The 70,007-nt window shown below is 49.7% G+C and overlaps 2 protein-coding genes across 9 annotated transcripts; one reads left to right on the forward strand and one right to left on the reverse strand.

Annotated features, from left to right (window-relative positions):
* Positions 1-4,500: 4,500 nt before the first annotated feature.
* On the reverse strand, positions 4,501-33,531 carry Lig1 (DNA ligase 1). 6 transcript variants are annotated; one of them, XM_048369294.1, is made up of 28 exons: positions 33,207-33,531; positions 28,259-28,324; positions 25,859-25,954; positions 20,554-20,689; positions 18,925-19,051; positions 17,774-17,869; positions 15,049-15,141; positions 14,154-14,312; positions 13,946-14,018; positions 13,145-13,225; positions 12,880-12,936; positions 12,346-12,518; positions 11,785-11,951; positions 11,352-11,428; positions 10,641-10,732; positions 10,440-10,539; positions 10,045-10,130; positions 9,580-9,695; positions 9,362-9,457; positions 8,197-8,307; positions 7,728-7,799; positions 7,185-7,329; positions 7,017-7,099; positions 6,243-6,395; positions 5,578-5,631; positions 5,112-5,255; positions 4,749-4,841; positions 4,501-4,653 (listed from the first exon to the last, which is right to left on the reverse strand). In XM_048369294.1, the coding sequence occupies exons 2-28, from the start codon at positions 28,273-28,275 to the stop codon at positions 4,570-4,572; spliced, it is 2,781 nt and encodes a 926-aa protein (XP_048225251.1). In that variant the 5' UTR covers positions 28,276-28,324; positions 33,207-33,531; the 3' UTR covers positions 4,501-4,569. The 6 variants fall into 6 exon arrangements, with proteins under 6 accessions (XP_048225251.1, XP_048225248.1, XP_048225249.1 ...); XM_048369291.1 differs by having other exon boundaries at positions 15,049-15,144; XM_048369292.1 differs by having other exon boundaries at positions 15,049-15,144; positions 33,134-33,531.
* A 56-nt stretch (positions 33,532-33,587) lies between these two features.
* On the forward strand, positions 33,588-42,669 carry Zswim9 (zinc finger SWIM-type containing 9). Of its 3 annotated transcripts, none has more exons than XM_048369298.1 (5): positions 33,588-33,692; positions 34,078-34,219; positions 34,921-35,204; positions 36,826-37,138; positions 40,559-42,669. In XM_048369298.1, exons 1-5 carry the CDS (start codon positions 33,589-33,591, stop codon positions 42,272-42,274), a joined length of 2,559 nt encoding a protein of 852 aa, XP_048225255.1. In that variant the 5' UTR covers position 33,588; the 3' UTR covers positions 42,275-42,669. The 3 variants fall into 3 exon arrangements, with proteins under 3 accessions (XP_048225255.1, XP_048225254.1, XP_048225256.1); XM_048369297.1 differs by having other exon boundaries at positions 33,615-33,696; XM_048369299.1 differs by lacking the exon at positions 33,588-33,692 and adding an exon at positions 33,823-33,988.
* The last annotated feature ends 27,338 nt before the right edge of the window (positions 42,670-70,007 follow it).

The following is a 70,007-nucleotide window of genomic DNA, read 5'->3' on the forward strand; positions in this document are numbered from 1 at the left end:
GTGGTGCTGAGGAATTGAACCTAGGGCTTCATGTACATGAGGCAAGCACTCTACCCCTAGGCCATATTCCCAGCCCCAAGTCTGTGGGATTCTGATCTCACAGCAATGAACCAGCAACAAGAAAAAAGCCCTAAGTGGAGGTGTGGCTCAAGAGGCAGAGTGCCAGCCTGGAACAAAGAAAAGCTCAGAGTCAGCACCCAGGCCCTGAGGTCAAGCCCCAGGACCAGCACACACATACAGTCTTGAAGGGTAGGGTGAAGTTAGGGGAGCCTGCTTGTTCAGAACAGATAACAAGGGCTGGGAATATGGCCTAGTGGTAGAGTGCTTGCCTCATATACATGAAGCCCTGGGTTTGATTCCCCAACACTACATATATAGAAAATGGCCATAAGTGGTGCTGTGGCTCAAGTGGCAGAGTGCTAGCCTTGAGCAAAAACAAGCCAGGGACAGTGCTCAGGCCCGAGTCCAAGGCCTAGGAATGGCCAAAACAACAACAACAACAAAACCAGATAAGGATTCATGCAAGTGACACCATTTTCCAGGGAAGGATTACAGAAGTGTGGTTCACAGAAAATTGATGGGGACACTCTTAAGGCATTACTCAAGCATAAACCAGCTTGTTTGTTTTTCTATCCTAGGGCTTGAACTCAAGGACTCATAGTCACACTCAAAAGCAAATGACCTAAGCCAAACCCTGAATCCTGTTTTATTTTTTATGTAAGTTCTCAAGTTGCTTTTTTTGTTTTTGTTTTTGCCCAGGGCTGGTATCAGACTGCAATCCCTCTATCTCCACCCTCCACACGGCTGGCATTCAGGCAGACATCACCAATGCCGGCCCAGGAAACTATTGATGCTTTTTTCTGTGTGCTGGTAGCTTCCTTTCTCTCTTGTGCATCTTTTTCTGACACTGGAGAGCCTTTTTTTTTTTTTTTTGTCAAGATGATATGCAGAAGGGTTACAGTTACATACTTAAGGTAGTGAATACATATACATTTCTTGTCATACTTGTTACCCCCGTCCTCATTTTTCTCCCTCCTTCCCTCCCCCCAACCCACCCTTCTTGCTTTAATTTAAAAAAATCTTCCCCTTGATGTACATTGTCAATCTAGTCTACAATGCTTATGACCTCTATGATTATTAGCAGTAAAACAATCCCTTCCAGATCGGTTGATATATACATATATGAAGTCTTGGGGAAAAGGCACCAAAAAGTAAAACACAAATTCATATGTACATAAATTAATATCTAGGCTGAAAAGAACTTCAGATAAGGAAACGAAGGGCTTCTTGGTATTTAGTCTTACGAATTTAAAGGACCTTATACCCTTTGCCTCACATATGGTGTATACATGTGCACATCTGAAACTAGTGATTCTTAAAGGCAACTACAGGCAAAAGTAAAGTTGGATGTTTTTGTGCTTATTCCCTAGACTCATATCTTCCACGAGCCACCAAGAAAGCCAGAAGTGGAGCTGTGGCTCAAGTGGTAGAGTACCAGCCTTGATAAGAAAAAAGCTCAGGCCCTGAGTTCAAGCTCCAGGACCAGTGTGAGCATGCACGCGTGCACACACACACACACACACACACACACACACACACACACACAGTCTTGAAGAGCAAGGTGAAGTTAGGGGAGTCTGCTTGTTTAGAACAGATAAGGATTCATGCAAGTGACATCATTTTCCAGGGAAGGATTACAGAAGTGTGGTTCACAGAAAATCGATGGGGACACTCTTAAGGCATTACTCAAGCATAAAACCAAGCTTGTTTGTTTCCTCTCTGAGGGCTTGAACTCAAGGACTCTTAAAAAGCAAACGACCTAAGCTAAACCCCAAATCCTGTTGTAGCAGCCTCCCCCACCCTCCCCAAACCCCCCAGGGCTGGCATCAGACTGCAATCCCTCTATCTCCACTCTCCACATCGCTGGCATGGCGGGCAGCATCACCATGCCCGCCCAGGAAACTCATTTTTTTTGCCAGTCCTGGGTCTTGAACTCAGGGCCTCAGCACTGCCCCTGGCTTCTTTTATTTTTTTTTGGCCAGTCCTGGGCTTGGACTCAGGGACTGAGCATTGTCCCTGGCTTCTTCCCGCTCAAGACTAGCACTCTGCCACTTGAGCCACAGCGCCACTTCTGGCCATTTTCTATATATGTGGTGCTGGGGAATTGAACCCAGGGCCTCATGTATATGAGACAAGCACTCTTGCCACTAGGCCATATCCCCAGCCCCCCCGGCTTCTTTTTGCTCAAGCATTCTACTTCTTGAGCCACTTCCAGGTTTTCTGTTTATATGGTGCTGAGGAATCGAACCCAGGGCTTCACATTTCCATCCCTGGCTTTTTGCTCAAGGCTAGCACTCTACCACTAGGTCACATTCTCAGCCCAAACCAGTGATTCTTTTTTTCTTTTTTGGCCAGTCCTGGGCCTTGGACTCAGGGCCTGAGCACTGTCCCTGGCTTCTTTTTGCTCAAGGCTAGCACTCTGCCACTTGGGCCACAGCGCCACTTCTGGCCATTTTCTGTATATGTGGTGCTGGGGAATTGAACCCAGGACCTCATGTATACAAGGCAAGCTCTCTTGCCACTAGGCCATATCCCCAGCCCCCAAACCAGTGATTCTTAACAGCAGCTACAGGAAAAAGTGAAGTTGGATGATTTTCTGCTTATTCCCTACTCTTTATCTTCCATGAACCACCAAAAAAGCCAGAAATGGAGCTGTGGCTCAAGTGGTAGAGAGCCAGCTTTGAGTGGAAAATCTCAGGGTCAGTGCCCAGACTGAGTTCAAGCCCCAGGACCAACACACACACACACACACACACACACACACACACACACACGCACACACACACTAAACTAGAAACCTTATCATTGTCTTGGGTGAATTAAACCTTTCTCCTTTTGGCTTTATTGTACTGCTAGTAAATTCTTTCACATCTGGGTACCAACCAGCTTCAGCACTGACAGCCTCTCAAATGGCAAGCCCACTAAAGACCCCTGTGCTTTTAAAATCACACAACACCCTGTGTTTATGCCTGTGGCCCGGTTAGTGCCAGCCTTGTTTCAGGGATTTCTCCCACCAAGCTCAGTCATTCCCGACACCCCTGCACCTAATCTCCTAAAGGAGAGGATGTTCTCCCTGCCCGGATGCCGTCTGTCCTGCTTCTTATTTTGGATATTGAAGTTTCTGTTTCTTTCTGCACCCCTGGACCTCATCAGGTCTCCAGGGAGGCGACCTTGGCCTCAGCTGGCATCAAACCTCTGGCAAGGACACCCACCCAGTTGAGAGCACCAACCCAAGTTCTTGCCTTGATTTTTTTTTTTCCTGCCAAGATGACAGAAAAAGAAGAGGCAAAACAAAACAAAATAAAGAAGACAGGGTGCGTCCGGCGCTGTGGTGCCGCTCGGAGTCCTAGCTACTCAGGGGGCTGAGATCTGAGCACTGCAGTTTGAAGACAGCCTGGGCAGGGAAATCCGTGAGACTCTTATCTCCAATCAACCTCCAGAAAACTGGTAGAGCTGTGGCTCCAAGTGCTAGAGCACTAGCCTTGAGCAAGAGAGCTCAGGGACAGTGCCCAAGCTTCTAGTTCAAGCCCCACAACTGACAGGAAAAAAAGTCGAGTGCCCAGGGCAGCCCTGGTACTTGGTGGAACTCTTTGGCAGGTGCTGATAAGGGGTAGGGAGGGGGCATGACAGGACGTCCTCTAGAGTCCAGAATCTCACTTCCAGGAAGTAGCCACGCCCGCCCCCACCTCTATCAGCAGCAGCTGGGAGGGAAGGGCAGGGCCTTCCACCCCGAGGTCAGGAACCGGGGGCAAATCTCAGTCTGCCCAAGGCAGGGCTATAGGCACGCAGATAAGGTTCCTCATGACCAGGGCAGCTTTCCCAGGAACCAGGGGCAGGTTTAATCTAGTGATGGGGGTTATTTCCCAGGAGCCTATGAGAGAGGCCTTGGCATATAACTAATTTCAGAATGCAGTGTCATCATGGGGTGTACTTCCAGGCCCCCCCTTCCACACCCCCAGCTTCACCAGGGCACACCTTAATGGGCTGGGGAGAACTGATAACAGGGCCCCCACCTCATCACCCAGACATGACTGACCACATGACCCTTTCCTGTAGGACAAGGAGCATGCTGTGGCCACAATGATCCCTGGCTCACCACTGCCAAGGTGGAGGACGCCGGGAGCACAGCCTCCTCCCATGCCTCATTGATACAGGAGATGATGGCCGGGCTGGGGGACCCCACAAGCCCCCATCACCCCACGCCTGGCCCATCTTCCCGCCAGTAGGCGGCTGGAGGTCAGTGCAGGTCCCATAAATGTCATCCTGGGGAAACAAGCTTTTTCCAGAAGATTCCTCTCCCTTGTACCAAAACATTTCAAACGCGGCACTTGGCGGATTCCTCACATCTGCATCTTATGCAGCTTGGCCACCCTGTGTGGCTGCGTTTGGCTCCAATACACACAGACAGGGCCCCGCTCCCGAAGAGGAAGAGGAGGAAGGTTCTACAAGAAGTGATTTATTGAGGACACAAGGGAACGTCCACCAGGCCCAGGAACACAAAGCCCAAGCTTAGTAGAAATCCTCCGGATCAGAGTCGGAGTCGACGCCCAGCTGGTTCTGGATCTGACTCTGCTTCCGGTACAGGCAGGCCACCTGCGGAGCACAGGGACGGTGGGGACCGCTCAGGGGTGACGGGCACTCAGCCAGGCCCACCCCGCAGCCCGCCCCGGCCCTCTCCCACCCCTCACCTGGGCGCTGGTGGTGGCCTGCTCCGGCTCCTTGTCTTTACGGACACGGACAAAGCGCGGGAAGCGCAGGGAGATCCCCTTCTCGCTGTCCACCTGCGGGGGGCACCAGCACTGAGGGCACTGCAGGGCCCGCTGGGCTCCTCATCCCCCTCTACCCTTGCCTCAGTTTCCTGCTCTGTACCATGGGGCTGAGGGAGGGGTTGGAAGGACTGAAGGGGGTGGTAAGGGGGAACCATCGTTCCTGTCTGTAATCCCAGCTACTCCAGTGGCCCAGATGGGAAGAACGGTGATTGGAGGCTGGAGATCGGCCAGGCCTCCTCTCGGCTCGGCCGCTCAGCGGAACGTGGCCAGACAGTGACTCACCAGGCCGCGGGCGGCGGGGTAGATGGGGGAGAGGGAGAGGTCCGCACACTTCACCTCCCACACGGCGCTCGGGTCCAGCCAGTGGTCAGGGGCCACGGCGCCATCTGCGCGCACGTAGGGGCGTGGCATGGGCAGCACCAGCTCCTGCAGCGAGGGTCACAGAGCGAGAGCAGGTCTCACACCCCAGGGCTCAGGGCTGGGGGTGGGGGCTCGGGGGCTCGGGAGGAGGGCATGGGAGGAGGTGGTAGAGGGGAGGAGCACAGTGGTGAGGCCCACAGGGTGGTCCTGTCCAGCCACCCTCCCCTGGGCATTGCCCAGTGCCCCTTGGCACGTGGCTTGGGCACATGACAGCCCTCGGCCAGCATCGCAGCTGAGGGTAGGCAGACGGGGAACCCTGGAAGCCCACTGTGCAAGTGAAGCCCCCACCCACTGGGGGGGCGGCGGATGGACACAGGACATGGCTCACCTTGAGGCTCTGGTAGTGTGTGTCCAGCTCTTCGTCACTGAAGCCGGTCCCAAGCTGTGGAGGGCACCGGGGGGTGAGGGTGTGAGTGGGTAAGGACATAGAGGGGAGGCCACAGATGGGTGAGGACATGGGTAAGGGGAGGGCAAGGGTAGGTGAGGATGGGTAAGGAGACAGGCGGGCGAGGGCAGGTGTGGCTGAAGACACTGGGGGGGGGCACAAGGATACAGGGGTGAGGCCACAGATGGGTGTGTAGGGGGCATGGGGGGGAACACAGGTGGGTGAGGGCATGGGGGGTGAGAACAGGTGGATAAGTGTGCAGGTGAGGCCAGGGGGTGGTGATGAGGACAGGCAGATGAGGATGCGGTGGGTGAGGGACATGGGGATAAGGGTGAGGACGCGCGTGGCAGGGGCAGGGGTGGGTGAGGGCATGGCCCTGCTATTCCTGGCACACACCATGACTACGTCAACCCATTCCAGGCCAAGCAAATGAGAGGCGACCTGGAGATGGAGGCTTCCTCCACATCCCTCTCCACTGCTGACGCAGAATCGGGAAGAGAACTAGGAAGTGGGAACGCTTCCCGGGAGGGAAGGGGCTAGCTGGTCTGTGCAGCAGGAAGTCTACCTGGGAGTCTAAGCTTCTGCAGGGAGCACCCAGTCCCCAGCACCTTGCAGATGGCCTGCAGCTCCTCGCTGTCCTCGTCATAGGCGGCCAGCAGGAAGCCCCCGTAGCGGCCGGCCCGCTTCCCCCGGCCCAGGTAGGCGCCGATCACCACAAGGTCCAGGGTGTCCCCCACACCATCGAGGTAGTCCTTCTTCAACTGGGGAAGGTGTGGGGTGAGGGGCGCTGCCCGGAGGGGAGGCAGCACTGGGGCACTTGGGGTCATCACTATTTCACTTTGCCTTGCTAGGTATCGCAGGCTGCCTTGGAACTTGAGACTCGCTGCCTCAGCCTCTCGAGTGCTGGGATTACAGGAGTGCCCCACTATGCCCCTCGCTCACTCCACTCACTTGTTATCATGGAGGGGACTCTGCGCTAGGCAGGGGCTGTGGATGCAAGGTTGGGTAGTGAGTGACATCTGCACGGGTCCCGGGGCCATCCCCTGCCCAGAGGAAAAGGGCCATTTGCTAGGATGAGAAGGGGGGCGGGGTGGACCCATAGCGGCCTCTAGTTCACAGTGGCTAGCCAGCCAGCCACTACTGAGGGACAGTCGGACCCAGGGCCTGTGTGAAGGCTGCCGCTGCCGCCCCACAACCTCTAGAGAACTGTGTCTGCCAGTGATCCACAGCCTGCTGCCCTGCATGGCGGCCCAGCTGCCCCGTCCCCAGCGCCCATGGCCAGCCCTGTCCTGGTGCTGGAATGCAGCCTGCTAGGAACTTTTCTGGAAACCCAGAGTCCCCCAGGCTCTCCCCAGCACCCCGAGCAGGCAGCACGGAGTCACCTTGAGCCAGTTGTGTGAGCGCTTGGCAATCTCATAGGTGGCATCCACATCCAGGGTCTTCACCATGAGCCCCTCGCAGGAGTCTGCAGGGGACACGGAGCATGGCCCACAATGCCCTGAGGCTGGGCTGGTGGGGCAGGCGGGGGGAGGGGCAGAGGGGCTCCCCACCTTTCACTGACTGCTCCAAGAACTCAGCGATCTGCTCTGTGTCCTTGGTGTCCAGGGAGGTGGCGAAGACGAACTCGCCCTCGGCCTCCACGAAGTTGTCTCGGAGCAGCTGCCGGCGCCGGGATAGCGGCTCCCGGACCAGGGGCTGAGGGAGAGGCCGGGCAGAGGGGAGGATGATGGCGATGGCCCTAACCACCAGGCCGGAGCACATGCTTTACCACAGCTTGGGGGCTGTGCTTGGAGCAAACCCTACAGCCAGGTGGGGTGCGCACACCTGTAGCGCCAGCACCTGGGGAGGCTGAGGCCGGGAGCTCTCGGCTTCCTGCCTGAGAGGAACAGCGAGGCTGTTCACCAACCTCCCTAAAAAGCCTACAGGCCCAGCGGGCCGAGCTCAGGTGAGCCACGCAAGGGGGCACCTGGCCCTCATGGCTTCAGCTCTACTGACGGGAGCCCTCCTCCTCTCACTGCAGCCCTGCTTCAGGGCAGATTTGAATCTGGGCTGGCACTCAAGTCCCCCAGCCCCACCCTAGTGTGGGCGCTTACCTCGCCGTTGAGGTAGAGGAGGTCGAAGGCATATAGGCACACCTGCACCTGAATCTCCGATGCGTCCACCTCCTGCGTGGGGTGGAACGAAGGCCACGAGAGGAGATGTGAGGTGCTCTGCCGAGTCCCGGCCCACCATGTCTCAGCTAAAGGTGCACACCGAACAGCGCTGCGGCCCTGCTGGCCCTAGGCCTGACGAGTCAGGGCAGCTCAGATAATCCTGCCCTCACTCCCTCACCAGACATCTGTGCCTCCAGCACCCTTCAATCAGACATAAGGGGAGCCTGCTGGGGTACAGGATATAGGGGCTCCTGGATGCAGAAGAGTCCTAGCCCTAACTGGGGTGCTGGGATTCAAATGTGATAGCAGCCACTTTCAAGGGGAAGGCATCCACATGCATTCTCTTTCCAGGACTAGAGGAAACGGACTGTGGTGGGGCTGCGGCAGGCAAACGGCGAGCTGACCATACCTTGCGCTTGCGGGTAGTGAGCACCTGGAATGGCTGGATCTGCTTCTTCTCCCGGTCCCACGCCACCGCCTCAGTGTCCAGGATGAAAGACGTGACCGAGGGGAGCTTAATCTGCACAGTGAAGGGGGAGACCCGGCTGGGGCGTTGCAGGACGAGACAGAAGGGAAATCGCCATTCCTCCTGCAGTCCCCATGATTCACCGACACAGCAGGTGACCTCAAGAGCCACACAGGGGCAGAGCCTCCACCGACTCCCATGAGGGGGGCTCACCCCTGCCCCAGAGCCCCTGCAACCACCATGGCCCGTCCTGTCTGTCCCCAGCCCCCTCAACCCGTTCCTCAGTGCCTGTCCTCCCTCCCCGACTCCTGGCCTCCATGTAAGTCAGCTGTGGATGGCACAGGAGGCTGGGCTGGGGATAGGAGACACTTTTGGGTGTGTGTGCCAGTCCTGGGACTTGAACTCAGGGCCTGGGCACTGAGTTTTTATGCTCAAATATAGCTGGTGCTCTGCCACTTGAGCCACTGCTCCACTTCAGCTTTTGGGTGTTTATTGGAGAGAGAGTCTCAGACTTTCCTGCCCATACTGGCTTCGAACCATGATCCTCAGATCTCAGCTTCCTGAGTAGCTGGGATGGCAGGCATGAGCACCAGCACCCAGTGAGAAGACAATTCTAAGTGACAGGACCACATGGTGACATCGGAACTCGACAAGCCACGCACGGGGCTTGCTTAATCAGCGCCCGTGCGCAGCGCCTGCACCAGGCCCTGTCCTGGCGTGCAGGAAGCCAATTCCTATCTGACTGGGGCAGTGGAGCACAGAGAAAGCCCCGGCTCCAGGCCCAGGCCCTGGCTACCCTGCCTGTGGCTTGAGACTCCAGGCCCTGTCCCATCCACTGGACCCCAAGTGGGAGCCCATGGGCAGGGGGTCAGCTAAGAGTTCTTCCCACCAGAGCAGACAGCAGCAGGAACCCCTTCCCTTGTCGGGGTGACAGGGACGAGCCCTAGGATGAGAGGTCAGCCAGGGGCAGTGGAGGCTGCAGAAGGCTGAGCGCAGGGGATGCCAGTGCCACGCTGTCAGGCTCCAGATGTGGGGAGCAAGTGACGTCTGTGCATGTTGCAGGTCACCCCCCCCACGCCCAGCAGGCCCTGGGGGTGGGGAACCGCACCTTGGGGATGCGGCTGATGATGTCGGGGTACCTCCCTGTGTTGTCCTCCTGGTTCCTGCTGAAGATCTTCACCTCCCCGCCTTCCTCAAAGTGGATCTGCCATGGAGTGGGCAGGGTGAGGAAGTCAGAGCTGCGCTCCCCCACACGGCCCCTCCGGTCCCTTCCACCCCACCACCATGGCTGGAGGGCGCTGGGGGAAGTGGTGAGCCCGCCCACACCTGAGCTCTCTGCCCGTCATATTTGTACTCGCAGGTGAAGGCAGCCTCGTCGAAGCGTTTCAGGACCTCAGCGACACCCCGAGTGGGGTGTGCCAGCATGGGTTTCAGCGGGACCCCTGGGAGGGGGTGAGGCAAGTCAGGGGAGACTGAAGCAGAAGGAATGATGGGAGGAATCCCATGCCCACATTGGAGCAGGGCCCACTTGGGACACAGCCCAGCCTCACCTGTGGCACATGGGAGCCCTGTGGTGGCCGCATCCCCGCAGGCACAGGGTTGTGTCTGCTTCCCACCCGGGGGACAGAGGTTGGCATCCTCAGGGAAGGAGACCCAGGCCCCTGGGGCCACTGGGCACAGCTCTGCACAGGCCCTGGACATCTATGGTGTGCGACACGCTGTGGCCAGCCCACTGCCTTCTGGGGTAATTTGAGTCACGGGGCTCCGAGAGTCCCAGTGAGGGAGGGGTACCTGGACTCAGCTTGCAGTGCTCCGGGAGCCGCTCCAGGCCATGCTCCAGCAGCACGGGCACAATGCGGTCCAGGTCAGGCACCTCGCTGGGCAGGGAGGGGGAGAAGGGCACGAGTGACAGAGCCTGCATAGCTTGGCTGGCACCCTAGTGGCAAGGGCACTGCCAGGGCGCTAGAGCCTAGTGTAGCCACAGAGCCACACATAAGCTCCTGAACAGCTAGCCTCCGTCAGCAGCTGGCAGCCATCTCTGGATGACTTCATTTCACACCCCCCTCCCGCATCCCACCATTGTCAAACCCCTAGCCCTGTCTAGATCATCCTCTTGCTCTCTGCCAGCAGACTATGGCATCGCTACCGTGGGCCAGCGCTGCCCATCCCTTCCCGCCTCGTCTCACCAGAATGTCTGCTTCAGGACCAGGCCCTGCTCCTCCAGCCACGTCTTCCGGGCTTCCGCCGTCTTGCCCTTCCCGGCATCCACAACGGCTGGGGGGAATTCTAGGGAACATTCAGCAGGGCTTAGGATGGCTCAGCTGTCCCAGGGTCCCGGGAGCCCGTCAGGGAGTGGCAGAGGCACAAGGCTGGGCCAAGGGGCTCACCTTGGCCTGGGGGTGTGAGGCTCACGGCCTGGGCAAGGGCAGCCAGCACAGACTGCTCAGCCAGCCCGAGGCGCAGCCGTCCACTCAGGGACCTGGGAAGAGAGCGGTGCAAGGTAGGCCAGTGGCCCTTCACAGCCCTGCCTTGTCCCTGTCCCCCCATGTTCCCCTTCCCAACCCTCTGCAGACCCCTCCCAACAATCACAACAATCCTGGGGTAGAGATCAGCAACCCTATTTCATTGGCCTTCCTGGGGGCAGAAGCAGGCACCCCAAACACCAGCTGCTGAGGCAGGGCGGGCGCAGGGGGCACAGGGCACAGGCAGGCTAGGCCAGGAGCTAGAATGTGACTCCCCACGGGGCGTGGCAACCAAGACCCCACCCGGCAGAGGACACTGCCAGGGCCTGCACTAGTGACTTATCGTCCTGTGCCTTTACCTCCTCCAAGGGGCAAATGCACCTCAGAGCAGGTGGGGAAACTGGTGGCACAGTCCAATTAGCATAGGGCATGCCACCTAAAAATGCTCTTTGCGCCGCCAAGCTCAGGCCAGGGCAGACATCCTCAATCCATCACAACGCGTATTACACTTCTCCAGGCTGAGGAGACTGAGCTGCCCCTGTAGGCCCTCTGGGCCTGGGTCTCCCCGTTTTTCACTTGCTGGGTTCCTATGCCCCTGTCAAGCCCCAACCCTCCCCCCTCCACACACACACACACCTGGCAATGTACCGGGCTTCCGAGTGGCGGCAGGCAACAAAGAGGCCTTTGATGATGTCCATTTTCTTGGTGGTGGACTGGAGAGGAGGGAGCGCGGAGAACCTGGTAGTCACCATAGGCCCAGCACCCCGTCCTCCCTCCTTTCCACCCACACCTCCTGACGCTGGGGAGTCTCATCTGGGGTGACAAGTGGATTCCTCCCCTCCCTCATTGTCCAGCAACTGCCGGGTCCTGACGTCAGCATGGGGGTATTGGGCCCTGGGGTCTCCGGAGTCCCCATTGTTGAGGGTGGAGAGGGTGGGGGTTCCGCACTCCACTGGAGAACCAGAGATGCAGCCCCAAACAATCCAGGAAGTTGTCCTGCCACACCTGGCCTTAGGTGCCGAGGAATTGGGAGCACAGGGACAAGCCCCCCCCCCCCCCGCCCACTTACAGTGCTGCCCGTGAGGCCAGCGATGTCGCGGAACTTGTTGAAGACACCGGTAGCGGAGAGTGGGGGCGGCGGCAGCATGAGCCGCTGCGTGCTGCGGCTGCTCTCGGCCACCAACCCCACGTCGCCTTTCTCGGCCGCCTCAGCACGCACCGACTCCAGCTGGCGGCCTGGCGGGGGACGCGGGGCGGGGTGAGGAGGGCTGGGTGGCTGTGTGCCCCTTCCGTGGTCGAGTGTAAGGAGCCCCCAGGGCAAGCAGGGAGGTGGTGGTGGCCCTCGCCAGCATGGCAGGGGCAGTACAGGGCCCTGGAGAAGGCGCAGTGAGCAGGGAGGGCTGGACTCTCACCCTAGCTGGCCACCGCCATCCTCGAGGCCTCTTCCTTGTTTATGCCGCCCACACTCTGACTGCCAACCTCAACCAGGCCTCACCTGTCCTCCACCCCTGGCTCCACAGGCCAGTTCCTTGTCCCCGCCCCTCACCCCCCCCCCCCCCCCCGCAAACCTCAGCCTCCTACCCACTTTCATCTCCCATCAAACCCTCCAGGCCCCCCCCCACACACACACCTGTGGCCTGAGCCACGGCCTTGAGGAGGACACCATCGCCAACGCCCAGCTCCAGGCCCTGCTGCGGAGGCCCCAGGCGGTTGAGGCTGAGGTAGAGGATGGGAAGCAGGTCTGGAGGTGACAGGGCCACCACAGAGCGCAGGAAGTTGCTCAGTGTCTCCACCATGCGGAGCCTGGAGGAGGAGGGAATGGAGCAGCCATGGGGGTCTTCAGGGGCAGAGTGGGGGCAGAGCGAACCCAAGAAAGACAGGAGGGGCCCCATGGCAATGTGACCTGTGACCTGGGCCATGGGTACCATCACAGGCAACTGTGACAGTAAGGGACGTGGCGCTGACCAGGCCCCCACCCCCACGGGGCAGCTTCTCAGGTAGGTGCTAAGGTTTGGCCCTGTGCTCACACAAGCTCACTGAGTGCCCTGGCCCCCACGAGGAGGCTACTGCTTGGGGATTTCAAAAGCATTTCTGGGGCTTGCCTAGAATGCACGTGATGAGGGGACCCCATGCCCACACCACAGCCCCAGGCCCGGTCACTCACCGAGCAGACACCTCCTCGATCTTCTCAAATGTCCGCGCCACAGCCAGAAAAGGGACCCTGGGGAGGGAGATGCGCAGAGCCCTTCAACAGCGCACCCTGCCTCCCCGCACCCGGGGTTGGGGGTGGGGCGGCCCGCCCACACCCCACACTGCCCTGCCCTGCCCCTTTCCACACTGCCACATCCCCGAGACACAGCGCGGCTCCTTGGTATGAGACACTCCCCCACCCCGACCCGGTCAGGGCCTGGCAGAAGCAGGAGGCTCACTTCTGGCCTGGTTTCCAGCAGGCATCCTCAATGGGGTGATAGTTATTCTTGCCGGGATTGTAGCTCGTCGGGTCCAGGGGTCTGTGGGGGCACAAGGGAGATGACCCTGGGTAAATCTCTGGGTCAGAGAGGTTATACTCCCACAAGTGCTTCCTGAGCACCCACTACATGCCAGGCCGTGGTCAAGGACAAGGCCAGCGGTCCTGTGTGCCCACACCTCCGACTTCATGTAGACACAAGGTTCCCCTTTATTACTCTCCTCCAGCCAGTTATCCAACCTCAGGGCCTTTGCACTCGCTGCTCTCTTCCTCCTGGTCACTCCTTCCTCTCCTTTAGGCTGTCCACTCAAATCCAGCCTTCCCAGCCCAGGGAAGGCCTCCAGACCTCTCGCTCTATTGAGACCTGCAGACCCCTCCCACTGCCGCCCCCTGCCCTAGCACTTACTTCTAGAAAACAAGGACTCTGTGCTGCTTATTTGTGCGTATCTCTAGCAGCTAAAGCCATTGCCCACTACAGCTCGCCCCACCCTGGGACAGTTCTCAATAATCAGCTGAGTAAACAGATTTACTTTGACCATAATGAGAAAAGCCTTGTAAATGTCCAACTGTCTGTTCTGTCCTCTTCCACTGCCCAGCCCTGGCTGAGGGGAAGGCTGGACTCCGGCCGGGCTGACCACAAACCCGACTCCAGCGCTGGACAGAGCAGCCCCAGCCCCCCCACCCGCCTCAGAAGTTCATGACGGAGCTCTGTGGGTGTCCAGGCACGGGTGCGGAGCAAGGGAACAAACCAGGACACACTCACCCCTTGGCCTCCTTCCTTGGAGCACATGACTCCTCTCCTTTCACCTCCTCCTTGACCACAGGCTTCCGGGGGGCTAGGGAGGAAGCCAGGAAACGGTGGGTCCTCCCTCCCCACAGCCCTGCTCTACCCAGTGCCCATCTTCCAGCTGCACAGCCTGGGGGTGGGGGGAATGTAAAGGGGAAGGGGAGGGGGACGGGAGAGGACTCACTGAAGAAGCTGCTGAGCGTGCGGGGGGCTTTGGGCAGGGGCTTGCTCAGCTCCTCCTGCTGCTGCTTCTCCTCTTCTGGCTGCTTCTCCTCCAGCCGCTTCCGCTTGCCCACTGCCCTGGGTGCTGGGCTGCTTTCTGTCTTTGTCGGAGCTCCGGCTTCTGCAGGCGGGGGCAACCAGTGAGGCCTACTTGTGTCTCTCGCCTTTCTTAACCCCAAGCTCGCCATGCACTGTGGGCGGAACACCTGGCCAGCGGTGCCCCTAGCCTTTGGCAGCCAGAGGCAGTGCCTCCACAGCCCGGTGCCCACGCACAGCTAACCACCGCAATTCTAGCAGTGGGCTTCCGCTGGACACTTAGAAGCACCCCAGCCATCTGGGTAAAGTCTCCTTCTAAGTTCTGGAACTCAGCCTGGGCACCGCCGAACAATCACCACCAGGTTGGAGCAGGGTAAAAGCCGCAAACATGCTGCAGGGTGAGCGGCTGTCCTGCGTCCCCGTGCAGGGCAGTGCATGACACTGAACACCCACCCTACATAATCAAACCCATGGCCGCCTCCATTTCCCCTTAAACACAAACTTGGGAGAATCTGAGCCTTGTTTAAAAGCACTTTCCTGAGCTGGGAATGTGGCTTAGCAGTAGAGTGCTTGCCTAGCATGCACGAAGCCCTGAGTTCGATTCCTTAGCTCCATATAGCTAGAAAAAGCCAGAAGTGGTACTGAGGCTCAAGTGGTAGAGTTGAGCAAGCTAGCCTTGAGCAAAAAGAAGCCAGGTCCTGAGTTCAAGCTCCAGGACTGGCAAGAAAAAAAGAAAAAAAGAAAAAAAAAAAAGGACTTTCCTCCCTCCAAAGACAGCTGACTCCAAATCAGGGTGATGAGGGAGAAGGCAAGACACTCACTGGGAGACTTCGGGGGTGTCATGGGCTGGTCCTCCTCTTTTCCTTTCAGGTTTACCACATCCATCTCTGTGGGGCTCTCTCTCGAGGTCTCTGCTTCTGGGGACAAAGAGAAATATTAGCAAAAACTCAGTTGGCCCCCACACTAGCCTAGGACACTTGGGAGATACTCGGCATCCATCTGTCTCTACTGCAGGAAGGCTCAGCCCTTGGGATCTCTGTGCTCCACATGGGCACCAGCAGCCATGGAAAGATGCAAAAAACGTCATCTGCCAGGTGCCAGGGGCTCACACCTGTCATCCCAGCTACTCAGGAGACTGAGATCTGAGGATTCTGAGTCAAAGCCAGTCTGGGCAGGAAAGTCTGGGAAACTCTTATCTCCAATTGTCCACCAAAAATGTTGGCAAAGGCACTGTGGTTGGTAGTGGTAGAGCACTAGCCTTGAGCACAAAAGGTCAGGGACAGCACCTAAGCCCCAAGTTCAAGTCCCAGGACTGGCACAGAGAACGCACTATGTCAAAAAAGCATTCGGTGTATTTCCCTGGCACACACTTTAGAGACACCACAAGTAATCCAGACACATCAACCACCATGGGAAGGCGTACTGGCCACGTGTCAGTTTACAGAAGGTATCTGAGCAGCCTGGGTCTTAGCATGCTTTTGGGGGGAAAATCCTAGAACCAATCCCTGGGGACACTGAGGGACACCTGTGGCTCTGGGAGGTGACAAGAGGTAGAATCTAACCCCACTATTTGCCTAAGTTGCTGAGAAACCAAGACAAAAACTATTCTCATCTACTACGCTTTGAGAATTAGTCACGCCACAAAAGAATCTGAGCGGGTTTAAAATGTAGCTTGTTGTAAACAAAAGATTTAATTGAAAAGGCTAAAATCTGGAAGACAAACCAGAAAGTTCTCTAATATAACCAAAACAACTGAAAAACAAGTGTGGTGGTGCATACTTGTAATCCCCGCCACTCAAGACAGAGGCAGGGACACCTTGAATATAGCTCAGGCAGTCTGAGACTTCCCCTACAAAGGGCTGGCAGCAGCAGAGCTCTTGCACAGGCCATGGGTTCGATCCCCAGCTCCTCAGCCAAGACTGCCAACTCTTACTTGAGAAAAGAATCACCTCAGTAGGAAGAGTATCTCTCTGCCCTATCCACCCCCACACCAACACCTAGAACTCCAACTCAGTGACATGTGATGTGCACACTCACCAGAAATTGCCAATTGGAAATCAACTTTCTACCAGTGAAAAACCTGCTGAGGGAAACCTGAGCTTACTGAAAACCTTTTGCCAAAAAAAAGCCCAGTTGTGGCACAGGGTGGAATGTCAAGCCACAAATGATAATGGATGTTTGTTTGGTTTTTCTTTTCCTCATTCTTTTTGCTGGTCCTGGAGCTTGAACTCAGGGCCAGGGCACTGTCCCTGTGTCTCTGTGCTCAATGCTAGTACTCTACCATTTGAGCCACAGCTCCACTTCCTGCTTTCTGAGTAGTTTATTAGAGATACGAGTCTCATGCACTTTCCTGCCTGGGCTGGCTTTGAATTGCCACCTTCAAACCTCAGCCTCCTGAGTAGCTAGGGTTACAGGTGTGAGCCACCAGCACCAGGCTTGGATCTGGTTCTTCATGGCTGTTTCTCCTGTGTGTGGGAGAAGCAGGAAAGTCACTTCCTCAAAGGAAAACCAGCGACACCTGCTGGACACAACACAAACTACAAGCTCAGGGTACTTAAAACTTTCAGGATAGTTGGCCCAAGGTCCCCGTGGGTTCCCAGTGCTCCTTTCTAACCAACTATAAATAAAAATTACTCAAAACCACACTGAATGTATAGACCTTTTCCTTTTGGTTTTCTGAGGCAGGGTATCTACACTGCCCAGGTTGGCCTCGGAGTTGTGATCAAGAGCATGTACCACCTTGCCTGGCTTCAGACTTCTCTTTGGGTCACCATTCCCCACTCAGCAGAGACTAACAGCTACTTCCACAGTGTCCACTCTGCACCATGTGCAGGACGTCACCCGAGAAGTCTAAGGCGTACAGGTCCTGCACCGCGTGTGTAATGACTGGAGTACCCCTAGAACTGGAGTACCCCTAGATATAGTGCCTGGGGAGTCCTGGGGCCTGCAATTCTACCACATGCCTCACAAAGATGGGGCCTTTGCTATTTTCTGAAATAATAAGACCCAAGAACTGGACCCAAATTCATGGGGCAAAATGTCTGATGATTTCGAAGACTTTAACAGCTCCATTAGGAGGTATTCAATTATACACCTGTACAATAGTTGTATTTTGTTATCAACCACAACTGCTTACTATCAGGATGTACCCCAGGTGTTGGCACAGGGGCACCAGAAAAAATTCCCAGACACTAAGCCCTCCGTGACCACAGCGCTCAGGATCCTCAGCTCTAGGGAAAAGCTTATTTAAAAAGAGGAGAAAAAAGAAAAAGAAACTGGAAACTGTCTAAAAGAAAACACTTCTCCTAGAAGACAAAGGCAGGAAGCTGGTGTGATGAACCCTGGAGACTGACAACAGGTGAATCCAGAATGCTTTCAGGGTGGTGGGGAGGCTGTATTGGGGTTTGAGATACCAATTGCCAACAGACATCAAATCTCAGGGTCCAAACGCTGTGTGCCTGCTTGTGTGGGCGCGTGCACGCGTGTGCGCATGCACACACACATGCACACACACACACACGTGCAGCCTCTCCTCTGGCGCCTCACCGTCCCCCTCCTTCCTCTTCTTGGCTTCTCTGTCCTTGTCCTCACTCTGCTCTTCCAGAACATCCTGGATTGTCCGTTTCGGGAGCTGCTTCCGAGCTGGGAAGGCAGAGGGATCGGTGGCTGAGCTCTCTGAGGTCAGGCCAAGCTGAGGGGCCCCTGAACAGGCTGTGCCAGGCTGGCTGCCTTCAGCCAGCCAACTACCCCAGTGTAAGCCTCATATCCCGAGCTCTGCTGCAAACTGGCTGGGTGACCTCCAGCGGGCTATGCAGCCCTCTGTGCCTGTCTCTACTGCATCTGAAGAATGGCAGTAATCCCCAGTAGACGATGATGGCACATGCTTGCTCAGCAGCGCCTGACTCCAGTGGGCACTCCCTGTGTCCCAACCATGCCCCAGAAAGTTCATAGGTCTCCAACAGACAGAAACCCACCCTCAGCGACTGACGCAGGCTAGCTCCCTTGAACTGGGGGCGGGGGGGGGGGTGGCGGGGGACCACGACAGGATGAGACTGAGGCATGCATCATGGCCATGGTATCCTCACAAACCAAGCTCTGGCTGCCCACTGTAGCAGCTAGCTGGCAGCACACCCAAAGAAACATCTGGCACCTGGAACCCTGCTTCTGGACAGCCTGGGGTGAAGCCAGAGAATCTTCATGGCACTGGGGGCGTTAAGGCAGAGCTTTTCAGCCATGGAACATCTGCATAGACTTTACCAAGCAAACTAAAGGGGTTCTCTTAGAAGTGTCTGTGTCTGGAGCATTGCAGACTTTAGACTGTGGGTTAGGTATGCTCAACTTGGGTCCACTTTCAAATGTAAGCCAAATAAAAGGACACAACAGGAGAAGCCCAGTTCCTCAGCCTTAGCAAGACCATTTCGAGGGCTCAGTAGGCAGGCTCATGGTTTTCTGGGTCACATGTGGGTCTCATCCTGTCCTTGCACCACACAGCCCCAGTGGCCTTCCCAACCCATGCTCCCTCCTCTGCTAGAGGACTTATCTTTGCCTTCGGCGCTTCTAGATCTGGGAGCTGAGAGGGCATGGAGCACCACAGAGCCCCAGTGGCCTTCCCAACCCATGCTCCCTCCTCTGCTGTAGGTCTCGTCTTTGCCTTCGGCACTTCTAGATCTGGGAGCTGAGAGGGCCCAGACCCTTACCCGTGCGCCGCTTCGGGAACCCCGACGGGGAAATATCCATGGGGGAGGAGTCTGAGACGAAAGGGCTGTTCTCAGGACTCGTGCCAGAGCTGGAAGGTGAGGACTGTGGGGAGGCAGGCACAGGCTTCTAGAAGAGGAAAGAGCAATTCCAGATGAATAGAAAAAGGCAGGCCAAAGTGACTTTCTCAGCTCCCAAACTCTAGCCTTCCCTTTCTGGCCCTACGGTTCCATCCCCACAAGCTCTCCATCCACTAGCATCATCTCCTGGTCCAGATTCTTCCCAATGTGAATCCCAGCCACAATTCTGTTGTCTACAGTAACAGCATCTTTCATGTTTAACCATGCATATGCTCGTCCAACAGAAGACTACATTTCCCAGCCTCCCTTGCTGCTAGAGGAGCTCATGAACCTCAGTTCTACACAATGGAGCACAAGGGGAAATGAGGCTTTCTCTCCTCCTTCTAACAACATTCACTTCAAATGGAGGAGCTGCACACTGCTGCCCCTGCTGATAGGCATCTGGGGCAGCAGAAGGCAGCAAAGCTCTGACTCTGAGGCTTCTAACAGATCCAGGACTTTTCATGCTCATCAGAGAGAAAAATAAATTTGTATCTTTCCAAAGCCACTGTTATTTGTGTCTGGTCTGCTACTAACCAACCTCACAGGGCCCTGGAGGAGCTGTGGAGTTCAAGCCCATTGTTCTCCTCTCCTCTGGATGCCAGGCCAAGGACTCAAGAACCCATCCTCATGCTGGTAGTGTGCTCTGTCAGCCAATGCCAAGCCTGGGGCACTGGAGAGCTCTGAGCAGCAGAGGCTCCAGCTGCCAGGTTCAGCTTTAGTGAGATTGAGCTCCCCTCAACTCCCAGCCCTCCCCCTCCAGCCTCCCGTGCCAGGGAGGTCAGAAGCTCAAAGCAGAGAAGCTGTCTACAAAAGTTGTCACCTCTAGAATGCCTTTGGGCTTGTTTTTCCCTTCAGCCACCTACATAACAGTGACCTACCTGAGCAAGAGTTCTCTATGCTGATTCCTAAGTCATTGGGATAGCTTCCGTCTCCTATCTAGCCCCTGGTGGCAGTAAGCCTCAAAGAGGTATTTCGAATTCTGCCAGGACCAAAGCTATACTTGCTTTGCTCCTGCTCAGAATTGTTTCTTAAAGATTTTCATTAGCACATATGAACTGTATAAGGGAGCCTCTCTGTTCTATTTCCATACATACACATAGAGCATTTTGACCACATTCACCCTGTTACTTTCTTATCACCCTCTTTTTCTTATCTTATCAATTTTTTTCATGGGCTTCTTTAATTTTTCCACCATCTTCAGAGCAAAGTCTAAGCTTCTAAAGAGGTCTGTGTTCAAATCTCTCAACTCTATGATATGCTGTATTACATGGGAAAGGGTGATTAAGGTTGCTCAAGCATTATGATTAACTCATATTAACTGTGAGGTACACATTGCTGAGTTTGGGGGAACAGGTGAAACAACTTGGGCAGAGGTGGAGCTGGAACCCTGTAGTCCAGGCAGAAGCACGTGACTTGTTCATGTTCTAGGAAGTCTCCATAGTCCTGAGCAGCTGCTGCCCCGGGCCCCAGGGGTGAACAGGAAGTAGATTTGTGCTGGCAGGGGCCTACCTGGCTTTTGGGGGTATCGAGCACTTCATCGTCCTCCTCCCCTTCGCTGCTCAGAACCCGGGCTGCCTTCTTCGCCGGCCTCTTCACTGGAGAGTCACTCTGGGACACCACTCCATTCCGCTCCTTCAGCGCAGCCCTGTGAGGAGGACGGGCAGGTATGACAATGGCTACCACCATGGTAGCGCAGCCCTCCACCCCAACTTCTTTACGCTGCTTCTGTGACACATGCTTCCAATCACCCATGGCTCCCTCCATCCCTGCTTCTGGGGCCTCCTAAGTGCCCATACCATGAGGATGAAGATGGAGCATCCCCCCCAGGGTGGGGGCTGGACAAGAACTGCCATGCACAGGACTTTTGTTGTTGTTGGCATTGGAGTTTGAATTTGGGTCCTCACACTTGCCAGGCAGGCTCTTGCTAAGCCAAGCCTGCACCTCTGATTTTTGGCTCATTACGCCTTGCACCTGGTTACTGAAGTGCCAGACTTTGAAGTCAGGCCCCATTTTACCACGTGAACCCCATTTTAGAATCAAACCCTGAGCCAATCAGATTTGTACCTGTGTCCTAATCTTGCTTGCTTAAACACCTGATTGTTGTAACCTTGTTCTTTGCCTTTATAAGCCCTGTGTAATCACAGCTCGGGGCTCCCTCCTAACCTCCGCTGTGTCGGTGGGTAGGACGAGGCCCGAGTTGCAGCTCGCTTAAATAAAGCCTTGCCTTGCTTTTGCATTTCGGAATGTCTGAGTCTCGGTGGTCTTCTTGGTGGTGGTTTCATGACTTGGCATAACATTTGGGGTTTCGTCCGGGATGGCCCCCGAGACCCCCGAGACCCCAGACTCCGAAGGTAAGAAAATAGGGCAGTTCATTCTGTGTGTCTGTGTCTGTGTGATTTGTAGTTTTGTTTTCTGTTTAGGCCAGCCGCTTGAATCTGAATCTGTAGGTAGTGAACGACCAGCCAGAGTGGACACGCTCATATGGGCAGTCCTGGGGGACACCTCAAGCCCTCCACAGGGGGCTCAGGCTTCCCAACACCACCCTGGACCTGAAGGACTGGACCGGGAGGCCCTTCTAACGGGCGCCTGTCTAGTCCACTCCCACTCTATATTCGGGGTTGTCTGGTCTGCTCCTACACAGGAACGGGAGAGAGAGAGCCTCAAGACTGTGTGGTCTGCCCCCTCACAGGGGCAGGAGAGACTCAGTGAGACTGTGTGGTCTGCCCCCGCACAGGGGCAGGAGAGACACAGTGAGACTGTGTGGTCTGCCTCCTCACAGGGGCAGGAGAGACACAGTCGAACCTGTAAGCCGCGGCTCCCTAAGTCTGTCTGTAAGTGTTGTCTGGTCTTCGTGCTTGTGATTATTTTTGTGTGTTTCTTTCTTGTGCTGTGCCTGACTGACAAACGGATGATGGGGAACGTTCCTTCCACTCCCCTGGACTTGACATTAGCTCACTGGAAAGATGTACAGGTGACAGCCCACAATCAGTCAATCAGGGAGAGTGTCCACAAAAAAGAACTCTAGGGGGACCCCCACCCAGCCTACTTAACCAGAAAATTATTTGGTGCGCTAAAATGTTTTACTAAGACTAAAAATGTTTTACTAAAACTATCAAGCCCTGGAAAATGAGGCTGGAGAATGCTAAAATCATTTGTTAAAGGTTTTTGTCTTAAAATGTATGGCCGATGCTTATTCTGCGCGCTTTAAGAGCTTTTGAAAATGTATGTGTGTGTGCATGTGTGAGTGTGAACATGTTCAAGACTGCAGTATGATGCAAAACTAAGTTTAAGTTTAAAGTCAAAGGGTCATCAAGTTTGGGCATTGCCAAATGCTTTAAAGGATTTCTCAGGGTTCTTTAATTAAAATAAAAAAAAATCAGAAGTGTCAGAAATTTGGATTTAAAAGGATATATATTAAACTAATGGGGATAGAAGTAAACTCTCATTAACTCTGTATGTAGGAAGAAATGGCAAAATGGGCCAATGTTTCTCACTAATATATTGAAAAGCTGAATGGATAAGTATTTCTAATTGTAATTCTTGCATTAAGGAAAAATTCAAAGGTCTTCATGCCATGCAGTAACTGGGACTGAAAAAAAAAAAAAGAGGCTCTTTTGAAACAAGCAGCCCATAGGCAAAGGGCGGCACCTGGTTTCAGAATGCCTGTGAGCTTCAGTTTTTCCGATGCAGATAAAAGCTAAAATGTTGTGTTAGTGTTAAAAAGGCTTTGGAAATCAAGAATACATTTCTAGATAAGAAATTTGGAAGTAAAATTGTCCTAAATAATTATTGCAAAGTGAGAAAAGGAGAATTATGGCTACCAAAATGTTTAATTGCCATTCCAGCTTCTTTGTAGGTTTTTTTGTAACAGTTTCCAGCAGGCCCACAGAGAAGCACAGGTGATTCCTACAAGTTTGTCGAAATCTAATACTGACCTTAATAAGTTCCAGGTAAGAGAGCATGCTTAAAAACTACTTCTGGGGCTGGGGATATAGCCTAGTGGCAAGAGTGCCTGCCTCGGATACACGAGGCCCTAGGTTCGATTCCCCAGCACCACATACACAGAAAACGGCCAGAAGCGGCGCTGTGGCTCAAGTGGCAGAGTGCTAGCCTTGAGCGGGAAGAAGCCAGGGACAGTGCTCAGGCCCTGAGTCCAAGGCCCAGGACTGGCCAAAAAAAAAAAAAAACTACTTCTGTGTGGACCACCTTGTTGCTTCTAATTGGAGTAAAGTGGCCCCTTATAAGACTCACTGATCTGAATCTGCGGTTCGAAGCCAGCCTGGGCAAAGAAATGTCCCTGTGAGAGACTTGTCTCTAATCAGCCAGCAGAGTGCTGGGAACGGAGTTGTGTGGAGCTCAAAGTGGTTGGGTGCTAGTCTTTAGCTGTAGAGCTGAGGGACAGCACTCAGGCCCTGAGTCCAAGTCCAGTGGAAAGTCACTCCTCCTGGGACAAAAGTGATGGAGCATCCAAAGGCAGTAAGCCACTGCTTGGATGGCAGAGATGGTGTCAGATCCTAGAGTCACTACTGTTTGGCCTTCCAAAAGTTAATCAAAGCCCGGAAGTCCTAGAAGAATAGTGAGGTGCCCGACTTTGAAGTCAGGCCCCACCACGTGAACCCCATTTTAGAATCGAACCCTGAGCCAATCAGATTTGTACCTGTGTTCTAATTTTGCTTGCACAGCTGATTGTTGTAACCTTGTTCTTTGCCTTTATAAGCCCTGTGTAATCACAGCTGGGGGCTCCCTCCTAACCTCCGCTGTGTCGGTGGGTAGGACGAGGCCCGAGTTGGCAGCTCGTTAAATAAAGCCTTGCCTTGCTTTTGCATTTCGGAGTGTCTGAATCTCGGTGGTCTTCTTGGGGGTGGTCTTGCAACTTGGCACAACATAGTTCATAAGCATGCCTTTCCAATGCCCATGTCTGTTTACTGGGCATGAATTTGCCAGTCATCTGTGATAGTAGTTAGTAAGGGTAAGTTTGTCAAATGAGAGGATAGATTAAAATCTCACCCCCCCGCATTTACTCAAAGCTCTGACTGGCAGTGAGAATTTTAAGCTCATACATCTGTTTAGTAAAGAAAGCTTGTAGACCTGAGATTGTGTCCTTATTGAGATCTGTTAAAGGCTTGCAAAGGTATATTGTTAAGAATTGCAAGACCTGTCAGCTTGCCAATGCCCCCAGTCAACAGATTACTAAAAGAGCTCGCCTCTGTGGGAATGGGCCGGGCATGTATTGGGAAGTAGATTTCACAGAAATTACAAGTATTTGCTAGTTTTTGTAGACACCTTTTCAGGATGTGTTGAAGCCTATCCAACAAAGCATGAGACTGCGAATGTAGTGGCTAAGAAGATCCTGGAAGAAATCCTACCCAGGTGTGGCTTCCCATCCACCATTGGGTCGGACAACGGACCGACCGGCTTTCGTCTCAAAAACCAGGGGACTGAAATCCTTAGAACCACGGTGGAAGGAACCCTAGACGGCATTGCCACTTGGGTTCATTGCTTCCACGCCAGGCCAGCTGACCCCTTTGCCCTGGATGACAACTACCGTGGTGGAACATGGGAGGTCTCCAAGCACCCAACTCAGCCGCTTTGCCTTCGCCTCAAGAAAAGAAAGTTAGACTGAATATTGTTATAATTTTCTTTTTGCCTTCTTTCCTTACTACCCTGGCTAGTGTTAATGTTATTTTGGCAGCTCACTCCAAAGTGAAGTGACCCCCTTATTTTAGGTAGTTTTGGGCTTGCTCAGGAATATGGGTATAGCCACCTGACCCTTAGAGCACAGTTGAGAAGTTTATGTATTTTGTTGCTTACATTTGGGTACTAAACACTATACAGCTAATGGTAAGTCTGTATAGCTGAAAGTTAATTTTCAGTTTGCAGTAATCCTGCAGTCCCTTGGTAAAGTAGACTAAGGTTATAGGTTCCTGGCTAGGTAAGGTCAACACCCCTGAGTCAGCCTGAAGAAGTTACAGAAGATGGATGATCTTCACCCATCAGCCCCCCTTTTAAAACCGAGGGACCAGAGTTGTTTTTGGGAATATGAGGCAGGATAAACTAGAGGCAAGCAAAACAGAGGTACAGAGACTATACTTGTAAGAAATGGTGACAGGCCCTTTGGTTACTACATTGGGCCCTACTGGCCCATGCCTTACCTCTATATCATCCCCTAGACATACAAGCCACTGAAATGGACAGAATGGAGCCATGATTGGCTCCCAAGGTACCAAAAAGAAAAAGGAGAAAATGAAGTGCCAGACTTTGAAGTCAGGCCCCATTTTACCACGTGAACCCCATTTTAGAATCAAACCCTGAGCCAATCAGATTTGTACCTGTGTCCTAATCTTGCTTGCTTAAGCACCTGATTGTTGTAACCTTGTTCTTTGCCTTTATAAGCCCTGTGTAATCACAGCTCGGGGCTCCCTCCTAACCTCCGCTGTGTTGGTGGGTAGGACGAGGCCCGAGTTGCAGCTCGCTTAAATAAAGCCTTGCCTTGCTTTTGCATTTCGGAATGTCTGAGTCTCGGTGGTCTTCTTGGTGGTGGTTTCGCGACTTGGCATAACAGTTACCATCCACTCATCCCCAGTGAAAGACAGAAAGCAGCTATGAGCCTGGGGGAGGCCCCACACCTTCCTTCTCAGGACACTTACAGACCAGAGCATAGTCTCCGTAGCATGGAATCCTTACTCCCACAAACTGAAAACATCCCCAGTATCTACCAAGGCTAATTTCCACAGTAGATGAGCTAAGCAGAACACAAGGCAGAAGAGGGTCAGAGAAACCCTGCCCTTCCCCCACCTGCCTGCAGGCCCCTTACTTGGAAGGCGGGGGATCTGTCTCTCTGCTGCCCTTGGTTGTGGCCTCTTTGTCAGGCTTCTTCACTTTACCCTCGTTGGCAGGTTGGAAAAATGACCTGGACAAACACAGGGGAAGAGAGGGGAAAGGCTGACAGCACCACACTGCAGTTACCACACATAAGGAAACATGGGAAAGACGCAGAGCAACTCTCACAGGGAGCCAGTGAGGTGCCAGACTTTGAAGTCAGGCTCCACCACGTGAACCCCATTTTAGAATCGAACCCTGAGCCAATCAGATTTGTACCTGTGTTCTAATCTTGCCTGCACAGCTGATTGTTGTAACCTTGTTCTTTGCCTTTATAAGCCCTGTGTAATCACAGCTCGGGGCTTCCTCCTAACCTCCGCTGTGTCGGTGGGTAGGACGAGGCCCGAGTTGGCAGCTCGTTAAATAAAGCCTTGCCTTGCTTTTGCATTTCGGAGTGTCTGAATCTCGGTGGTCTTCTTGGGGGTGGTCTTGCGACTTGGCACAACACCAGAAGGCAGCCAAAGACGCTGGCCACCCAGGATTAGTGACCACTCACCTACCCGGGGTTCTGGGGTCCTCCCACCTCCTAACTTCCTGTGCTGTGTGCCGCCCCCCCCCCCCTTGCTTCTGCTAGCACCCTCCATTTTCCTCTTGGGATGGCTTTTCCCAGAATCCTCTTGGCACATATGACATCAGCAATGACCCACTATGGATACATGACGTGGGCCTGGCCAATCAGTACGCTGCAGGCCTGTGATCGAAGGGGCGGGCTCAGGGATAGGATGAACTCCTAGTTTTTATTTTTATTTTTGCCAGTTCTGGGGCTTGAACTCTGGGCCTGGGCACTGTGGCTGAGCTTCTTTTTGCTCAAAACTAGCCCTCTGCCACTTGAACCACAGTGCTGCTTCTGGTTTTTTCTGTTCATGTGGTATTAAGGAATCCAACCGAGGGCTTCATGCATGCTAGGTAAGCACTCTACCACTAAGCCACATTCCCAACCCTGTTCCTAGTAAATGTGACTTTATTTACTTTGTTTTTTTGGGTGCTGGTTCTGGGGCTTAAATTCAGGGTCTGGGCACTATCTCTAAGCTTTTATCTTTTATGCTCAAGGCTAGTGCTCTACCAATTGAACCACAGCTCCACTTCCAGCTTTTTCAGTAGTTAGTTGGAGACAAGAGTCTCACAGACATTCCTACCTGGTTGGCTTTGAACAATGACCCTCAGATGTCAGCCTCCCAGCAGCTAGGGATTACAGGTGTGAGTCACCAGTGCCTGGCTAAACCTGACTTTAAAAACTGTTTGATGAGACACTCCCTCCTTCAGGAAGTGAGAGGACTGTGATAACATCAAAGACAACTGGGCTGATGGGTGAGAGAGATTTCCAGTGATAAAATCTGATAGCTGGACTCAACTAAACCTGAAGCTATTATGATAAGCAATTCCCTTCCCTTTTTCCTGGAGCCAGCTTCCAAAACTCTGGGCTTGTCCTCCCAGGTAAAACTGATGTGGGGCTGGACTACCCTGTGTGTGTGTGTGTATACACACTAGTGTGCGCATATGTGCACATGGGGAAGGCATGCACTAGAGGTGTGTAGGGCCTGTCTCACTTCTGTCCACTAGATGGGGCCAGCAAGTCCCCACGCCCCTAAGTTGTAACAACAGTAGACCCACAAAGTTAAGGTTTCCATCCCCACAACGAAAATAACTAAAAATAATACTCTAAGCCAGGTATTGGGGGCTCATGCCTGGAAACCTAGCTGCTCAGAAGGCTAAGATCTGAGGATAGAGATTCAAAGCTAGCCCAGGGCAAGAAAGTCCTTGAGACTTATCTCCAATTAACCAGAAAAAAGCCAGAAGCAGAGCTCAAGTGGTAGAGCACTAGCCTTGAGTGAAAAGAGCTTAGGGACAACACTCAGGCTCTGAGTTCAAGCCCCAGGACTGGTACAAAAAAATAAAATAAAGTTTAAAAAATTAATAACACTCTAAGCTGGACACTGGTGGCTTATGCCTGTAATCCTAGTTACTCAGGAGGTTAAGATCTGAGGATCGTGGTTCAAAGCCAACCCGGGCAGTTAAGTCCATGAGACTCTTATCTCCAATAAACCACCAGAAAACTGGTAAGTGGCACTATGGCTCAAAGTGGTAGAGCACCAGCCTTGAGCAAGAGCTCAAGGACAGAGTCAGGCCCTGAGTTCAAGCCCTATGACTAACAAAATAATGATAATAATAATAAAAATAATAATAATAAAATAATTCTACCTATCTCCTCATAATACTTCCTCTTTCCCAGACTCGTCAGCTGGAAATACTAGTGTGAGAGCACAGGAAGTTCAAAGGACAGGCACAGCTACGGAGTAAGTGTGGAAAGTGAGCATGGGGCATGCAGAGTCCTTACCTGATAGTTCGTTGCATGATGGCATACAAATGCTCCTGGGCTCACTCCTTCCAGGTCTTTATTCCCCTGAAACAAATCCAAAGAACCCTGAAGATACTGATTATGCAAAGAACTTCCCCCTCCCCCAAGAAAATCCCTTCCTCAAAGTAAAAAACCCTGAAAAAAAAACACACAACCAGATAAACCAGAATGGACAAAGCATAAAAGTTCCAAATGGGAGAAAAAGGGAAGATGTTGCCTTTAGCATACACAGAGTGTTTTCAACCAATATGAAGGCTTTACTGAGGCCCCCTTAAGATTTTTATCTGGTTTTTCTGGAGTTAAGAGTTGTTTTGAGTGGCTGGGGATATAGCCTAGTGGCAAGAGTGCCTGCCTCGGATACACGAGGCCCTAGGTTCGATTCCCCAGCACCACATATACAGAAAACGGCCAGAAGCGGCGCTGTGGCTCAAGTGGCAGAGTGCTAGCCTTAAGCGGGAAGAAGCCAGGGACAGTGCTCAGGCCCTGAGTCCAAGGCCCAGGACTGGCCAAAAAAAAAAAAAAAAAAAAAAAGAGTTGTTTTGAGGGGATGGGAATATGGCCTAGTGGCAAGAGTGCTTGCCTCCCATACATGAAGTCCTGGTTCGATTCCCCAGCACCACATATACAGAAAATGGCCAGAAGTGGCTCTGTGGCTCAAGTGGCAGAGTGCTAGTCTTGAGCAAAAAGAAGCCAGGGACAGTGCTCAGTCTCTGTGTCCAAAGCCTAGGACTGGCAAAATAAATAAATAAATAATTTTTTTTAAAAAAGAGTTGTTTTTAGGTGATCATGTGAAGTCCTAAAAGTGACAGAACCATGGCAATTTCTGTTACATTTATCGGTTGACAACAGCTGCGATTATACAGATCTGTACAAGGGATCACATACACACACAGAGGCTTGCACAATTAACTTGTGAATTCAGATCCTGGTAATGGTGCCAATTTCTTGGTCGTGATAAGAGGCTACTGTCAGTGGAAGCTGGATACACAAGTTTTAAAATTTTCTATAAGCTATAATCATGACAAAAATTAAAACAGGGCTGGAGATATAGTGACAGACTGCTTTCCCTGGTATGCACAAGGCCCTGGGTTCTATCCCTACCATCACTGAGAAAAAGGAAGGTAAAATGAACAATAAAACAAAACAAAATCCTTTTCCCTGGGTACTAATATAGCCTGAAATCCTAGATATAATAAGTACAAATTTAAGTAAAAGTCAAGAGTACAGAAGATGGTATTGAGGCCATATGTTACCAATTTTGCTAGATGGGGAAAATGATTCTACATGCATTGGCAAACACAAGCTCTGGGACAACCAAAAACCCCACAACAGTGGGCAGGGCAGATCAGGTAGGAACAGGGTGTGCCCTAAACATCTTTCTTTCCTTCCTTCCTAGTATTGAACTCACTTTGGCCATACTCCAGCCCCTGTCTATAGCTTGTTTGGGGGACAGTACCTCACTACCTCTGCCTAGGTTGGTCTGGACTGTCATTCTCCTGCCTCTATCTGACAAGTGGCTGAGATTATAGGCCTGTGCCACAACACCCAGCTTGGCCCAGTCTTTCTATGGATAGAGGTAAAGCTTGATTGTATTTGTGAACTCCATACTTGTATTACCGGTTCAACCTTTTAAAAACTAGTACATCTAATCCCTAAATAATGTTTCTATTTCTCCCCCTCAACCTCCTTCTGGCTCCTCCCTCTGAGGACTGCCTAGTCTCAGTCCACATGCCCCACCCACAGTATTATGTCCAATCCTTCTCCTTTCCCCCTAAGCCTGCCCGGCACAGGCTGGCTGTAAGGCCCTTTCTGAGCATCTCTGTGGTAGTTTAGCACTTCTCTTGTCACATGTTACCATTTCATGGGGACCCCATGTCCCTGTGATGAAGTGTTCATGGAGTCTACCCTCCCAACGGCATGTGGAATGCTAGAGACAGGGCTGAGCCTGCTCCATCCCCATCTGCCTCTTCCAAAACCCATTTCCCAAACACCAACCCTTTTTACTTTTTCTATAAAAGATGCCCCCACCCCACCCCAGCCCCCAGTCCTGGGGCATGAACTTAGAGCCTGGGTAATTTCCCAGAACTTCTTTTGCTCAAAGCTAGTAGTGCATTATCATTTGAACTACAACACCACTACTGGCTCTGAGTAGTTTATTGAAGATAAAATTTTTCTGCCTGGGCTGGCATTGAACAGCCATCCTCAGATCTCAGCCTCCAGAGTAGCGAGGATTATAGGGATGAGCCACCAGTGCCCAGCTCTTAAGAAAACAAAAAGAAAAACTAACCGAGTGTTTATAAGGTGACACTATTACAGGCACTTAAAAATTCTACTATGGTTTACTATAGCTATTTTACAAATAAGGAATGGAGGCCAAGACAGGTTAGATAATTTGTTCAAAGTCACACAGCTTTATGGGCTGCAGAGTCAGGTGTCGAGATTTAGCACCCATGTCATTGACCATGAATCCCCCTGAGGAGGAAGGTAAGGGTCTCTCTGCACTGGGATGTATTGGGATGCAGACCGTCCTAGATTCCAGGGCTGCAGAGGTGACATTAGCCAGAGAATGGCGATGTTACCTGTGCCTCTCGAAAACTTAACAGGTTACTGTTCATCTTTATCCTACTTAACCCACAAGGAAAGGGAGGCATAGAAGGGGTGCAGTGGTACATGCCTGTAATCCCAGCACTCATGAAGATGAGACATTAAGATTATGAGCTCAAGTGGCAGAGTGCTAGCCTTGGGTGACTAAGCTAAGGAACAGTGCTCAGATCTTGAACTTGAACCTTACTACTGGCATGCGCGCACACGCAGGAATTACTGGCTTACTTTGCCTTGAGTCACTAAATTCAGTGCTCATAGGTGGTAGAGGGGAATTCAATCCAAGTAATTTGACTCCAGCCTGCATTAACTAAACAAAGACCTGTCTTTCATCCCTCCAGACAGAAGCATGCCTCTGCAGAAACAGAATACAGCCCCACAAAGAACAGAAGCGGGTCACTAAGTTCTGGGTAGTGATGGTTGCTGAACACCAAGCCCAATGCCAGGCCAAGTCCAGGCTGCTCTACACTTGTTCAGGTCCTAGTGGGCCACGAGCTAAACTCACAGACCACCTAGCACCAATGTGGGAAGGAACAAACCAAATAGGAAGGGAATGCAAGGGGGTTGTCTTTCTGCAGAAGAGAGACACTGTTACTCAACTCCGTTGTCAGCTTCAAGAACCACTCTGCTTGACCTGCACAAAAAGATACTTTTACAGTCTAGAGTACAACATAGTACCCACTAGTAGCTACCCAGGTTGCTTTGTGTTACATTCTGGTAACTACAGGGAAGAAGGGGGATGTTAGGGTACAGGGGAGGGGGGGTGTCAGAGCACACACTGCTTCCTGACATTACTTTCATATTCGAGTGTCCCATGATAAAAATTTACTATTTTTTTTTCAAAAACAGGTCAAGTTAGGTGTGGTAGTGACACAGGCTTGTATTCTCAGAATCTGAGAAACAGGAAGATTCCAAGTTCAAAGACAACTGGAGTTACACAATGAGACCAGCACATATGAGCCCTAAATTCAATCTCCAGCACTGAGGAGGGAAGGGGAAACAACATAATGCCAAATGTCTGTACATTATCTATTTGGAAATTTTCATGACCCAAAGAAAAAGAGCAATCTAATATAAGAATAAGGTTATCATTTGAAACCAGGTGCCAGTGGCTCACACCTGTAATCCCAACTAATCAGGAGACTGAACTCTGAGAATCAAGGTTCAAATCCAGCCCAGACAGGAAAGTCAGTGAGACTCTGGTCTTCAGTTAATTATCAAAAAGCCAGGGCTGGGGATATGGCCTAGTGGCAAGAGTGCTTGCCTCGTATACATGAAGCCCTGGGTTCAATTCCCCAGCACCACATATACAGGAAATGGCCAGAAGTGGCACTGTGGCTCAGGTGGCAGAGTGCCAGCCTTGAGCAAAAAGAAGCCAGGGGCAGTGCTCAGGCCCTGAGTTCATGGCCCAGGACTGGCAAAAAAAAAAAAAAAGCGTGAAAGAAAAAAACAGAGGGTGGGGCTGGAAATATAGCCTAGTGGCAAGAGTGCTTGCCTCGTATACATGAAGCCCTGGGTTCAATTCCCCAGCACCACATATATAGAAAAGGCCAGAAGTCGCGCTGTGGCTCAAGTAGCAGAGTGCTAGCCTTGAGCCAAAAGAAGCCAGGGACAGTGCTCAGGCCCTGAGTCCAAGCCCCAGAACTGGCCAAAAGAATAAAAATAAATAAACAAAAATTTTTTCAAAAGCCAGAAGGTAAAGCACCCAAAAGCCCTGAGCCTCCCCTAGGTGCTCCCGAGGACAGTACTATGGCTGACCCTTCCTTTTCTGGCTATCAGGTGCTCTCTTGGCTTGGCTCCGGCACTCAGATCAGGCCATAGACAACATTAGACTTCTCCCTAGCTCTATGGGTCCTACAAAAGGCTCTAACCTAGGCCGACCACGGAGCCTGAATTGGCCCGCCCCCAAACAGGGGGACACGCCCCTTGCATCTCACGTGACGCGTCCTGACAGGCCCTAAAGCTGCCTCAAGTGAGCCCCGCCTCCCCAGGATATGCTAATCTCCAGGTGGCCCCGCCCACCTCCGCTCAACTCTGCCCCCCCCCCGCCCTCCGGCACCTCCCCCTTCTGCACTGCTCATCCCCCCCCCCCCACCCCTCCAAGCCTCTTTAGACCTCCAAACCGCGTTCAGCAGCCAAGGTCCTGGGTCTACCCTCCACGGGGGTCCTCAGCCTTCCCACACCCGCAGCCCGGGGCCTATGCGCGCTTGGCCCCTCAGCACCCGCGCTCGTTCCTTGGACGCCACCACGAACCCGAGTAAGCCACGGTCCCAGAACGCTTTGCACGCTCTCCAGCCTCAGACTCGCATTAGGTGGTTCCACTTGCCTCGCGCCACCCCGCGGGCCGCTGCTCCGTGACGCCTCAGTCGCTCAGCTCCGAGTACCCGGCAGTCCCAGATTCGCGCCACGGAATTCGCGCGCAGACTTCGGGGGTCAGGGGGTGGGGCCAGGGTGCCGTTCACGCCGCGGCGACCGCTGCTGCTCAAAGGATTCTGGGAGTTGTAGTCTTCCTTAATATGTAGCAATCTGAAAACTGGACGAGCTGAGGCCAGCCTTGACGCACAGCATGCTGGGAAGAGGCCCGGGATCGGCCCTCGCCCAGGATAAGCAGGTGAGGCTACGGGTTCCACTGCGGGTTCCAGGTGGGGGCGGGGAGAAGGGTGACTGGCGGGGACCGAGGAAAGATTGATGGAACCGCTACGCGAGGCATGGTGGGAAGAGAGGCGGGAGGCCGCGCGGGGCATCCCGGGAACAAGGGCCGGGCTGGCCCCGGCGCGCAGCATTGTGGGAAGCGGGCGCCGCTCCGGGTTGGGTAGGTGAGTTGGGGGGGGCGGGAGGGGCGCGGGGCTGGGGGGGCGCCGAGGCCGAGCCGACGGGGGAGCGGCGGGCTCGAGGGGAGGGTTCGGGGGGAGGGGGCCGGCGCCGGAAGGGGCCGCGCGAGGGAGACAGCCGAGAAGGTGCAGCCGACGGGGGTGGCGGGGGCACGTTCTGGAGTGCCGAGTCCCGCCTGACGGGCGCCCCAGGACCGCGCCTGGAGCGGGGACGCACCGGGAGGATGCGAGCTCCAGCCGGGAGGAGGGGGCCGCGACTCGACCCGGCCGCGGGGAGGTGCGTCCTGGGAGGAAGTGCCCCCCCAGACGAGTCCTGGGGACACTTCCGAGTTGGGTTTCCCACAAGTGGGCCCCCCGCACCTGCAGGCGAAGGGCCCGCGCCCCGACGTGGGAAGCACCCCTGGAGATGAGCGCCTCCCCGGAAGCGGGCGCCAGCGATGATGCTGGGGAACCCCAAGGGTCGCAGATGTGGGAGGAGCCGCCGCTTCCTGGAGAGGAGGAGCCACAGGTGCGCCCAGCATTCCGGCCTGGAGTTGAGGGGTTCCGACCTAGTTGCGGGGTATGCCCGCAGACGGCTGACAGCCACGCCTAGGCACCTGGGAGCCAGGATTCCTGACGCACCCGGGCACTGGAAGTTTCTGGAGGGGGTTGGGGGGGCAAGTCTTTACTATAAGTGACAAGGTGCCACAGCTGAGTTTCAGGGTTATCTGGGGTGAAGAAACTTCACCTGTACTTAAGGGCTATCTCTAGAGAGATGGAGCCCAGAATTGGAATTAAATTCCAACTTTAACCCAGGGAAACAGGGTCTGAGAGAACAAAGGTGGGGTGGAACAGCGGGGCTCGTGGCTCACACCCCTAATCCTACCTACTCGGGAGACTGAGATCTCGGTTTGAAGCCAGCCAGGGCAGGAAACCCAGTGAAACTCCATCTCCAATTACAACTACCAAAGAGCGGGAAGTGAAGCTGTGGCTCAAGTGGTAGAGCTATAGCCTCGAGCAGAGGAAGCCCAGAGGCAGCACCCACACACCCTGATTTCAAGACTCAGAACTGGCACAAAAGATGGGGTGGAGATTCTGGGTGGACCCCCAGTGCCACCTGGTTTGAGACCACCAGCACCCACTGGGCAGGCTCAGAATACAGGAATTCAGATACCAAAACCCTGGTGAGGGAGGATCTGACATGCAGCTCTTCTCCACCTTCCCACTCAGGATCCCCGGATGGAGTTGTCAGAGCCCCCACCGGGCCCAGTGGTGGGTAAAGAGGAACAAGAGCTGCTGGACAAAGCCTTCTTCTCCTGGGCGGAGTTCAGCTGTTTCTTCGACCAGTGGTGCCAGCAGCGGCTGGTGGTCTTTTCTGTGAAGAGCTCCACACACGTGGCCCGCAGCCCCTGGGCCAGCGCACCCCCACTCTACCGGCTCATCCATGTGCTCAAGTACAGCTATGTGCTGTTGGTGTGCAAAGATGCACGTTCGTCTGACCAGTCCTCGTCGTGGTGCGTGACCCTTGGACACTGCCCTGATGTGGGAAAGGAGCAAGGGGTGGGGAAGGCAGCAAGCCCCCCACCCACATGCAGGGGGATGGAGGGGCTTGGGTGGGTAAAAGAAGGGACCCTTACTGAAAAAGAGAGATGGAGAAGGAGTCTGGAAGGCTGAGGGAGGAGAGGAGCTCACTCTACCAGACAATTTAGGGGTTAAGACTTGAATAGAAGTTCTGAGGGAGACAGAACTAGTGAAATCCAGCTAAGACCAAAAAAAAAAAAAAAGCCCACAAACAAAAACCCTTCATAGATAATACTTGCAGCCAGTGTAAATAGTAGGAATACTGTCCCTGCGGGCCTGGGAGTCGGGGGTGGAGCAAAAGCCCATCCCAACAATAACCAAAGCAAAAAGGGCTGGAGAAGTGACTTAGCCTTGTAGAGCCCTTCCCTAAGCAAGTCCACCCAAGGCAAAACAACAAAAGGCATAACCTTCCTTCTGTGAAACTGCAAGACTAGCCTACCATTAGACTGCTTCTCCCTATCAGGGAGGAGCAGGGGACAAATTCTAGAGAGCGGAGACTCAGTCCACAGGCAGGACCGGGTCTTAGAACTGGGTAGGAGGCCTGTGCCTGCACGTGCACACCTCATCAGATGGTTCCCCTCGCATTCATCCCTCAGGCTCTGTCTGCTTCCTCTTGTTCTGTGCTGCCCCTTCCCTATCTGTCCTTGCTGACTCCTGTAGGAGTTTGAGGCTGCTGGTTGGGCCCCATAGCCAAGGCAGGCCACATGAATCCAGCCTGGGCAATGGCCTTCACAGATCCTCACCTCAGTTTCCACATCCTCACAGAGGATGGATGTGTGATTGTGAACTTGGGGGCACTTATCCCTGCCCCTGGGGCCCAGAACAGCTGGAACCCAGAACAACTGGCTGAGTGGTAGCTGCCATAGAAACTTGGAGCACAGACCTCATTCTGTCGCTTGACTCAGAACTAGTCAGTCTATGGAGCAGGCAACTCGACCCTTCTGGGCTTCCGTTTCATCACACATATGGGGGACATAAAAGTATTTCACATCTGTTTTCTGTCGTTTTGTACCAGTATTGGAGCTTGAACGCAGGCCCTTGGGCTCTCCCTTGTTTTTTTCACTGAAGGCTAGTGCTCTACCACTTGAACCACAGCTCCACTTCCCGCTTTTTGCTGGTTCATTGGAGAAAAGAGTTTCATGGACTTTTCTGCCTGGGCTGGCCTCAAACCTGCATCCTCAGATCACAGCCTCCTGGACAACTGGGGCTGCAGGCCTGTGCTGCCATGCCCCACGCCCCTTTAAGCTTGTCATGGGGATGAGGCCAGAATGGTGTTGAAGCCTGGATCTGGTAGGGCTGTGTTTAGGGGGTGTTGCTGAGCAGGGTGGGTTCTAGATTTAGGAAGTCCCTCTGGGAGAGAGGTGAGAGGCCAGGAAAGACTGAGTTTTGGGGTTCAGGAACATAGGTAAACACATTCCTCCTCACCACACCCCTCAAAGAAAGGGACTGATGATTACAATTTCCCTTTTATATGGGGAAAACGCCGCAGGGATTTTTTCCTACCTGGCCTCATGGTTGTCTGTGAGGGGTAATGGAGCCCGTTCTTTCCTGCAGGCCCCCCCAGCCCAGCTGCCCAGCCTTCATCACGGTCAAGCTGAGCCCTCTGCGGGACCGCCTGGTGGTGTCAGAATGTCAGCTCACGCATTCCCACCCCCCCTGCCCACACGAGTTTGCCTGCCACTTCCGCCCGGGGCAACTGCTGGGTAACACCTGCCTGCCCGTGCGAGTCACCAACCAGATCTCCAAGCAGTTTGTGGCCCCAGCCGACGTGCGCCGCCTGCTGTCCCACTGCAAGGGCCCTGACCACGGGGTCCTGGATGCCTTGCATGTGCTTGAGGGGCTCTTCCGCACGGACCCCGAGGCCAAGGTAGGGGAGGGGAGAGCCAGGCGGGTCCATGGCTCATATCCATTCCTCCACCCGTCCATCTCTTCATCATTCAATCAACATGGGCCTACTGGGGCGCAGCCTTGTGGGCCCTTCTTTGGTCCTGCCCCAGCAGCTGCCCCGGCAAGCTTTTTTGTCCTTTGGGCATGCTTTGTCTCCTGCACAGGTGGCCTGGAGCCCTGGAAATGCAGCCAGTACCGCCAGGAAGTGAATTCCTTTCAAGTGAACTGAAATTTAGCCCTGGAACTGTCATCCCAGCTACTTAGGAGGCTGAGGTCCGAGGATCACAGTTCAAGGCCAGCCGGGGCAGGAAATCGGGGAGACTCTTATCTCCAATGAACCAACAGAAAACCAGGAGTGGCACTGTGGCTCAAGTGGTAGAGCACCAATCTTGATTGAAAAAGCTAAGGGACAACACCCAAGTCTAACCCATATATATACATACATATATGTATATATATGTATATATACACATACACACATATATACATACATATATATATCACATAACTAAAGTTTACATAGGCACTTCTAGCAGTTGGCTCCTTTCCAAAGATGCCTGCGTCTTGCAAGTTTGGGTTTGGTTTGTTCTTTTGGTAATAGAAGTGGAACCCAAGGCCTCCACATACTTGGGCAAGCACTACCATGAAATTCATTCTCCCAGCCTTTCTGTTTGTGTTTTGTTCTTGTTGGCTTTTTTGAGATGGAACCTAGTTAATTTTGCCTTGGTCTTCACCAGTCTGAATAGCTGGGGTTGTAGAGATGAATCACCACACCCAGCTCCACCTTGCACTGCTCTTGGGAGAAGCCACGCCCAGGTAAGATAAGGTAGCCTCAGGGTTAGTGGCAGCCCAAGGATAGAAGGTGACATCTAGCTTTTTTTTTTCTTTAAACTGACCTACACACATAAACAAGTGTATGAATGCTCACAAGGCCAACCCCCTCCCCCTGACCTCAGCACCGGACTCCATGTTCTTCGATCCATGGAGGGAGGGGTATGTGAACCTGAGGAACAGATGGAAGGCTGCCATGTAATGTTTGTTTTGTGTTTGGGGGTGCTATTTTGAGTGGCCAGAAAAGGATTGGGTAAGGAGCTGGTGGTAAAGCAGAAAAGACGGGCTGGAAGGAAGAGAGTTCCAGGCACAGTGAACAACTAGTGCAAAGGCACAGAGGTTGGAGCAGGCTTGTTGTGTTAGCTTGTAGCTGTGCTGATTTACTCCGAGAGGGAAGGGGCGGAGGGGAAGGAGAGGGTGGCTAGCTGGCAGGCGAGCTGATTTTCTCCACCCAGCAGTACCTGCATTCCTCATGCATGGCAGTGGTCCCAAAGCAGGGCAAAAATGAAGTGTAAACCCACTCTTACTTGGTCATTTTTTATGATAGGGTCTCAATTTTTTACCCTGGCCAGCCTGGATCATAATCCTGTGTGCCATTCCTGCTCCCAGTAGCCCTGGGTGACAGATGCCACCACACCTGTCTTTTTTATGTCCAGATAGGATCTTTGATCCTCCCCGCCTCCCTGCCTGGCCTCAAATCTACCCTCCTGATCTCTACCTCCACCTAGGATTACAGGTATGACAGCTAGGATTACAGGTGTGAGCCACAGGGGTCCAATATCTTAGATGCATTTTTAACTTCAGGTGAGTTACAAGACATTGTACATCTTATACTATGTTATACATAAATGAAGAAGGTAAGAAGTGGTGGTGCAGCCTGTAATCCTTGTGCTCAGGAGGCTGAAGCAGGTAGACTACAGACAAGCCAAGGCCAGCAGGTACCACTTACACTAAAAAAGACACTGAGACTTTAATATAGCTTAGTAATATTTGACTTTTGAACTGTGTGAACTTTCCCATATTTACATGGTTTACTTATTTATTAGTAAAACTATTCTCCCAGTGTCCTACACCCATTTATTCCTCTCACTGGTACTAGGATTTGAACTCAGGGCCTTACGCTTCCTGGACTTGCTTTGTTTGTGCTCTACCACTTGAGCCATGCCTCCAGCTCTGCTTTTTGCTGGTTACTTTAGAGATAGAATCTCCTGTTCTTCTCTGCCTGGGCTGATTTCAAACCATGATCTTCCAGATCTCAAGTCTCCTAAGTAGCTAGGATTACAGGCACCCATCATAGTTTACATTTTACATGGGAACATCAGCTACCATCTGGGACAGAACAGTGTCAATTCAATTAAAATAATAGCAGAAAGTGATGCAGTGGTGAAATGCTTGGTGATATTGTTAACTCAGTGATAAATTTACCAGATTGTTTTTTGTAACCTATATTGAGTTTTAATGTACTTTGGACTACTGAATGTATGATTTCTGGGCTAGAAAGGCAAATTCTTTTCTCTCTGGATTCTACTAGACTTTTTACCTAATACATGTTTTGTTTTGCTTTTGTTTGCAAGTTCAGCACAATGCAGTGCTTTTTAAGATGGATTTATAAGGATTTGGTTGAATTATGACAAACGGCTTTATGGGGAGATTTATGATTTAACCCAATTCCAATTTTGTTTCCACTACTGTGAGTCAGCTTTTGCAAGGGCTGTCTTTGGGAGCCCTAGCCTCTGGCTGCTTAGTACCTTTATGAGGAGACAGATCTTTGTATGAGTGTGCATGTGAACATGTACATGAGTCAGTCCTGGGGTTTGAACTTTGGCCCTTCACTCTTGTTAGCTTTCCTGCAAAGCTGGATCCCTAATGGCCCCTGGGTAATTTTTCTAGTACTGTGGAACAAATTGCCATGGATTGAGCTCTGTGTGTGTGTGTGTGTGTGTCTCTCTCTCTCTCTCTCTCTCTCTCTCTCTCTCTCTCTCTCTCTCTCTCTCTCTCTCTCTCTCTCTCTCTCTCTCTCAGCTCACATGCACACCAGTCCCAGGGCTTGAATTGAGGGTCTGAGCTTTTGTGCTCAAGGTGAGTGTTCTGCCACTTGAACCACATTTCCACTAACATTCACTGGAGATAAGTATCAGTTACACTTTCCTGCCGGGCTGTCATTGAAGCTTTATCTTCTGACCACAGTGTCCTGAGTAGGTGGGATTAGGGACATGAGCCACTGGTGCCCACACTGCCCCCTGCCGGCCATAAGAAAAAGTACAGGCTCATTTTTGCCAGGGTGTGCCCCTGACCTTGTCTGACCCTTCGGGCCAGGGGTGAGCGCACCAGGACCTTTGATTGGCCCCTGACCTCTGTCCAGGGGTGGGCACCTCCCATGCCCCTACCTTCGGTTGGACCTCTCTCTGCCCATCCGAGGGAGGGGTTGGGCAGGCTCCCCCCACCCCCTTCAGGCCTTGATCCCCATGGGTCACGTGGGCCGACCCTGACTTCAGCCCCAACTACCCGACCTCTGGGCGCCTCTTGACCCCTATCTGACCTTCACCCGCCCTCCTCGCCCCACCTGCAGGTGAAGTTGGTGTTCGTGGAAGATCAGGCAGCTGTGGAGACCGTGTTCTTCCTGACATCACGCACTCGCGCTCTGCTGCGCCGCTTCCCGCGCCTGCTGCTGGTGGACCGGCTGCCGGGGCTGCAGGGCGCGCTGGACCTGGTGTCGGTGCTGTGCGTGGACAGCGCCGGGCGCGCGCGGCAGGCGGCCTGCTGCGTGGCCCGGCCCGGCACGCCCAGCCTGCTGCGGTTCGCGCTGGCATCACTGCTGCAGAGCGCGCCCGACATCAAGGGCCGCGTGCGCTGCCTGATCGCCGGGCCCGAGGTGGCCGGGCAGCTGCGCGCCGTGCGCCAGCTCCTGCCCTGCGCCCGCGTGCAGATCTGTCGCGCGCAGGGCCTCGAGACGCTCTTCAGCAAGGCTCAGGAGCTGGGCGGCGCCACCCGCGAGGACCCCGGGCTCTGGCCTCTGCTCTGCCGCCTGGCCGGGGCCTCGTCCTACGCCGCCTACAGCGAGGCGCTGGCCGAGCTGCGCGCGCAGGCGCCGCCCGCCTTCGTGCGCTACTTCGAGCACAACTGGGCGCCGCGCCACGACCTGTGGGTGCACTTCCGCGCCTACGAGGCCGCGCGCGACCTCGACTCCTTCGCGCTGGTGCACGGCCACCGCCGCCGTCTGCTGCGCCGCCTCAGCCCCCCGCACGGCGTGGCCCAGTGCCTGCGCGACCTGGTGGCCATGCAGTGGGCGGACGCCGCCCGCGAGGCCGCCGATGACGCCGCGGACGCCGAGGGCCCCGGGCCCAGGGAGCCGCTGCCCGGGCCCGAGCCTGGGGGCCGCCGGCTGCGCGGCGACGCTGAGAAGGGCAGGGGGCCGCAGGCCAGAGACTGGAAGGGGGCGCGGCCGGAGAACCAGGTGAGGGGCGCCCGGAGGGAGGGGGTGCCAGCCGGCCGCCCCGAGGTGCGGGACTGGCGGGGACCCCGGCAGGAGCCCCGCGGGGGATCCGAGGTCAAAGCCGCCCTGGGCGAACGCGAGAGCCGGGAAGGGAGCCCTGGGAGTGGCGTCCACGTGAAAGAGGAGCCGGGGGAGCCAAGGCCCACGCCGGCGGCCGAGGGGGACCGGGGCGCCGAGGGCAGGAAACGGCTGGGGCCCAGGTGTGTGGAGGAGCCCGGCGGGAGGCCGACGGGAGGGAGGCCCGGGCCCAAGCGGAGACGAGGCCTGGAGGACATCGTCGTGGTGCGGTTGGGAGACACCAAGGCAGCCGACATGGCGAACGGAGACGGGGGACAGGCGGGGTGCGGGGACGCGGCCGGGGGCGAGCTGGCCGAGGATGGCACGGACGGGGACCCCGAGCACGAGGCCCCACTCGAGGCCGGCGGAGGCGAAGCCGCCACGGAACCAAAGAGGCTCAGCGAGCCCTCGGAAGAGGAGAGCACGGACTGGGAGCCGCTGGCCAGGTTCCGGGCCGCCTGCGGGCCCGAGCTGGCCGACTTGGTGGCTGAAGAGCTGGCGTTCGCCCGGCAGCACGGCGCGCAGAGCTTCCACTGGACCGGAGCCGGCTTCGCCCTCAAGGACGGCAGCTCCGACTTCGTGCTGGACCGCGCCCTGACACACTGCAGCTGCACCATCCATGCCGCCCGCCGCCTGCCCTGCCGCCACCTCTTTGCCGCCCGCCTGCTCACCGGCGCGCCCCTCTTCCACGCCGACTTGCTCAGGGATTGCTGGGGGAAGGCCCCGGCGCTCTGACCCCCCGCCCCCCGGCCCCGCACCGCGGAGGGAGGGTGTTCATCCATCCCAAAGATAACGGCTGCACCCCAGCCCTCGCTCAACTGGCCATCTCATCCCGGCACATCGCCTGCCTGGATCCAAGGCCGCAAAGTGGACGGTGGCCGGTGACCCCAGAGCTCGTGGTCCCCTGGATGCCCGGCTGCGGAAAGTGGGGTGGTCAGGGTGCGTTCAAGGACTTCCTGGGGCTGAAGAGTAAAGGGTGATGAGACGCAGGGGGAAAGAAGGCCGGATAGGGGCAGAGCTGGGGGAGGGGAGGCACGGCTGCGCTGCGGAGAGGTGGAGTGAATGGAATGGGCCGTCTAGCAAGAGAGAGGAAAGATGGCGACAGAAATCAGGAGCTGAAGGGAGAGGGGAAATGGAGAGGAAAGGAAAATTTCTAAAGGAGATGGACTGGGGAGAAAGGAAAGAGCAGTGATTTAAGATTTGCCCACCTTTTTCTCCCCCAACGGAGGGAGAGGACACTGGGGAATTGAACCAGAGATTTCTCCTGGGGAAGGGAACTCTGAACTACTGTGCTTCAAGATTGGAATAAATCAGTATTATTTTGGTCTCTGTGCTGAGTTGGTAGCTTCTAGGGGAGGGTGGAAGAATCACAGGCCAAGTAAAGTAGAAGCAGCTCCGTTTGCCTCCCTTCTGTCAGGCAGGATTCCGGGGCAGGTGAGTGGAGGCGGGTGCCAGGACTTGCCTGGGTCAATGCCCAACGTGGCAACTGATAGCCATGCACCAATTCTGACCTCAAATGACCAGCCTGTTCCCTTGACCCTTGCCCTGGCCTGTGAAATCTGCTAAGGCTGCAGGGGGCTTCTCACAGAGACCACCCAGGCTAGTGTGAGGGTGAAGTCCACATGACAGTCGGGTCCTTGGCTTGGCTGGCTGGAGCTCCTGGCTCCTCACTCCCATGACACTTCTGAAATAAGCCATCCTCGAAGTTTCCCACAGTTGGAGCTTCCTGCAGTCACACCTGACAAAGGGCACTAAAGTCTGTAGCAAGCTAGACTTCACAGGGAATCGCATTGTATGTTAAAGGCCCCTTGTTGAGGCACAGAGTAGCATTCAGCAGATGGGTATAGGGGTCTGAACTTCTAGCAAGTTCTCTGATGGTAGAGTAGCATCATAGATTGTGGGGCACACTGAATAGCAATGAAAGGGTTTCAAGGTAAACGAGGTGAAGGAGTTGAGTGTGAGAAGCCAAAGACCAGGTCAGTTGAATTCAGGGGTGGATCTTGTGATGCCTGTTTTCCTCTTCTTTCTGTCAGACATGGAGGACAAATAGAGGCAGACCAAAGGCTCTTTGGTTCCACCCACCAAAGCTGTCAATCAAAACCTTAAAAGGACATTAATGGAGATGCATTTGTTTTCATGAGCTGCTTGTAGAATGGCAAATGCTTTGTACAACTAGTTAAATAGAAATAAACTAGGTGTTTAAGACAAACACAAAAGGACCAGATAGGCTCCAGCTAACAGGACAGTCAAGATGATCATCATAAGCTTGTAAGGCAGTCTCAGGGTCCTGCAATAAATCACCATATGGCTCTCTCACTAGGCAGGGAAAAGAGATTAGCCTTCAAAGTTCATATTTTTGCATATTGAGAGTGAAGCAGGAAAAGTGTATTATGTAGGATTAATTTTTTTTTTTTAAGATTGCAGACATACCCTTTTCTTGTGTGTGTGCCAGTCACTAGACTTGAACTCATGGCTTGGGGACTGTCCTTAAGTTTTTTTCCACTCAAGACTGGAGTCCTACCACTTGAGCCACAGCTCCAGACCAGCTTTTTGGTGGTTAATTGAAGATAATAGTCTAAGTGACCTTGGTCCTCAGACCTCCACCTCCTGAGTAGCTAGGATATATTTTAACAGTACAGCTTTGTAGCCTTTTAAGTCTGCATAGTGTGACCAGAGATTTTTAGAGAAAACATTGTAGCATACCCTATTCCTTAGTCTTAAGACTGACCCCTGTGCTGTGGGGTCCTGGGATCCCCTCACACCAGGCCTACCAGACATTGTTCTCTGCAAAGCCAGGAGACTGGGTGACAGGTAGTCCCAGCTCCCAGTGGGGAAGGCAGAGGGCGCTCTGGGTTCAGCTGAGGGTTAAGGATGGGTCCACAGCTGTGAGAGCCAACTTTTAATAACCAGCTATGTCCTGAAGTTTACTTTCTGATGAGTTTGACTTAGTGAAAAACACCCATCTTGAAATAGTAATTGTGTTCTTCTAATTAATAAACTTAATGTGTTCTCTAAGAGATTTCCTTTGGCACCTGGGAGTGTTTTAACTGTCCTGTGGGGCATCAGATTGATGCCCAATAAACAAGGCCAGGCAGCAGGATGATCGGCGTCCCCTGGGAGAAGTCCTGTCACAGTGAGCCTGCTATACAGTTCTAGCTGGGCAGACAAAGCCTTTCTAGGACACCAGGCTGCCTTGGGGAAGCTCAGCCCCATGAGACAGGGTGGCCCAACTCGCAGCCTTGAGAAGAACGTGAGATAGGAAGAATTTGGAAGACTGTTCATTATCCCCTTTCCACCAGCTTTATGGTGTTTTCTACTAAACGTGTTGTGATTTGATATGGAGTTGCAAAAATGCTTTCATCCTGGAACAGAAATCTGAATGTTTTATAGACTGACTTTATCCACAGTAACCCTGAAAATCCCTAAGAAATTTTATTTCATATAATCTAGAGAGTGATCAACAGAAGTCCTTTTTTGTTGTTAGGCCAATCTTGGTGTTTGAATTGAGGGCATGAGCACTGTCCGTGTCTTTTGAGCACTTTTGTGCCGAAGGCTAGCACTCTACCCTTGAGCCACAGCTTTATTTCCAGCTTTTTTCCCCCCTGCCTAGGCTGGCTTCCAACTGCGATCTTCACATCTCAGCCTCTTGAGTCACTAGGATTACAGATTTGAGTCATTTCACCATTCTGTGAAATGACAATAGTGTTGCATACTTCCCACTTTCTTATTGTTTTAATTGTCATTATTTTAAGTACTTATTGTAAAGGTGATATACAGAGGGGTTAACATTTTTTTAAGTCAGGTAATGAGTACATTTCTTTTTGGACAATGTCACCCTTTCTTTCACGCTCTCCGAGTTTTTCCATCCTGGCCCTACCCACAAGTTGTATAGCTCATTTCCCAAATAGTGTCAACTGAGCACCACTGCTTATGTGCTGACCCTTTGTTAATTGCCGTTATTCACAATCAAAGTCTCCAAACAGCAGTTGAGAGCAGATGACCCTAACAATACCCTTACCATTTCTGTATGATAAAAATGTTCATCACATATACTGAACCTATCTCATGGTAGATTTCCTGGAGCTATTGAAGTGCTCCTGTAATTTTCAATTGTCTGTTTCTATGATGATTACATAGGGAAAATGGGTGATGTGAAGCCTAGATTGAGTCTTAATCTCCTGTTCCATGGCCTGTGTTTTATCAGAGTGTAGGATTGGTTTGTGCAATTCCTCCATGTAGAATTTTTGTTATTTACCTCTGGAAATGCACTTGTACTTCATCATTTCATCATGGCATATTGATTGCATTTTATATTAAGACCTTGCTAAAATAAAAGCAAGGTTAATACAACGCTTTATCCAGTTAGGAAGTGCAGGGAGGGAGGGGTGTTTCCACATCTGATATATTCGGTCCACTTCTCCTTTGAAGTATATTTTGACTCCTTATCAATAATTTTCCCACTTTGAAATTTCATCCTCTACTCCAAAGAAAAAAATGTTTTTATTCCTGAGACTGGAGCATGAACTCAGGTCCTGTCCTTTGGCTTTATCATGTATTACAGATGTGTTTTCAAATGAGAGGTAGCTGAGCACAGTGGCTCATGCCTGTAATCAGAGCTACTTGCCTGTGATCCTAGCTACTCAGAAAGTTGAGATCTGAGGGACATGGTTCAAAGCCCGTGAAAGTCCATGAGACTTATCTCCAATTCACCAGCATAAATATGGAAGTGGAGCTGTTGTTAGCCTTGAACAACAACAATTTAAAAGCAAAAAAGAAAATCTCAGGGATAGCACTTAGGCCCTGAGATCGGGCCTCAGGAGTTCTCTCTCTCTCTCTTTCTCTCCCTCTCTCGCTCTCCCCCCCCCCTCTCTCTCTCTCTCTCACACACACACACACACACACACACACACACACACGATCTGAAGATCAAAGAAAATGCCATAACATGTAAATTTGTGTGTCACACAGGCCCACAGTTCTTCCTAGCTACGACACTAGGAGCCTTAGGAGATTTGAGGAACAGGTTCCCTCCTGTAATCTCAGCCATTTCTGTCCCCTAAGATTCCCAGGAACCTTTGGGATCCCATTCAGCAAGTGCCACCACTGGGCCTGAAACAGAATTTCATGCTCTGCATAGTTTTCCTGAAGCTCAATTTAGAACATATCAATAATTTCATGCTATAATTTTTTTCCTGGACTGACCAATTGATCTATACATCACGAATGCCATTAATGATGTTTTCAAGTGAATAAATGTGGGGGTCTTTTCGTCATAGCCCACCTGTGCATCAGTGTCATGGGGAACTCCCTGCTCTCTGTGCGAGATATCATATTGTCCTTCAGAGTTCAACATTTTCTGGATGATGTGGGCTGCAGGACAGTGGTACACATCTTCAGAGTCACCAGGCTGCCAGCCTCTACATGGTGACGCTCCTGTACCGACACCACTGGAGAGCCCAGGCCCATCCATAGTCCCAGCCTTGCCTCCCAGCTGCTACCCAAGAATAAGGCCACCCATGCCATCCTGCTGCTGGTCAGATCTTTCATGTTTTTCTACTGCTCCAACAATATCTTGAACTTTTCTTCTTTTTACACAATGGTGAAAACCCTAGTGTTGGAGCTGGTGGCTTGTATTTTATCATTGTGCTATAATAACCATGTCCCCCCTTTTTCCTCATGAAGAATAATAAAATTATTTCCAAATAAATACTCTCCTTTTCATTGATGAGCATGACCACTCGTCAGAAAGCAATCAATGACACAGAAGGACAAAAACTAAACAAATGCAGCAGTGATCTTCACTAGACACTGTGTGGTAAATGAATTGTAAAACTTGTGGGTGGGGAGGGGAGGTGGGAACAGGATGGAAAAACTGGGACAGAGTGAAGGAAGGGGTGACTTTGTCCATAAAGGAATGTACTCATTACCTGATTTATATAACTTTAACCCTTCTGTACATCACCTTTATAATAACAAAAAATGAAAATTTTACAAAAAGAAAAGCATTTAGTGGCAACTGGACAGTGAGCAGTTTTGTTCAGGAGTACAAAAAGAGTCTACTACTATACATGGAAAAATAAATGTGTGGGTATTCACCACTTGGAGTGTTTAAGTTCAAATATTCTATAATTTTATTTTATTTATTTATTCTTTTTTTTTTTTTTTTTTTGGCCAGTCCTGGGGTTTGAACTTGGCCTGAGCACTGTCCCTGGCTTCTTTTTGCTCAAGGCTAGCACTCTGCCACTTGAGCCACAGCGCCGCTTCTGGCCGTTTTCTGTATATGTGGTGCTGGGGAATTGAACCCAGGGCCTCATGTATACGAGGCAAGCACTCTTGCCACTAGGCCATATCCCCAGCCCCTATGCTATAATTTTAAAACTGAGTTTTTCTTTATCTTCTTTTTAGGCCAGTTGTAGGCCTTGAGCTCAGAGCCTGTCCCTGAGTTACTTTGCTCAAGGCTGGCACTGTACTACTTTGAGCCAGAGCACCACATCTAGTTTTAGTGGTGATTTTAATGATAGTTAATTGGAGATAAGAGTCTCATGGACTTTCATGCTCAGGTGGCTTCAAACTGTGATCCTCAGATCTCAGCCTCCTGAGTAGCCAGGAGTAGTTTTCTTATTGTTGTTGTAGTTGTTCTGCAACAACAAAGAAAAACCTCTTGTTTCCATTTTCTGAAAATTATTTCTATTTTTTTTCTTTCTTGGGCATGGGGCTTGAACTCAGGACCTAGACACTGTCCCTGAGCATTTTTTGCTCAAGGTTAGTGCTCTACTTACTACCTTAAGCCACAACTCATCTTCTGGTTTTCTGGTAGTTAATTGGAGATAAGAATGTCAGGGACTTTCCTCCCTGGGCAGGCTTTGAACTGTGATCCTCAGATCTGGGCCTCTTGAGACTACAGATGTGAGCCACCAGTACCTGGCTATGATGATTGTTATTTTATATGAGCAGAAGCGAATAGACATTGTACCTTTCTGTTCCTCACATAAGACTATCCTCATTTGGTCTTACTGTCTGTGGATGCATAGAATCCTGTATAATTTATCAGGTCCCAGTGTATTGTACATCTAGCTTCCAAATTTGAGAGAAAATATGGACCAGTTGTCTCTCTGAACTTGGTTTACATTACTTAACATGATTTGTTCTAGGTCCATCCATTAAACATTGAAGATTTAAAGTCTTACTGAATGTAACTTTCTGTGTGTTTTCATAAAAGTTTAGTTACTTAAAATGTAATTGTTGGGATAAAAAGAATATATTTTATATATAATTGTTTAGCTGCCTAAAATATATTTTGCTAAGCATATATCTTATATTTAAGTTCCTCAGGCTGTATTTTCTGTATGTAATTGTTTAGTTGCCTAAAATATAATTGTTGGGATAAAAAGAATGTCTTTTCTGTACACTGTGAAAATGACCAATTTGTTTCTGTTTTTATAAAGACACTTGCCACACAGTCCATTTCTCCCTTGCATTCTATTTCTATGAACAGTGCTGTTCGTTACATGGAAATTTATTAAGTCATCCTAAGAATGTTGGTAATCCAATGACAGAACAGAATACAGCCAATGAGGACACGGGATACAGCCAGTGAGAAAACAGGATGAGAAAACAGGATACAGCCAATGAGGAAGCATAATACAGTCAAGATGCAGCCAATGACAAAGCAGGATACAGAATGGCAGAGGATACAACCAATGACAAAGCAGGATACAAGCATGACACATTTAGTCTTCTGTCCACCAACCTCCATGACTATACTCTATGACAAGCAGCATAGTACGGGAACACAGTGGAGAAGATCAGTGTTGTGGATTCAGACAACAAACTGAACTTTCCATAATTTTCTTGTGGAGAGACTAAGTCTCTGGGTAAACAGCAGCAACCATTGAACTGTCTGGAAAAGTGCCCTGAGGAACAGGGCCCAATCTGTCTACACTATTACATATTGAGCATTGGGTGATTATTTTTCCTTCTCTTGTGTTTGCTTTCTTTCTTTCTTTTTCTTTTTCTGTTTCTTTTCTTTCATTTCCTTTTCTTTCTTTCTTTTTTTTCTTTTTTTTTTTTGTGAGAGACCTGGGCTCAAACTGGGTGTCTGACAATTTCACTCATTGGCTGATGCACTGGAAACCTAGAATCCCATCACTCGACATTGTGTGATAACCAGAGGGGCAGGAAGTTCCGCCCCGCGCTGGTGTCACTGCCACTATGGTACTTCCAAGTGGGCTGGGCTGCTGGAAGGGACGGGGCGTCAGGAGTGGGGGCTGTGCAGCCTATATATAGGCTGTGTGTGTGGGGGGGGGGGGTGTGCGCGCGCGCGCGTGCATAAAAAAAAGGGAGAAGAAAGGAGAGCATGCTGCCAGGGCTTCCCGCCTAAGGAGCTGAGCTGAGCTGAAGAGTCTGAGCCTGCTGAGAGGCCTAGAGGCCTGAGGCCTGAGGAGAGGAGAGTCCTACAGGAAGCAGGAATAGAAAGAAGTCTGCTGGCTTGGAGGTTTGGAGGTTGAGGCTGCTCTAGGTTCTGGGTAGTTCAGGACAATGTAGTCGCAGGCCAGTATTTGGAGGTGGAGGCTGTTCTGGCTCTGGGTTGTAAATAAAGTTCCTTTGTAAATAAAACTCCTTTGCCACCTTTAAGCATGCCTCTCTGGATTTTTCATGCTCTCAGGTTATTACATCTGGACCGGGTTTTAAGTCTGTTTTCCCTGTTACTTTCCTGTTCATAAATCTCTATACCTCTTTGGCTCCATTGTTGACTCTTTTTTTTTTTTTTTTTTTTTTTTTTTGCCAGTCCTGAGGCTTGAACTCAGGGCATGAGCTCTGTCCCTGAGCTTCTTTCACTCAAGACTAGCATTCTACTACTTGAGCTACAGTGCCACTTCCAGCTTTTTCTGTTGTTCATGTGGTGCTGAGGAATGGAACCCAGGTCTTCATGATGCTAGGCAAGCACTCTACTAAGCCACATTCCTAGCCCCTGATAAGTTTTAATCCTCATTATATTTATGGACTTTCATATTTACTTTTTTTTTTTTTTGGCCGGTCCTGGGCCTTGGACTCAGGGCCTAAGCACTGTCCCTGGCTTCTTTTTGCTCAAGGCTAGCACTCTGCCACTTGAGCCACAGCGCCACTTCTGGCCATTTTCTGTATACGTGGTGCTGGGGAATCGAACCTAGGGCTTCATGTATGGGAGGCAAGCACTCTTGCCACTAGGCCATATCCCCAGCCGGACTTTCATATTTACTATTTGTGGGTATTGAACTAGTTTGCATCCTTGGAGTGAAATCAGTGTAATCACTATGTGTGATCCTTTTACTATGTTATAGGTATTTCTCAAGACTTTTGGATGTGTGTTATGTCAAATGCATTTCTTTATCACTTTCAGTTTTGCTTGATACTGATAGTGTCCTCCCCAAGTTTTGGGACCAGGGAAATTCTACTTTCATAGGCTGAGCTTTCATTTGTTTCTTCTCTTTTATGATTATTGTTCTAGGAACCTTTCCATTAAAGGTTTTTGTTTTCTTGCTTTTGTTAATGATTTTCTTTCTTTGTTTTTGTGCCGGTCCTGGAGCTTGAACTCAGAGCCCTTGCGTAATCCCTGAGCTTCTTATTGCTCAAGGCTGGAGCTTTACCACTTGAGCCACAGCTCCACTTGTGGCTTTTTTGCTGGATAACTGGATATAAGAATATTGTGGACATTCCTGCCCAAGATAGCTTTGAACTGTAATCCTCAAATCCCAGCCTGTGAGTAGGTAGCATTATAGATGTGAGCCACTAGTGTCCACCTTTGATAAATTTTGATTATATAACAGAATCTACAAAAAATGAGCAAGGAAGATACAAACAACAGGTACAGAGTTGTAATGTACAAGAAGAGTGAAATAGTAATAGTTACCCCAAATTGGAGAACAAAGGCAGCAGTGAACTGTACAACTTGTGAGTGGGGATGGGAGAGAAAAACAGGGAGAGTGTGGAAAAGGGTGACACTCGCAAGAAAGAAATATACTCGTTGCCTGACATATGAAACAGTAACCCTCTGCACATCACCTTGGTAATAACAAATATATTCTCATTAGAAATTTAAAAAAATACTAGTGTCTCCCAAAAGAAAACTGAACATCAGACATATTCAGTGCTGAAGACTAGTATACTGTGCTTTAAAAAGGAACAAACACCAAGGCTCCTCAGACCTCATTAATTCCAAAGCAGAGGAACTCCGCAAATACTTTATGGCAGATGGGGAAGAATGATGACAGCAGCATTGATCAAGACTCGTGGTATTCATATACTACTTGGTGGAAAGGCAACTCCTCTGCATGCCTACTCAAACAGAAACAATAAAATCGAGGTAAAATAAAACAAATATACACAAATAAGTAACATAGCACCTAAAGAGACAAAGTCTGATATCAAACCTAACCTTGACTGCACCTCAAAAAAAAAAACATTTTAAAAAGAGGTGACATGATCATAGTAATACATGTACGAAAAGCTTCTGACAAAATTCAACCATCACATCATGATAAAAAGCTCTGGAGGAACTAGGAAGAGAAGGAAGCATGCCTCAACATCACAAAGGCTGTGTGATAACTGTACAGTTCACCCTGCCCTAAGTGGGGGAAAGCTGACAGCAAGTCTGTATAAAGAAGGGAGGAGATGAGGAAACCCACACTCTTCATAATATTATGCTATGGGTTTGGAATTGATCCTTCTGCTTCTACTTCACAGAAAAGTTTATTTAACACTACTATTAGTTCAATTTTAAAAGTCTTATAGACCTCAGCCATAAATTGCTCAGGAACTGGACGTCTCTTGGTTGGAATACCTCAGATTACTTCCTCAATTCCATTGCATGTTAGGGGTCTGTTTAAGTCATTTGTAACTTTTGGTTCAACTTAAGCAGTTTGTATACATTTCTACTAGATTTTTCCATCTTATTTCAGTATAGGTTTTGAAAGCCATCCTCCATAATATTCTGGATTTCTTGGATGTTCAGGACGTAGCCAATAACAAAGCAAGCTACATACAATGAGGCAGCAGGGTACAGGCAATGATAAAGGATACATCCAATGACAAATCAGTAAACAGCCAATGAGGAAGCTGGATATGGCAAATTGCAAAGCAGGATGTAGCCAATGTCCAAGGGTACAGCCAATGACAAAACAGGATGCAGCCAATGACATAGCAGGATGCAGTCAGCAACAAAAGAAGCAGACAATTATAAAGCAGGATTCAGCCAGTGACAAAGCAGGATACAGGCAATGACACATATTCCTCCAACCTCCATAAAGCTACTTTGTGACAAGCCGCATGGCAAAGGGACTTGGTGGAGATCAGTCTTCCTACTTTAGACAAAAAATAAAAAATAAAAAAAAAAATAGAACTGGACCTTCTTAGAGAGTGCTGTGGAGAGAATAAGCTCCTGCACGTCTAGCTGTCACTACTGGACTTTCTGAAGAAGTATCCTGAGCAACAGGGCCCTATCCTTTCACTCTGGGGGCCACTATAGATTGGTTAGTTCTTTTATTTTTTTTTTAGTTATGTTTTGGTTGTAGAACAGGATGTGAACTCGGTATCTGACATTTTGCTCATTGGCTGACTCTCTGCAAGCTTCCAGTCCCACCACTGGACATTGGACCTGGCATCAAGTCTACTTTCCCTATTATTTTTCCTTTTGATTCGTCTCTATACCTCACTGAGTCCCTTGTTAGTAAGTTTTATTCCTCAATTCTGTTTATGGATTTTAATATTTCTGTATGTGTGTGTCAAGACAATTTGCATCCTTGGAGTAAAATCAGCTTGATCATCTTGTATAATTGTATTATGTTACCACAGATATTTCTGTAGATTAAATAGGTGTATGTTATCTCAAATACATTTATTTGTCTTTTTTATGTTGCTTGATACTGACAGTGTCCTTATACTGTTTTGGTAGCAGGGAAATTCTGCTGTCCTCAACGAGTTCTGAAGAGTTTCCTCTCTTTTATGAAACTGTTGGAGGAGCCTTTTCATTAAGAGTTTGGAGTGTTTGTTGTTGTTTTGTTCCTTTGTTTTGATGGTGGCCCAGGTGCTTGAACTGAGGACTAAGGGTCTGTGCCTGAGCTTTTTTTTTTTTTTTTTTTACCAAAGCTGGTAGACTACTATTTGAGCCACAGCTTCACCTCTGGATCATATGCTGATTAGTTGGAAATAAGAGTCTCCCAGAGGTTTCTGCCAAGGCTGGCTTTGAACTATGATCCTAAGATCACTGCCTTCTGAGTAGCTAGGATCACAGCGTGAGCCACTGCTTACCCAGGCTCAATAAATTGTGCATGCATAATACAATCTACCAAGTATAAACAAGGAGTTATGAAACACTTACATGGAGTTGTAATGTGCAAGGAGATTGCAGTAATAGTAGTCTCCCCAAAATGGAGAGCAAAGGGTGAACAAGCACAGCAGTGGTGTTCTCTAGACACTGTGTGGAAAATGAACTATACAACTTGTGGGTGGAGATGGGGGAGAAAAACTGGGAGAAATTGTGGGAAGGGGTAACACTGTTCAAAAAGAACTGTACTCATTAACTGACATATGAAACCCTAACTCCTCTGTACATGACCTATATAATAACAATTTAAAAATATAGTCACTTAAAAATAAAATGCAATAATAATCTTCCCCAAAGTAAAAACCAAGACCAGACACATTCAGTACAGAGACTGTCAGGGCTTTCAGAAGGAACAAACACCAGTACTCCATAAACTACAAAGGGGACCAAGTCCACACATACGTTGTGACACATGGGGAAGAAAGATGACAGCAGTGGCATTGACCCAGAGCCATCATATTCTCACACTGCTTTGTAGAAAGACAACTTATTTGTCCAACTACATAAAGATAAAAAAACAAAACCAAGATAAAAAAAAACACAAATATACATGAATCAGAAATAGAGCACCTGGAGAAACAAGGCCTGAGATGAAACCCTAATATGAATTGCACCCCTCAAAAACGTTTTGGAAAGAGTACAGAAGTAGCATGATCATATCAGTACATGCAAAGAAAGCCTTTGACAAAATTCAACATCACTTCATAGGAAAAGCTTTAATGGGACTAGGAAGAGAATGGGCATGCCTCAATCACAGAGCCTGTGCACAATAAATCTATATAGTTCACCCTGTTCTCAATGAGGAAAATTGAAAGCAAGTCTGCATAAGGAAGAAAGGTAAGGCAACTCAACAAACTCCACTCTCTGATGCTACGAGCTTGGACTTGATCTGTCTGCTTCTATTTCAGGGGCAAGTTTGATGAATACCAGTGTTAGTTCAACTTTAAAAATCTTATGGAGGGGGGGAAGGGAGGAGGTAACAAACAGTACAAGAAATGTACCCAAGGCCTAACATATGAAACTGTAACCTCTCTGGACATCACTTTGACAATAAATAAAAAGAAAAAAAATCTTATAGAATTCAACCACGAATCCCTTGGTTCTGGGCTTTTCCTTGTTGGAAAGTTGCTGGTTAGTTCTTCAGTCTCATTGCATGGGATGGGCCAGTTTAAATCGCTTTTATCTTTTAGGTTCACATCAGGCATGTTTTATACATTTCTACTTGATTTTCCATCTTTTTAAAGTATAGGTTTTCAAAGTAGTCCTTCATTATCCTTTGGATTTCTTCATTATTTTTGCAGTGTTCTCACTGGCATCTGTCTCTTCATTAATTTAGCTAGGAGTCTGTTAATTTTACTGATTTTTTTCAAATAACCACTTTTATGTTTTGTTTTTTTTTTTGGCCAGTCCTGGGGCTTGGACTCAGGGCCTGAGCACTGTCCCTGGCTTCTTTTTGCTCAAGGCTATCACTCTGCCACTTGAGCCACAGCGCCACTTCTGGCCATTTTCTGTATATGTGGTGCTGGGGAATCGAACCCAGGGCCTCATGTATATGAGGCAGGCACTCTTGCCACTAGGCCATATCCCCAGCCCCACTTTTATGTTTTTTATGAGGTGATTTACTACATCTGCACAATTTGTGCTAAGACCTTTCCTCCCAACACTGCTCTTGCTGCACACCAGAGGTTCTGGTATGAGATGTTAGCTTTTTCAGTAAATTGTAATAACTTTCTGATTTTCTCTTTTATTTCTTCGGTGGCCCCCTGTTATTCGGTAGTGTGTAGTTCAGCCATCATATATTTGAGCGTTTTCTGCAGTATTTTGTTGTTTAGGGGTAATGTAATTCCAGTGTGATCAGATAGCACACAAGAGTTACCTCGAGATCCTTTTGTTATTGCTCAGGCTTGCTTTGTGTCTGAGGATCTGGTTAATTTTGGAGAATGTTCTGTGCACTGCTGAGATGAATGTGAGTTGTGTGGTTGTTGGGTGACATACTCAGTAGTTGTCTTCTTTGCCCATTTTTTTGTGTGGTTGACCTCTCCTTTGGTGAGAGTGAGGTTTTAAAATCTCCCACTATTTTTGTGTTGCGGTCTTTCATGTTCTATGAGACTAAGAGTATTTGCTTAATGTGTTTTTGTCTTCCATCATTTGTTGCATACATATTATCCACTATGATTTCCTCTTTTGTGGGGCACGTCCTTTATTAATATGTGTTGGCCTTGCTTGTCTCTTCGTACTGATTTTAATGATATGTATGCTTCATGAGATAACAATATGGCTACTCTGGCCTTCTTGCAAGGTGTATTTGCATGAAGATCTTTGTCAGTCACTGCACTGGATTTTATTTTCCTTTGACTCTGTGATGAGTTTCTTGGAGACAACAAAACCCAGATGACTTCCTGGGGGTTTTTTTGTTTGTTGTTATTGTTATTTTAAATTCAATCTACTGCTTTACATCTTTTGATTGGAAAGTTGAGCCAGTTGTTGTTTAATGTTACTCTGGTGAAATACGTCCTGTTTCCTGACATCTTGTTATTTTCCTGTAATGTGCGTCTTTCTTCTCCTATATTTACTATTTGTCTACAGATCTTTATTCACTGCTGTATATTGAATTCTTGTACTTACTAGACTTCTATTGGTTTTTATGAAATGCTGGTTTCTTGAGGTGTGTTTTTTTTTTCCAGATTTTAGACTTTGCTTTGTTATGGTTTAGTTTTCGGGATTCTTTTTTTATTTTTTATTTTTGTCATGGAAGGTTTTAGTTTCACCAGCCATTCTGATTATTGGCTAGGATGGTTATACCAGTTTGGACTGCCAATTGTTCTCATTCTGAGCTTGACTTACACTACTACAGGCTTGGATTCAGAGTTTGTGTGGAGAACTCTGCAATAATTCTCATTTTCTTTGTGTTGTAATGAAGTTCCTTCTTTGATTTTGCTGCATTTAAAAATAACTTCTTATTTTTGAAGCCCAAAATTTTCACTTTGAAGTGCCTAGAGGTATTTCTTCTGGCATCTTTTCTGCTGTGAGTTCTATATCTCCCTATCCGGTGGATGAGATTATCTCTGTTGGGATGGGGAAATTTTCTGTTCTTAAATTTTGCTAAATAGCTTATCAATGTGTGTCCACAGATTTTGAAAGGAGAAAACATTCTAGCACACCTTGTGTATTAGAACTATCACCCTTGTGCTGTGAGGTCCTGGAAGCTCCTACCCCCAACCCACCAGACCATACCGTACACACCCAGGGCACACACTCACCTGTGTTGTCAGGCTCCCAGCAGAGAAGGCAGAGCGCACTCTGGGTCCCAATCCAGGTCAAGATGTATCCAGGCGTATAAGAATACATTTTTAATAATCAGCTATGTCCTAAAGTTCACTTTCTGATGAGTTTGACTTGGTGAAAAACACACATCTTGTAATCGTAATTGTGTTCTTCTAATTAATAAACTGAAAGTGTTCTCTAAGAGATTTCCTTTGGCACCAGGGAGAGTGTTTTGAATATCCTGTGGGGCATCAGATTGATGCTCAATAAACAAGGCCATCCAGGCAGCAGGTGACAGTGACAGATGACCACTGGGAGAAGCCTTGTCACCTGGTATGGTAGATAGTGGAGGCTGGACAGAGGCAGCCTAGCCAGGATGCCAGGATGCCTCAAGGAAGCTGCTCCCCAAGAACCAGCATTGCCCAGCTCTCAGCCTTGAGAAGGTCATGAGGTAGGAAGAGGTCAGAAGACTTCATAATTCTTTTTACACCAGCTTTACAATATTGCCTGCTATCCATGTGTGTTTTGATACAGAGTTGCAGTAATGATTTCTTAAGGGAACCTACAAGCTCAAATCTTTCTAGACTGACTTTATCTGTAGTAACCTTGGGAAGACCTAAAATATTTTTATCATATTTTATTTTTTGATCTACAGATGTCTTTGGCTTATTTACATATGCATTTGTGTGTTTGTTTATTTATCGTTGCCTGTCCAGTGGCTTGCATCAGGGCCTTGGCCATGTCCCTGAGTTTTTATGCTCAAGGCTAGGCCTCTATCACATGAGCCACAGTTCCCACTTCCACCTTTTCTGGTAATTTATGAAAAATAAGAGTCTTACAGACTTTCCTACCCAGGTTGGTTTCAGACTGTGATCCTCAGATCTCAGCATACTGAGTAGCTAGGATTATAGGTGAAAGGCACTGGACAGGTAGTTTTCGTATATCTTATCAACTCCGTGAAATGACTGCTGTTACAATTTTATTATTATCTTGTATTTTTATTATAAAGCTGTTATACACAGGGATTACCATTTCATAAGTCAGGTTATGAGTAAAAATATTCCTTGTCAGTTGTGAGGCTTGTCCTCAGGATGTAGGTGCTATCCCTGAGGTTTTAGGTTCCAGGCTAGCACTCTGCTACTTTGAGCCACAGTACCACTTCCTACAGTACATTTCTTTTTGGATAGTGTCACCCCACTTCTGTCTTTCCTGATTTTCCCATCCTGTCCTCAACCACAAGTTTATAAGTACTTTTCCACATAGTGTTTACTGTGTACCACAGCTTCCTTTGTTCACCCTTTAATTGTCAAAATTCACAACCCTCCAAACAGGAAGTGACTCTATTCCTCCAATCTCTGTGGAAAATTTTCTGTACAGAGATATGATGCTATGGACATCATAGATATTTTTAATTCAATTTCATTGTCAGGGTGATGTACAAAGGGGTTACAGTTACATATAAAAGATAGTGAGTATATTTCTTGGCATACTTGTTATCCCTCTCTCATTTTTCTCCCACCGTCACCCCCTTCCTAATCCCCCTTCCCAAATTGTACCATTAATTTCCATGGTATTGTCTTTTGAGTATCGCTGTTGCATTGGTTCACCCTTTATCCTTTATCTCACCATTTTGATGTTCCCCTTCTGTTCCCTAATTCAGATAATTGTATATACAATACCCAGGATACCAAAATCAAATACTGTGACAACAGGAGATACTTCTTTTTTTTTTTTTTTTGCCAGTCCTGGGCCTTGGACTCAGGGCCTGAGCACTGTCCCTGGCTTCTTCCCGCTCAAGGCTAGCACTCTGCCACTTGAGCCACAGCGCCGCTTCTGGCCGTTTTCTGTATATGTGGTGCTGGGGAATCGAACCTAGGGCCTCGTGTATACGAGGCAGGCACTCTTGCCACTAGGCTATATCCCCAGCCCAGGAGATACTTCTTAAACAAGGCAACCATGACAAGAACTCTGCATGATAAAAGCGTATATCACTTAATATACTGAGTCTATCACATAGTACATTTCCTATATCTATTGCTATGTTTTCCTCACTTCTACTCCTATGATCACTGAATAGGGGAAATAGGTAAGGTTAATCCTTCTTTGAATGTTAATCTCCTGTTCTATTGCCCAAGTGTTTTATCACAGTACAAGAGTGGTTTCTGTGGATTTTGTGTCATCTACAGATACATTCACATTCCATCATTTCGGGCACATGTTAATGAGTGCATTTCACATCAAGGCATGCTAAAATAAAACTGTGGTCAATACAATGCTTAATTGAGTTTTCAGAGAGTGAGTGAAAACAATTTCACAGCTAGCATATTTGGCACACTCCTCTTTTGGAGCTGATTTTGGTCCTTTACCCAGGAATTTCCCCCAGTTGGAATTTCTTCTCAGGAAGGATTCCACCTTAAAACCTTCCTATGGTGGCAAAGAATTTTGAGGGGGTTAATGGAGTTTGAACTAATGACAGGTCCCTTATCTTCCTCATGTATCACTGATTAGATGTGTTTTAAAATGAGAGGTTGTCACTGGGCATTGCTTGCTCGTGCCTGTATTCCTAGCTTACTCAGGGAGTTGAGATATGAGGTTAATGATACAAAGCCAACCTGGCAAGAATATCTGTGAGACTTATCTCCAATTAACCAGCATGAAGATGGAGGTGAAGCTCTTAGCTTTAAACAAAAATACAAGATCTCAGGGATAACGTTCAGGCCCTGAGATCAAGTTCCAAGACTTCAAACACATACACACATACAAATACTATCTGGAGAGAAAAGAAAACTCCTAATAATAAGCAAATTTCTGTGTACCACAGGCCCACAGGTTCCTAGCAAAGGCACAAGGACCCATGGTGAGAGCCAGGGTTTCCTTGCTAGAATCTCAGTCATTTCTGTCCTCTAAGATCCTCTAGAACCCTTGGGATCCCAGTCCAGAAGTGCCACCCCGGAGCCTGAACCTGAATTCCATCTTCCTCATATTCTTTTTGAAGTTCCATTTACAATGAGTCGATAATCTAGTGCACTGATTTTTCTCTCCTGTACCAACTGCCACCCAATCTATGCATCCAACAGCACAAAGGCCATTAATGTTGTTTTGGGTACATCAATGTGGGGGCTTTTCCTCCTAGCCCAGCTGTGTGTCGGTGTCATGGGGAACTCCCTGCTCTCCGTGCTCTATCTCTACGCCTTTTTATTCCAACATCATCTGAAGAAGCCCATCAATGCCATCTTCATGCACCTGACTGTGGTCAACACGCTGAACCTCATCTGCACACTAGTGCCAAATATCATGGCGTCCTTTGGAGTTCAGCGATTTCTGGATGATGTGGGCTGCAAGGTGGTGATGTACCTCCTCAGAGTCACCCGGGGGCTTTCCATCTGTACCACCTCGCTCCTCAGTGCATTTCAGGCCATCACCATCAGCTCCATCCAAGTACAGTGGGCGTGGCTTAAATCCAAGTCTTCAGTGTGGATTTTCCCTTCTTTCCTCTTCTTTTGGTTTCTCAATATGCTCATATATGTTCCAGTGACTGAAACTATAAATGCCAAAGGTAATTTCACACTTCTTGGTACTGGATTTTCCAACCCATATTGTCATACTTTGCAGATTGAAGACAGTAAATCAGGGTATTACGTCTCTATCTTACTATTTCAAGATCTTGTGTTTGTAATCCTCATGGTCACCACCAGCCTGTACATGGTGATGCTCCTGTACCGACACCACCGTAGAACTCGGCAACTCCATAGTCTCAGCCTGGCCTCCCGGCGAGCACCTGAGAGCAAGGCCACCCACACCATCCTGCTGCTGGTCAGCTGCTTTGTCTTTTTCTATTGCTCCAACAACATCACAAACTTTTATTACTTTTACACACCAGTGAAAATCCCAACAATGCAGAGGATAGTTTGTATTTTATCAGTGTGCTACCCAACATTGTCCCCTTTCCTCCTCATGAGGAATAATAAAATCCTTTCCCAATGCACCCTCTCCCTTTCCTTGATGAGAATCATCAGTTGTCAGAAAGCATTCAGTGGCTGATTGGACAGAAAAAACTTTTGTTCAAAAGCAATGTAATGTACATGGAAAAAAAACTGTCTATATTGAGCACTTGATGTGTTCAAATTTTTGTTGTAATTCTTTTTCTTTGTTTTTGTTTTTTGTTTTTGTTGCCAGTCCTGGGGATTGAACTCAGGGCCTGAGCACTATCCCTGGCTTCTTTTTGCTCAAGGCTAGCACTTTGCCTCTTGAGCCACAGCGCTACTTCTGGCTTTTTCTATATATGTGGTGCTGAGGAATGGAACCCAGGGCTTCATGTATATGAGGTGAGGACTTTACCACTAGGCCATATTCCCAGCCCTGTTGTAATTCTTAAGCATTGAGATACGTGTGTGTGTGTGTGTGTGTGTTTGCACAAAGGGTTATTTTGCTTAGTTGCTTAAAAGGTTATTGGTGGGATAGAAGAAATACATTTTCTTACACTGTTCAGATTTAAAATATTTCTGTTTTCTCAACAGCTATGTACATATGATTATATAAGATGAGGCTAAGCAAAATGAACTCCAATAGATGGAAACAGAAGGATTTTATTGTTGTCAGTATGTCTAATGTACTAGGTGAATTTCCTATGGTGTACCTCCTGTGGTCACTGTATATGATTTTGGTACACTGGATATTGTATATATGTTTACCTGAGCTAAGGAAGGGAAAGAAAAATAGGGAGGGTGTAACAAATATGACAAGAAATGTACTCACTACCTTATTATGTAACTGTAACCCCTCTGTACACCACCTTGACAATAATTTTTTTAATTGTTTTTATAAAGTCAGCTGCTAGACAGTCCATTTCTTCCTGGTGTGCCCTTCCTACTAATAGTACTGTTTATTACATGGAACTTTATTAGATCACCTCATGAATGCAGGCCATCCAATGACAAAGCAGCATCTAGTTAATGAGGAAGCAGGATGTAGCCAATGACAAAAGATACAGCCAGAGGCAGGCACCAGTGGCTCATGCCTGTCATCCTAACTACTCAGGAGGCTGAGTTGGAAGATCATGGTTCTCTGGCACCCTTTTCATAAAAGTCAGTGAGGGGGCTGGGAATGTGGCCTGGTGGTAGAAGTGCTTGCCTTGTATACATGAAGCCTTGGGTTCGATTCTTCAGCACCACATATATAGAAAAAGCCAGAAGTGGCACTCTGGTTCAAGTGGTAGAGTGCTAGCCTTGAGCAAAAAGAAGCCAGGGACAGTCTTTAGGCCCTGAGTTCAAGACCCAGGACTGGCAAAAAAAAAATTCAGTGAGATTCTTACTTCAATTATTCACAGGAAAAGCCAGAAGTGGTGCTGTAGCTCAAGTGGTAGAGTGCTAGCCTTGAGGAGAATTAGCTCAGTGACAGTGCCCAGGTCCAGAGTTCAAGACCCAGGACAGACAAAATAAGAAACAAAAGAAAAAAACATAACAACAACAACAAAAAGGGATATAGCCAGTGACAGGGCAGGGTAGAGTCAATAAGGAAGGCACATGCAGCCAATGACAAAGCAAGGTGCAACCAATGACAAATCAGGTTGCAGTCAATGACAGAAGGATACATGCAATGACACATACTCTTGCATCTTCCTATCTCCATGATTCTACTCTGTGACAAGCAGTGTGGCAAAGGCACAATAACAAAATTCAACATCGCTTCCTAATACACGCCCTAAAGAAACTAGAGAGAAAGGGGCAGGCCGCAACATCGAAAAGACTCTATGTGATAAATGTTCAGTTCACCCTGTCCTAAATGGGGAAATAGAAAGCAGGTGTGAATAAGGAAGGGAAGCGTCCAGGGCAACCTTGTTCTAGACTCTCTGATGCTATTTAATTAGTGTGTAGATTTCAGCCAGACCAATGACAAGAAACCAAAGGGACCAAAATAGGGTGGAAAGAGTAATTATTCCTATTTCCACATGTTATGATCCTGTACATAAAACACGGAAACCTCACATTGAATGTTTATGTGTTACATGAACTCTGATGGCGCAGCAGGAAGCAAGGGAAAGAAACATACACACATCAGATCTTTTCCATGCACAAAGAACAAGCTCCCTGAGTAGCAATCATTATACAGTCTCATTGCAATAAGTCCCCAGGCTGACAAGTAAAATCAAGGAATCACAATCATAAGCCGGGTGCCAATGGCTCATACGTTATCCTAGCTCCTCAGGAGGCTAGAATCTGAGCATGGAGGTTCCAAGCCATCTTGGGCAGGCTTACAGACAATAAGCCATCACACAGATAGAATTAGAGGTGTCGGGGGTCCTTTGCCCCCAGCGCTTTTCTGGCCTGCCGGAGAGGCAGGGAAGCGCACCCAGACCAAGGTGAGCCAAGAAACGGTGAAAGGTCAACGAACCGCCTGCACCCAGCCCCCCTTCGCAGGAGGACAATTAGACAGCTCGGAAGTTGGTCTCCCAATCTCAGTTTATTGGGGAGGAGTCACGCTCTTAAAAGAGCCAGAGAGCGGCAGGAAGGGGAGGGGTGGGGGGCACCTAGCTAGGGGCTATGAGGGGCGGCCTGAGATGTCCATCAAGAGTGGAGGGCCGGGCTGGGGATATGGCCTAGTGGCAAGAGTGCCTGCCTCGGATACACGAGGCCCTAGGTTCGATTCCCCAGCACCACATATACAGAAAACCGCCAGAAGCGGTGCTGTGGCTCAAGTGGCAGAGTGCTAGCCTTGAGCGGGAAGAAGCCAGGGACAGTGCTCAGGCCCTGAGTCCAAGGCCCAGGACTGGCAAAAAAAAAAAAAAAAAAAAAGAGTGGAGGGCCAAGGGACCAACCCTAGGAGGCAGCCTAATTCTACATCACAGCCCACAGGACCACCTCCAGGTTCACCACCAGGCCCCATCTTGGCTACACGTGGTCCCAAGGCTGGGAGGCGGGGCCAGCTAGAACCGCCTTTCTGGTTCCTCAGAACCGAGAAGGCAGGTGGGGCTATCTACCCCTTATGGGTTTTTTGGTAACAATTTCCAGCAGGCCCACAGAGAAGGACAGATGATTCCTACAAGTTTGTCAAGATATAACACTGGCCCTTAATAAGTTCCAGGTAAGAGCATGCTTAAAAACTACTGTGTGAACCACCTTGTTGCTTTTAATTGGAGTGAAGAGGCCTCTTGTAAGACTCACTGATCTGAAATCTGCGGTTTGAATCCAGCCCAGGCAGAGAAAGGTCCTTGTGAGAGTCTTCGTGTCCAGTTGGCCAGCAGAAGTGCTGGGAACAGAGTTGTGAGTTGCTTTGAGGCTCAAAGTGGTAGGGTGCTAGTCTTGAGCTGGAGAGCTGAGGGACAGCACTCAGGCCCTGAGTCCAAGTCCAGTGACGGACCAAGAGAAATGCCAAAAGTGCATTTATACCGGCATGGAAAAGTCACTCCTGGGACAAAAGTGATGGAGCATCCAGAGGCAGTAAGCCACTGCTTGGATGGCAGACATGGTGTCAGATCCTAGAGTCACTCCTGTTTGGCCTTTCTAAAGTTAATCAAAGCCAGGAGGTCCTAGAAGAATAGTTTGTAAGCATGCCTTTCTAATGCTCATGCCTACTGGGCAGGAACTTGCCAGTCATCTGTGGTAGTGGGTAGTAAAGGTAAGTTTGTCAAATGGGAGGATAGTTTAAAATCCCAATGCTCTGCATCTGCTCAAAGCCCTAACTGGCAGTGAATTTTGAGCTGGTACATCTGTTCAGGAAAGAAAGCTTGTAGACCTGAGATTGTGTCCTTATTGAGACCTGTTAAAGGCCTGCAAAGGTAATGTAGGCATTTTTTTTAGGTCATCAGAGATCAGTTCTCCAGCCAGTCAGGAAAAAAGCTTTTACAAACTAGAATGTTAAAAGGCTACACTGTTGTAGCCCCAAAAGAAGTCTGTATAGTTAAACGTTAAATGTTGAATGTAATTTCCAGTTTGGAGTAAAGCTCCTAATGGACATCTGATCCTGCAGCCCCTTGGTAAAGAAGACTAAGGTTATAGGTTCCTGGCTAGGTAAGGTCAACGCCCCTGAGTCAGCCTGAAGGAGTTACAGAAGATGGATGATCTTCTCCCATCAGCCCCCCTTTAGGATCAAGGGACCAGAGTTGTTTTTGGGAAAACTTATTGCCCTGGCAAAATGACCCAAGAGCCATTGATTGCCTAAAGCTGTCTTAAAATTCAGTAGGGTACCAGCCTGCAAAAGCCAGTGTACTTAAAAGGCAACCAGGAAAATATTACTAAAGTCAGGCCTGGGTTAAATTTCTTTAACCAGTCTGTGCAGAAAGTTGCAGGTAGCCCAGCAGGAGGTATGACATTCTATTGAAGCCACTGTGAGACACTGCTGCCTGCTGCCACCACATCCTCTGCCCATCCCATTGGGTTGAGACCAAGAACAGCCTGACAGTCATCTGGAAAATCTACATCTTCATCCTGACGACCCCTACTTTGATAAAAGCAGATGGGACTCCATCACATGCAGCTGATTCCTGCTGGAAAGCCACTTTGGATCTGCTGAAACTAAGATTTGGGGGGGACATTCTTCCTGTGGTAACCTTCCCACTCCTCTGAGTTGACTGAAGTTGACTAGCTCTATTAAGAAAATTGGAAAGCACGCGTGGCAGGCTAGAGAGTCACTCCCAGACAATGCTTGGGGTGGAAAATGTGTCCAAGTATATTAGTGTGTCCAACTGTGTCCAAGTATATATTAATCCAGAAGGATTAGGGTATGACCTCAGAGAAAGGAGGGATGTAACTGAGGTGTGCCAGTTACCTAGGTAACTGGATAGAGATTTAAACAGGTCAGAATACCTGCAGTCCTCCTGGGGGTAGACCTCACAGATTGTTGGGGTCTGGACAACCCCTTTCTCCCCCCACGGGGAGAATGGTAACCACAAACTCTATGAAAGAGCACTCAGCCTGGCCCTCCGCCAGCGGAAGTCCAAAGGCGTGCTCACATGGGCAAGAGCTAAGTTGAGGAAAGGTTGCTGAAGCCTCCCCTCCCCCCAGTCCCCTCACATGTTACCAAGGGCGGAGGCGAAAAGGAAGGCATCAGGGACACGCTGCGGTGGTGGGAAGCGTCTCAAAGACTTTAATATGGAAGGGCACTTATATAGAAGTAATGGCGGGAAAGAAAGGGGGCTGGCCAAAGGGCCAGTCATAGGCTAAGGACCATGTCCATCAAGTGACATCACAAAACTTCCTTTGTGGGCGGGACAACCCCATCATGGTGGCAAGCACGTGTTCACCTCCCAAGGGGCGGAGCCTTTCTCTTCCTGTTGAGGCCGGAAGGTGGGAGGGGCTCCTTCCCATTGTCCCAGGGCTGGGGAGAAGGACAGCCCCCAACAACAGATAACCTGTTTCTTTCTGGATGCAAGCTTAAGAGCAGCAGTCCCATCCGACTGGCTTTGGGCTCATCCTTGCTCTCCCCAGCAGCTTGTGGGTGGAGTCACTTTACAGTCCAGGCAAGATTAAGCTTTCCAACAGAGAAATCAATGATTTGATTTTTATGTACAAGAAAAAAATGGGGGAATGTAATAGGGAGGTCAGATCTGGCCAGTGCCATCATTAACTGTGGAGGGATGTCAGATTGACTCCAGGTCAGATTAGAGCAGAAGCCAACTCCATCTTCACTAAGATCTCCCCCACCCTATCCAGGGAAGTTTCCCTTTGCTGTGATAAGACTGTGTAAACTGCTTGACCACCTGAAGCATGGAAGTTTCAAGGAACGTTCAAGGTTAAACCTGTGCCCTCCCATGAGTAGGCATATCCACCTGCATCATGTGAGCCCTGCCAAATCCATGCGCCAATTCTAATTAGAATGATAGGTTGGGGGCTGGGGATATGGCCTAGTGGCAAGAGCGCTTGCCTCGTATACATGAGGCCCTGGGTTCAATTCCCCAGCACCACATATACAGAAAATGGCCAGAAGTGGCGCTGTGGCTCAAGCGGCAGAGTGCTAGCCTTGAGCAAAAAAGAAGCCAGGGACAGTGCTCAGACCCTGAGTCCAAGCCCCAGGACTGGCCAAAAAAAAAACAAGAATGATAGGTTGGTTCAAACAGATACTATGAGACAGACTGTAACTCCATTGGCCACCTGCGTGTGACCTGGCTTGCTCTGTAAGTGTTGGAACCTCACTGGCCACCTGCGTGTGGCAGGCTTGACCATGTGGTGTTTGCCTTTATAACCCGACCCTGAGTATGGCCCAGGGTGCATGGTCCCAGCTCCCGAGTTTGGGCTGCAGCCCTGGCTGGGCCAGCCTGCTTTTTACGGTTGGGGTTCCAGCTCCCGAGTCTGGGCCATGACCCTGGCTGATCAGTATACTTTTTACTTCCCCAATAAACCCATCTTTTTACTTGAGACTGTCTCTGAGTGGTGGACTCTTGGAGGGATGGGGGATTCCCCCCACCCTCGGGCCCCATTACACTGTGGTCCCCTCCCTTGGGGGGGCCCCATTACAGTTTTAGTGTCCATCTTGGGGCATGGAGCTACGACGTGGGCCCTGTTTCAGAGCTTTGTTTGCTCAAGAGGAGTTCTCCACCACTGGAGCCACAGCTCCATTTATGGCTTTTTTATTTTTTGAAATAATAGTCTCATGGACTTTCCTGCTTTGGCTAGAATTGAACCACAATTCTCATACTCCACTCTAGCTAGCATTACAAGTGTGAGTCACGAGCCCTGACTTCATTTCTCTCACTCGTGGCTGAATACACTTCTTTCCTGTTTCTCTTGATGCTACACTTTTCCTTCAGATACTGGCCTGCTTTTCAATTCTTTCATGCATGCACAGCTCGGCCTCTGTGGAAAACGGTGCTCAGTTCCCTCCAGAGGAGACCTGCACCCTGTGACTTTGCCCAGTTCCAAACTCACTCATGGTAAGCTCTGGGATTATCATAAATACTTTCCAATGTATTTACTAGGGGAATTACACTATCATTGCGTGTGTGTGTGTGTGTGTGTGTGTGTGTGTCCTGGGGCTTACACTCACAACCTGGGCACTGAATGTTTCTGCTCAAGACTAGCTTTGTACCACTTGAGCTGTAGCTACACTTCCAGCTTTTCTGGTGCTTCATTGGAGATAGGAATCTCATAATCACTCCTGACTTAGCTGACTTTGAACTGGGATCCTCAGGTCTCAGCCTCCTGAGCAGATATGATTCGAGGTGTGAGACACAAAATCATCCCTTAACAAGTGCTTGCATTTTATCTATTGCTCTCTCTAAAATGTTCACCTTAAATTAGCATGCCTTCTACAACTTCAATATTGAATAATATTGAATATCTTCCATCTTATTAGACAGAAAGTCAAAGTGAGCTAGGTATGTAAATACATGTTTGTAAACCAGGAACTGATTTGAACTGTTCCTCCCCCCTCCCTCCCAATGACTGTGTGCGCTCATCGTCCTCATCCTAGGACCCACTCTATAATTTTAGGACTCAGTTTACTGTTCCTTTCTGACATTGTTCCCTTGAAGTTCATATCAGACCTTTGTTGTTTTTGTTTCTGTGGCAGGTATTTCATAGTGCATCTTCTAGGTAGAAATTTTCATAGCAGATGTTGATCTTTCAAATATGTTGAGATACCATTCTTGTGGGTCAGTGTTCATTGTATTTGTCAATCACAATACTGTGTAGAGAAATGTTGTTGTGCTGACACAGCCCCGCATCTTTGTGGCTTCTTGTAGCAGTGTTGTTTGTGTGGATGCAATGTGGATTTACTTCACAAGCCTCTGAGAGGGAAAGATGGCATTTCATTCTGACTGGGCAAAACACGGCATTTACTGAATGAAGACTTGGTTGAAGATTTTTATAGCACTTTGGTCAAGAGTAAGAATTGCCTTAACCAGGTTTATTTATGTAATTTCCATCTGTTTTCCTCTGGGTTTTTTTTTCCTGCTAATTAATAAAATCTTTGTTGAGATTGTGCATTGCAATGGATGATTCTAGTAAACGGAGTGGATCTTGAGGTGAGGAGACTCAGAGCAGACAGCCTGATGGGAAACTCACAGCCCAAGTCAGTTGCTTGTGAGGGAGCCATGTTTATCACTCCCACCACCCCCTGCGCTCTGTCCAACAAGAAGAGAAAACATTCAATATCATTCAATATTACAGTAGGAAAGGGCATGCTAATTTAAGATGAAAGAATCCAATAATGTCATTGGCAGGGAAGTGGATGGAACTGGAGCAAATCCTGTAAAGTGAGGTAAACCATGCTCAGAGAGACAAACGGTGCATGTTCTCTCTGATATGTGGAAAGTAGATTTAAAGTGCACTGGGAAACAATTAATTATACAGAATTCTAAATATTCACACCCAGTGAGACCAAAATAGAATACTCTTAGGAGAGAAACACAAAGGCGCAATGCCTAAGTGCCTCTTCATGTTTATATAAAGTAATATGTATATATATATATATATATATGTATGTATAGAAAATAATCCAAGATATGGAAACAAGGGAACCTTCTTTTTTCCTTTCCTTTTTTTTTAAAAAAAGTTTTTAGTAGTATTTGATGATTCCGTCTTCCTTACCTTATGTCTAGTGCATTCAAGAGTACACCTTCAGAATGGTTGGGAGGAGGGTACACAACTCAGTGGGAAAAGAGTGAAAAAGTGCAGCAGTGGAGCTGGCCAGACCCTAATGAATGTGCACTGTACAACTCATGGGTGGAGAGGGGACAGAGGGACTGGGAGAGAGCAAGGAAACAGAAGACACACAGGACAGGAAATGTGCTCATGACCCGACTCGTGTCACTGTGATCCCTCTGTGTATCACCTCTATAGTCAAACAAACTACTAAATTAGTAAAGTATGAAATTACTAAAAATTAGTAAATTAGTAAAAAAAAAAAACA

Source organism: Perognathus longimembris, chromosome 20, assembly GCF_023159225.1.
Source record: "Perognathus longimembris pacificus isolate PPM17 chromosome 20, ASM2315922v1, whole genome shotgun sequence".
Taxonomy (NCBI): Eukaryota; Metazoa; Chordata; class Mammalia; order Rodentia; family Heteromyidae; genus Perognathus; species Perognathus longimembris.

What these genes read in the sequence shown, in the direction of transcription:
- Zswim9 (XM_048369298.1), top strand. Translation starts at nt 33,589, where the DNA reads ATGGTGGGAAGAGAGGCGGGAGGCCGCGCGGGGCATCCCGGGAACAAG. An exon ending in CGGGCGCCGCTCCGGGTTGG is followed by an intron (nt 33,693 to 34,077) that starts GTAGGTGAGTTG and finishes CCGCACCTGCAG; the next exon opens with GCGAAGGGCCCGCGCCCCGA. An exon ending in TCTGACCAGTCCTCGTCGTG is followed by an intron (nt 35,205 to 36,825) that starts GTGCGTGACCCT and finishes TCTTTCCTGCAG; the next exon opens with GCCCCCCCAGCCCAGCTGCC.
- Lig1 (XM_048369291.1), bottom strand. An exon ending in GAAGAGGAAGGAGGGGGACG is followed by an intron (nt 15,145 to 17,773) that starts GTGAGGCGCCAG and finishes CTTTGTCCCCAG; the next exon opens with AAGCAGAGACCTCGAGAGAG. An exon ending in CCTCACACCCCCAGGCCAAG is followed by an intron (nt 10,540 to 10,640) that starts GTGAGCCCCTTG and finishes AATGTTCCCTAG; the next exon opens with AATTCCCCCCAGCCGTTGTG.